This window comes from Amblyomma americanum, chromosome 1 (genome assembly GCF_052857255.1).
Source record: "Amblyomma americanum isolate KBUSLIRL-KWMA chromosome 1, ASM5285725v1, whole genome shotgun sequence".
Lineage (NCBI taxonomy): Eukaryota > Metazoa > Arthropoda > Arachnida > Ixodida > Ixodidae > Amblyomma > Amblyomma americanum.
The window spans coordinates 96809544-96880128 of NC_135497.1; the positions used below are offsets into that span (position 1 = coordinate 96809544).

At 47.4% G+C, this 70585-nt stretch overlaps 2 protein-coding genes, 1 long non-coding RNA gene and 2 pseudogenes across 7 annotated transcripts; 2 read left to right on the forward strand and 3 right to left on the reverse strand.

The window, feature by feature from the left end:
• The first annotated feature begins 9670 nt into the window (after nt 1–9670).
• On the forward strand, nt 9671–27044 carry LOC144113300 (putative ATP-dependent RNA helicase DHX35). 2 transcript variants are annotated; one of them, XM_077646288.1, is made up of 19 exons: nt 9671–9930; nt 9992–10128; nt 10205–10297; nt 10360–10437; nt 10509–10613; nt 10742–10968; nt 11701–11901; nt 14220–14307; nt 22276–22372; nt 22448–22600; nt 22658–22782; nt 22866–22920; nt 22987–23079; nt 23153–23247; nt 24633–24710; nt 26336–26465; nt 26536–26689; nt 26772–26883; nt 26957–27044. In XM_077646288.1, exons 1-19 carry the CDS (start codon nt 9900–9902, stop codon nt 26987–26989), a joined length of 2085 nt encoding a protein of 694 aa, XP_077502414.1. In that variant the 5' UTR covers nt 9671–9899; the 3' UTR covers nt 26990–27044. The 2 variants fall into 2 exon arrangements, with proteins under 2 accessions (XP_077502414.1, XP_077502415.1); XM_077646289.1 differs by lacking the exons at nt 22658–22782; nt 22866–22920; nt 22987–23079 and having other exon boundaries at nt 9672–9930.
• Nucleotides 18356–20551, reverse strand: LOC144113302 (uncharacterized; annotated as a pseudogene).
• LOC144113303 (uncharacterized) lies at nt 25051–43097 on the reverse strand. Of its 4 annotated transcripts, XM_077646291.1 has the most exons (12): nt 42882–43088; nt 42689–42803; nt 41589–42299; nt 40034–40127; nt 39820–39953; nt 39529–39739; nt 39303–39464; nt 34398–34596; nt 27777–27961; nt 27567–27703; nt 27156–27222; nt 25051–25169 (listed from the first exon to the last, which is right to left on the reverse strand). In XM_077646291.1, exons 2-11 carry the CDS (start codon nt 42744–42746, stop codon nt 27185–27187), a joined length of 1929 nt encoding a protein of 642 aa, XP_077502417.1. In that variant the 5' UTR covers nt 42747–42803; nt 42882–43088; the 3' UTR covers nt 25051–25169; nt 27156–27184. The 4 variants fall into 4 exon arrangements, with proteins under 4 accessions (XP_077502417.1, XP_077502419.1, XP_077502418.1 ...); XM_077646293.1 differs by lacking the exon at nt 25051–25169 and having other exon boundaries at nt 26889–27222; nt 41589–41743; nt 42882–43097; XM_077646292.1 differs by lacking the exon at nt 25051–25169 and having other exon boundaries at nt 26889–27222; nt 42882–43091.
• Nucleotides 43098–43375: 278 nt separating this feature from the next.
• LOC144113304 (uncharacterized) lies at nt 43376–52253 on the forward strand. The gene is made up of 2 exons (XR_013310724.1): nt 43376–43560; nt 52045–52253. It is a non-coding gene; the product is annotated as an uncharacterized LOC144113304 (long non-coding RNA).
• Nucleotides 52254–52510: 257 nt separating this feature from the next.
• Nucleotides 52511–54123, reverse strand: LOC144134107 (uncharacterized; annotated as a pseudogene).
• Nucleotides 54124–70585: the final 16462 nt, after the last annotated feature.

The following is a 70585-nucleotide window of genomic DNA, read 5'->3' on the forward strand; positions in this document are numbered from 1 at the left end:
AAATACCGTAGGACGAAAGATGTCTCGGGTCTCCGGGCTTCTCGGCGTGAACAAAGGCAAGTCCAGCGCTATTTGGAAAAACTCGGTAGACAGCGGTGGCGGTCATTTTGCAGCACGTACGCTTGATCCCCGAAAACCACTCTCAAGAATTTGGCGTGTCATCCGAGCATTGCCGTCCCTTCCCCAGCAGCAGCACCCTTTCCGTGCACTGGCACTTTTCCAGCGCCGGAAAGCTCTTGAAGTTGCGGAGGATTTCTGCGTGCGAATTGCTGGATGCACTTCTGTGGTCCCACAGCATCGGCGGGGTCCTCCTACCGTGGATCATCGCCTCGACCTTCCATTCACACCGCACGAACCCAAAGCAGCGCTTTCTGCTTGTAAACGTTCTTCTTCCCCATGCAGGACCCGATGCAATTACGTACAATGCGCTTCGTCACCTGGGGTTCAACGCAGAAGAAGCCCCTTTAAACTGGTTTAACCGCGCTTTGGTCACTGCCAGTGTTCCACATCAATGAAGAAGAAGCCGCATTGTATCTCTACTGAAACCAGGAAAATCGCCTCGTGAAATGACATCCTAGAGACGTGTAGCTCTCGCAAGATGCGTTGGCAAAACAGTGGAACGCATGATATCAACCCGTCTCGAATGGTTTCTGGAAAAATGCAGCCTATATACCAAGACGAAATGGCTGGATTTCGCGAAAGCCGCTCAGCCATCGACAATGTAAATTGATCTGCAGTGTCGACGGTAGAACACGAGCGACATCGCCACAGGCTGATCACTGCTCTCTTTTTTTGATATCAAGGGCGCAATTTGACAATGTTCAGCACGACACAATCTTAGACGCCCCCGAGTTATGCGGAATTGGCGGGTGCTTACATCAATGGATTGCAAGTTATCTGAGGAACAGCGCAGTCTACCATGTGACTGATGAAGGTGGCACGACAGATCATCTTGTCACGCGCAGTGTCCCTGAAGGAGCAGTGCTAAGTCCAACATTATTTCATCGCATTTTAATCGACCTATTCAAACAACTACCAAACACAGTTTCGGTATCCGCGTACGCAGACAATATCTGCATATGGGCATCAAGTGTCACGCATCCCAAAGTGCAAGCGAGATTGTAACGTTCAGTGTCCATGTGTCTGCGTACTTGCGTCGTCAGGGGCTTGAGCTATCGCCAACTAAAACCGTCATGCTAGCTTTTACACGAAAGTTGATGGCGCTGTACTCTTTCACAATTGACGGTCGAGCCATTCCATACGTGACACGTACTATAAATTCTTAGGTGTCACTATAGAGCGCGACCTGTCCTGCAGACAAAGCACGTCTCTTTGCCCAGAAAAAAAGAAACGAACAGTTTTAAAAGCATTATAGGGTTTATAGCTGGCAAATCTTGGGGTCCGTCTGAGCGATCTTTGCTTCGCTTGTACCAGGCGCTGGTGGCCGGTTATCTGAGATACAGTGCACCTGTTCTTTCGGGGATAAGACTGACTGCCTTGCGAACACTGGAAAGCGCTCAAGCTCGTGCTTTAAGGGCGTGCTTGAAGTTGGGATTACCATGCAAGGCTTCTACTTGGGGCACATTTTATGTGGAGCCAGTACGGGCGCATTTGCGGCACCTGACCAGGCATCACCACCACCCCCTGGCCAATATTAGTGGTGCGCGCCCAGACGCAGCCTATTCGAAACCATCAGGACGCAGCGCAATTTGATGCCTACAAACTACATGCCCAATAAGATTGAGGAGCTACCATTACGGATTATTCCAAGTCCCAACGTGCGTGTCACTATCCCAGGAATACCAGGAAAGTCCCACATCGCGACAATGGGACTGAAGCAATTGGCGTTATCATATATTTCCTCCACATATCTTGACTCATGCAGAACATGTTTTTGTCAACGGATCAGTGACGAACACCTCTTCAGCATCAGCGGTTATTGTGCCTGGCAGCGCCTTCAGCCATCACTTCAGGCTCATGCATAGAACGTCATCCACGGCAACCGAATTGACAGGCATACGAGAGGCCATCCGCTGCATTGGTCAGCAGACCGCAAACCACTGGACTGTATTCTGTGACTCAAAACTCGCATTGCAGATCATAAAAAAAACATACATGAAGCCACGCACATGTGAGCAGCTAATCGGACGAATTGCACTTTTGCTAGCTGAGGCGTTCCAGCGTACGTGGCCACACCATCAGGCTTCAGTGGATATCCAGCAATTGCGGCGTAGCGGGAAATGAGAGCGTTGATGCGGAAGCTAAGCTGGCTCATGCTGATCGGGCTTCCGTCCAAGTCTCGTTCTTAAGAAGGGATGCAGCAGCCTTACAGGCTCATTCAGTGCAGGCTAGCATGTAACTTCACTGGAACGATGTGAGCCTACTGCAGGACCGCATCTCTCGGCTTGACTCCGGCTGGCGACTTCACCTACCATCAAATGTTATGCTACGTCAAGGAACTCTGCTCCATCGGTTGCGGCTTGGTGTAGCGTACACTAAGCTACCTAGACAAGGTTGGAGTTGAAGCAAGCCCGAATTGCTGGAATTGCAGCCATCCAGAGACAATCTATCATAATATTTGCGAGCGCCCTCACTACACCCATGCGAGGAGGGCCTTGGAAAATACTCTCAGACAGTTGGACGGACGCCCTCTCTCCGAGGAAACTACCGTAGGCGCCAGGGCGAACCTAACTGACGGCTGGGGTGCAATGAAGGCTGTTCTCACGTTTCTCTGTGGAATAGGCCGATTCCCTTCGGTAACAGTTGCGTGTGCTGTGCTGTGCGCGCCTACATGGTGTACAGTGCAAACCAGACATATGCATATGCGTTTGTGCCAGGACGTGTCTGTGTACTTTCAGCCTTTCCAGCAACAGTGCATGATGTGAGTGCACATCCGTTTGTGGCGGGATGTGAGAGTGTGCAGAGCCCTTCTCTGCAACCGTGCGCGGTGTGTGCGTGCGCGGCGTGTGCACGTGTGTGCAAGACATATGCTGCATGAGGATCGAAGACATGCGCAGTAGACTTGATCTCTACATTGTTTATTATTGAAGACTTCTTTATCTAGCTTTTCTCCTAATGTCTGTTCCGTCTCATCAGGGCTTTCAGCAACCCCATAGATGACAAGATTTGAGTGCGACTATGGTTTTCTAGATCTGTCAGTTTTCTAGTTTGAAAGGTCATGACTTTTTCAATCGACTGCGGGCTGGTTTGAAAAGGGCAACTGCACTACATTTTGAGAATTCCGCGATATTCAATGATTCAAATCTATATAGGCTGCAAGTAAAGGATGCCAAATGCTGGAGCGTTGGAGGACCGTGAAGATTAGGCAAAGGAAGGTTTTTTTTTTTGCGGGAGGTTTGAAGACTCCTCAGAAACTGCTTTGTCAATGATCACAGAAAGCTTAGTTTGGCCAAAACTGCGCTAAATTTGAATGAATGAATGAACTTTATTCCAGTCATCATGGGGCCTCACGGTCGGGCGCAGCAATTAGGAGGGGGTGCCTCCCAGCCGGCTCTCAGCACCGGAGACCGCGGAGTCTTGTAGCAAGCTGTTTCCGCCTGACGGATGATGAGTCTTTGCTGATCCGGGTCGTGGCTCCGGATCAGCTCTTCCCAGGTGGCAAGATCTGGGATGCTTTGTGATTTAGCCCCAGGAGGATCCTGACACTCCCAAATGAAGTGATTTTGCGATGTCATTCTGTGGCAGCTACTGCAGAGCTCAGGCTCCTCAGTGTCTTCATCGTGTAGTACAGAGTACGGAAAGAATCTGTTAACCTGAAGCCTCCTCCAGGCCCTGCATTCCTTTGGAGTGAGTCACCTATCCGGAAGTGAGATTGTTCTCCTATCCAGTGTAGGTGTTTCGGTTATTTCTTTATATGTTATGAGAGGGTCTTCATTCCCACTCAGGGGCACTTCCAGGGAAGCTCGGATGTATAATTATTGAGCAAAGCTGTGAGCAGCCTCAGTCCCCGGAATGTCTCATGAGCAGGAACCCATATGAGGGAGACCTCTCTGCTTGAGGGGTATCTTCTTAGTAGTTTGGTGGCTTGAATGGAGACCACCCCCTTACAAAAGTTGTGAACAGCTGCCTTACTGTCAGACAAGATGATCTTCGCTTTGGTACTGACGCACGCTAGGGCAATAGCAGCCTCCTCTGCCACTAACGCATTCCCAGTGTTAATCGATGCTACAGTCACTTTCTCCCCATTCCCATCAACGGCGGCAATGACGGAGGCGCTATCGGACCCACAGGCTGCGTCGCAGAAGGCTATGTTACCCGGCGGGTCCCGGGGCTAGATTGCTCATTATTGTTCGAGCTCTATGTCTTCTCCTTTCTTTATCATGCTCCGGGTGCATATTCTTAGGTATATTGGCAATTTTGAGATGCTTCCGTATGTCTAAGGAGATTAGCTCTGCAGTATACGGGGGTTTCCTCTCGCTCTCCCCTAGGTAATTGAGGATCTCATCTACCTGCCTGCTATTGGGGAGCTAAGCCTCCAAATTTGCGCTTCTCTTACTGCCCTGGTGATCTCCGAACAGGTATTGTGGACTCCCATACTAAGCAGTTTCTCCGTTGAGGAATTAGGTGGGATGCCGAGAGCTCTTTTGTATGCATTTCGTATTAACTTGTCTAATTTCTCCTCCTCTTGCTGACTAAGATTCAGAAATGGAGTCACGTATGCAATCCTACTTACTATGAATACTTGTACTAATCTCAGGAGACAGTGCTTTCGCAGGCCTTTGTTTCTGAGGGAGATCCGCCTAAAGATACGTATAACTTGGGCGACATAGGTGCTAAGCTTCTTGGTAGTGGTTGTGTTACGTCCGTTCGTCTGGAGAAAGTATCCTAGGACTCTTATAGTGTCAACCCTAGGTACTAACCTACCCTCAACGACAACCTCTATCGGGCCGTATAGGTGAGGGAAGCGAGTCTCTTTTTTCATCTGGTCTTTGGTATTAAGCGAGATCTCCGATTTTTGAGGGGAGCAGGAAAGGCCTCTCTCCAGAGCATAGTTTTCAACTACCTCTGCCGCTGCCTGCAGCCGGTATGAGATGGCAGCGTTCGTTCTCACTGCTGTCCGAATGGTTATGTTATTTGAATTTGAAGATTTTCGTGATACAGCATCTTTAAACCTCCCACAAAGCACTTCCCCGCCTCCGTTGCCGAATCTTTACGGCCGAGAAACAAGATGGCGCCACCGGTGCAATCACTGATAAAAATTGTTTTTTTTTTCTGGGGGGGGGGGGGGGGGAAGGAAACGGCGCAGTATCTGTCTCACACCTCGGCGGACACCTGAACCGCACCGTAAGGGAAGGGATAAAGGAGGGACTGAAAGAAGAAAGGAAGAAAGAGATGCCGTAGTGGAGGGCTCCGGAATAATTTCGACCCCGTGGGGATCTTTAACGTGCACTGACATCGCACAGCACACGGGTGCCTTTGCGTTTCGCCTACATCGAAACGCGGCCGCCGCAGTCGGGTTTGAACCCGGGAACTGAGAAAGCGGCCTTTTTTCTTTTTTTAGGCCTTTTTCGTTTCGTCGTCGATGCAGACGATGCGAACATCCGACTTTCTCTTATTGATTCAGGCGTGTACCCCAAATAAATGTGGTATAAAACAATTCTGCCGATCAAATGCCATTTCTGTGCGCAATCTGAGCTCGAACAATTCACCGGTTTAGCTGTGAGGATCATTCTGTGGCGCGCGTTTAATTGCGGAACACGCTGTATGTCCTCTCAATAAGAGGTTTATGGAAAAACTGAGGAAAGTTGGTCGATAGGCGCCGCATCAAGGCTGGAGTGGCAACGACACACCAGAAAACTCTCCGCAAGAACTGAGTTGATGCCGAGATGGTCAAGGGGCCCGACTGCCTGCCGGTGCTGACGGGATGGTTGCAGGCAATCTAGGAATCGGTGGACTCTGTAGGTAGTTCGTTAATTCAGAGACCTACGGCGCCGACAGAGAAAGAGTTGGAGAGGACAGCCAAGAGATTGGATTCAGGGGCTGCAGTAGGTTGTGACAGCATTCCCATGAGATTGGCTAAGGCACTAGGACCCCAAGTACGCACGCGTATAGAAGACCTGGTAACGAATGCACTGGAAGAGGACCCCATACCAGAAGACTGGAAGTGCAACTGAATCAAACCGATGTACAAGGGGGGAAGGGATAAGCGGGACCTGGGAAACTACTGTCCCATTGCAGCAGCGCTAGTGCTGTACAGGATGACCATGCAAATAGTGAAAGACCGACTGCAACGATGGCCCGAGGGGATGGGAGTTCTCAAGGGGCTACAAGCTGGTTTCCGGGCGGGGAGCTGCATCGAATATAATTTGTACGTCCTCGCGCCATGCATTGAGGTTGCCCGGCATTCCCGGAATCCACTAATCCACTGTATGTCGCTTTTCTAGACATTTCCAAGGCGTAAGATTGCATCAACCGAGAGCTCCTGTGGGCAATCCTACAAGAACTTGGCTTGGACAGTGCCGACCTTGAACCGCTTCAAGCCATATACGTGGCAGTGTTCGCTAGGGTGGAATGAGACCGGTACAAAACAGCACCGCTTTATGTCCCGCGGGGCTCAGACAAGGCTGTCCTCTGCATCCTCTTCCGTTTATGATATCTATGGTGCTGGTGTCACCCAACAGCTCGAGGCATCTGGGCTAGGGTACACTTTTGAACATAAGTAGGGGGCGGGGGAGTGATTGTGCGGCGTATCCCGGTCCTTGTATGCGGACGACTTCGAGGTGCTCGCTGGATGCCCGAGTGGCTGTAACAGCTCCTGGACATATGCGCCAATGAGATGACATATAGCTGCGCCTGCGCTTCATCCAAGGAAAATGTGTGGTTGTGGTTTGGGGAGAAACTGAACCACTAGACTTTGCGTGGGCACTCCAGGGAGGCACGTGGAGCCCGACAGCAACAGCACATTTAAGTACCTGAAAGTGCGTTTCGGCACGGGGGCAGGCTATCTCGTACAGCATGAACGAGAGCTCAAGTGAAAACGGCCCGCAACAGAGGGATGTTGGGCCGTCAGACGTTATGGTCATTCAACAGCTACGAAGTAGCCAGGGCGCTGTGCAAGATTGTAGCCGTAGACTAATCTACGCCAGCGCAGCACTATGCACCCCTGAAGGCACGAGAGAGTTCATAGAAAGGCGTCAGAGGGACATAAGGAGAGTGCTCCTGGGCGTCCATGCACAAGCAAACGCCAATATAAGACATCAAGGGCGACCTGGGTTGGTCTTCGTTTAACGGCGCGAGAGGACGTGGCGAAGGCGAGCTATGAGGACAGACTTATGCACCTCCCCGATACCAGCCTTGCCCGCCAAAGACTGCATGGTGCACACTGTTTTTGCGGAGAGGTCAACGAGATGGACGCGGCGGACGCTCCGCCTTCGTGGGTGATACGCAGGCTGCCAGCGGTGAGCCTCGTGACCCCAGTTAGATCACACGGCAAGAAGCTACGGGAGGAAGTGCGCCTCAGGGAGACAGAACAATGGCACGCAGCAACCAGGCGGATGTCCTCGATGGAGGTTCACTGCGCGCAGAAAACGACAACTGCCAGGGAGTGGTGCTACGACAATTCTGCCGGCAGCGGGCTCCTTGGCGAAGCGTAATGTGGAGTACTGCGCACAAGGCTGTGGAGAGCTCGTTTCTCCGAAGGCCTCCAGGTTTTACTCCAGGCGACATGTGCCATCTATGGGACAGTGGAAGAGACAGTGGAGCACGTGGCAATGAAATGCCCGGGAATTTCTCCCACTTTCCGCGCGTCATCGCTGCATGCCGCGCTTGGTTTTGGGACGGGGGAAAGACGCAGCCGCAGTGGTTGAGGTAGGGTGGCTAGACTTGTGGTGACGAAGATGTGGCTAGAATATTGCTGACAGCACGGAGCAGTGCGGAGCGGGCGGTGATGATGCACTTTTCTTTCTACGCTCCAAAGTTTTTGCAGATTTTTGTTTTACGAGTGCTCTTTTTTTGGCTCCGCTGCAAAGGGCATAGCCACATAATCACCACCAGCGGTGGGTATGGTGGAATTGAAGAAAAGTGGCCGGAATGCTCCAAGGAAGTTCTGGCGTTTTCTGCGGATAGCTTATGGACGGGCATCACTCCAGCCACAATTTGTACACCCAGAGACTCAACAAGTCCTGTTGGCGTCAGAGGTTCTGGAGATCATGACGCAACGGGCCATACAACAACAGTTCACCGCACGAGAGAGGATGGATAAGACAACAGGCGAAGACCACATGGCAGGTCCCGAAGGAAGGCCACACGAATGCATGGCTAGGCACCATTGGGAAGCTGAAGTTCCCGGCTTCCAGGGAACACAGCAGCACGTTTAGATGACTTCATTGCGACCCTTCTGAAGCAAATGGGACCGAAACAGAGTGCGGTTCCGCGAGAAGCCTGCAGTGAGATCCCCCAATCAGCTCCTAGACGTGTGCACCGTACGAGCCGGACACCTTGGACTCCAGTTCAGAGCACGCATGAGTGCCATAATGACCTGGGGATACCCCGAGACACTAATAGATGGGCAACCGCTAAGGCTGCAGGACAAGGTGATCCCATCAGTGTCGTCGCGCCGATACCTTGGCATGCAGCTCGCCACGGATGGAGACCACCTCGTCGCGTGTTGAAGCGGATCAGTGATAAAGCGGCGCGTGCCGTTGTGGGCTTTCAGCCGCATGGAGGTGGTTCGATCGGGGCCTGTGGAAGGCGGTGATGGTCCCTAGATTCACTTTTTCCAATGCGGTGCTGCGTATGCCGTCGGCTACCCGGGAGCTTATGGAGCGGCGGCAACGGGAGGTGGGAAGACAGGCTCTGGGCGCCCACCAATCGACACACCCAACGAAAGGGTGCAGGGAGACATCGGATGGTCCTCCTTTGAGGCCCGGGAGGCAGTGGCGAAGCGGGGTTTTGATATCTGGTCCTAGGTCCTTGGTTAGAGCACTGGGTGAACTGGGTGCAGCGCTACCTGCTGTACTCCGGAGTATCTTCGAGATAGCAGGAGAGAGTATACGTGCATTAGTGGACAAATTTCAGATCCCCCTGCCGGCTTTGTGCGACCTGAAGGGAACAAGTTAAGCAGAAGTAAACTGAGAGAAAGGGTGTCGGCGGTCGAGATGCAACGGTAGAGGGCGACTGCTGAGAAGAAGCAGGCCTTCGTTGTGTATTTTTGCATCGTGAAGGCGGAGATGGAGCAGGAACACATAGGAAGCTCGTTACCTTTTGAGGCCCGCACGGGGGTGCTACGGACAAAGCTCTGGTGAGCGAAATGCAGCGGACGAGGTGCAGACGGAACAGATGTGATGTACGCGGCGGGCCAACAGGCAGAATGGAATGAAGAATACGCTCTGATTTGTCCTATGCTCCGGCCACTACTCCGGCTGGAATGTCCTTAGAGTTTCCCGCCTCGACAGCCACTTGATGGCGATTCGACTGCTAGTGATACGGCGGATATCGGAGGGACAGCTGGCATGATTCCTGCAGCGGAAACGACGAAGCGTAGACTGACGTTGTAAGAAAAAAACACATATAAACAACAGGAAGACTGTAGGGTCTTCTACGTAATTAGTATAAGACATTTACGGAGGAATTTTGTAAGGCCCACCCGATCCAAAGGAGAAGCCACAGATTCAAATCCAAATCCAAAATCGCCACCGCCACCAATGTTACTAGACCACCACTACCGCGGATAATGCGCGCAAGTTTCGTTTGATTCACGGTCGTACCGCAGTGATTGGACGTGTATCTTCTATTAGTTTTGCCAGTTTTGCAACGTATTTCCTGCATGAAGTTCTACAGTGATTGCAGTGTAACGTACTTAAATTTCACTTCATGCCCGGAGCAGCTGGCATACGGGTCGTTTGTTTAATGTGAACTGTATCAACAAGTGGAACAAAACAATGTTTCAGAGACCAGTGTTTCAGAAACCAGGTGAGTCTCGATTAACATACCTGAGGTCCCCAGTTTTGTTTAAATGTTGGCGTTGATCTAGGAGGAGAAAGGGAATTCCTAAACGAGGAATGGATCATAGAAGAAGTAACTGGTTCTGCGGAGTACACCAACTATGTGTATAACCCAAACGTATCCCTGTCAATCAGCCAACAGAGAGAACGGCTGCCAGTGTTCAAGGTAAGCAATTTGTAATAACATGCTCTCGCTGAATCCTGCTGTTATTTGATGCTTCATGTATGGTTGTGTCTTGCAGAATCGTATAGACATCCTGTACCTCCTGGAAAAGCATAGAGTCTTAATTGTTACTGGTGAAACTGGCAGCGGTAAAAGTACACAAATTCCTCAGGTGAGAATTCTAAATAGCTTGTGCGTGCAACCTCACTCTACTGCAATGTGCGGTTATTTCAGTACTTAATGGAAGCGGGCTGGGCGCAGAAGGGCCAAATGATCGGAGTCACGCAGCCCAGAAGAGTGGCGGCCATATCAGTGGGTATTATTTCTTTCAAGCAGACCTGTTTTCACACCGGTGCACTCATATTTTTGCTCTTGCTTCACAGCTGGCAAGGAGGGTAGCAGAAGAGAAAGGTTGTTTGGTAGGACAAGAGGTTGGCTACTGTGTGCGGTTTGATGACTGCTTTGACAAGGAAAGGACAAAGATTAAAGTAAGCAGCAGTTGTTCAAAAAAAAAAACTACTGCCTCTTATTTGATGTGACGTGCATCCCACGCTGAATGGCATGCTGTCATTGGCTAGGTTGATATAATGAGCATGATAATCTTCTCTTATTTCAGTTCATGACAGAAGGAATACTTGTGAATGAAATAATGGCCAGTCCACTGCTGCCCTCATACTCAGTTCTCATGCTGGATGAAGCACATGAAAGAACCCTCTTGACTGACACATCCTTGGGGCTCATGAAGAAGATACTGCTTAAAAGGCCAGACCTCCGCCTTATTATATCATCTGCAACACTGGAAGCAGAAGTTCTGAAGAGTTTTTTTCACAGTGACATTGAAAGGTGTGACAAGGCACAGATATCATTTTGCTACAGGCCAATTATAAACTAATGTGAGCCTTAGCTTGTCATGGTTTGCTGTCTAGAGAAAGATAATGTGAACAATGTTGTATGGAAGTAAATGACCAGACCACTGCACAGTGGGTTGTGGCGGTAATAATAATGAAAAACTTAATTTGCAGCATAGTGCAAGTGTGAAAAAATTGAAGGGACCACTCAGAACAAAAAGTTAGCTCAAGAACCAAATTTATTTTTTTGTCTGCATTGAACATTAGACAGCATTAAAAGGATTGCATATATGAAAACTGCTGAAGAAAAAAAAAATCTAAGCTTTTCTCTCACCCTTATGCATTAATAGTTGACTCTTTGCTTGTAAAGTCAACTTTAGAACTTTAGTTTTTGCTTCAACCTGTTTATGGATTAAATCACATTCAGAATCAGTATTATTGGATTGTCCATGGTGATTCCATTTCATAATGTATAAAATTCCTGTTGCTAATGTCTGAGTTTTGTCTTCTGTTTTTAAAGCAATTTAATAGGAGTATTATTTAACCAAGACTAAGTGATCTAGCAATATGGAAAAACTTAAAAACATTGAAATCCAGTAGCAGCTCTAAGGTGCAGAAGTGTAGTAGACTTTAGGTGTATTTGTGGGGAGAGGTAGAATCCATGTTCAGAATGAACTACTGTTCAGAGTGCACAGTACTATTTAACCCTTCCTTTTTTTTTTTTTAGCAAACATATTTCATCAGAGATCTTAAGCATCCAAGGGAGAGTATATCCTGTTGAAGTGTACTACCTGACCAACCCAGTGCCAAATTACGTGAAGGCAGCTGTTGAAACTGTTGTGAAAATTCATGAAACACAACGCATGGGCCACGTGCTGGTGTTCCTGACTGGACAGGATGAGGTGGAAGAAGCTGTCAGTCTTCTCATGTAAATATTGCAATTATTTTAATTTTGAGTGCTCATTTAAAAACACTAAGTGTAATGTAGTCTTAGTACTGCTTGATTTCTCTTAGTGTCAGTGCAGTATTTAAATTAGAATTGCCACTGGCAACAAATTAACTTTCCTTGGATTTATTTAGCCGTGAGGTAATTTGACTGTCTAATGCAGTTTCTCCTTTAGCCTGGTCCTATTCCAAGCTAGTGCATGTAAAGACTGGTTACAATTGACAACACCAGCACCATGTGGACAGAGCACATGGTGATAAGTGAATTAGAAAAATTCACAGGTTCATGCTCCCGGTCTGTAATATAGCGACCACTGTGATGTTTGCAGAAGCCATCCCTATTTTTACTCGTGAAACTTGGAAAGATCCTTAGCATGACCTGCCATAATGTACTTACACTTTATCTTCATATGGTAGCTCAACATACCTTTCACCACAGTACTGGATTGCAAGAGAAAAATTAACTAATAACTTTTTGCAGTCAGCAGGCTGCAGGTGCCAGAATTTCTGCATTGAAAGAGAGCCAAATTGGACCTACCTTTTGGTAATGCAGTACTTGCCACCGCATTGCAGTGCAGTATCCCACCATTGTGGTAGAATCTTATTCTATTTGTTGGGAAACAGAGCTGAGACTGGGTTTCTGTAGAAGTCTAATGATTGTTGACAGTCTGCATATTTGAGAAGAGCGTATGATGCATTTTGTTCACATAGTTTGTCACTTTACACATCTGCATTTGAAGCTTTGGGTAATGTCAATACATAATGTGTTCAATGTTACCAACCAGCTACTGCTGACTGTTGGTCATAATGGTTAGCAGGCAGTAGGCAGTCACACTATACGTAGGGCCCTTCGTTTTCAAGTTTTATTTTTTCTGGAATTCGTAACGTAAAAATTCCACGATTCTTTTTGAGCTTGAATTTGGGTACAAATCGGGTTATTCGAAAAAAATTTTCATAATTTTTAGCTTTTTGGGCATGCTCATTTTTCAGCTAAACATAAAATGCCGTGTCATTATTTCATAAACATGGAATTGGCAGGTTGCACTAAAAAACTGCTTGCCAAACTTGTTTTCCTTATTTATTACAAATGTTTTATCACGTAAGTTAGAAAGTCCATACGCAGCACTCCTGTGTCTGACCAAGGCTTGCCTGCCTTTAAAGGTATACATTGCGAAAACATTGAACATCAAAGCAGCCATTTTAAACACGCAAGGACATTGGAGCAGGACATCGTTAGCGTGGGTAGCATTTACTACGAGTACAATGATATTGTACCTGTGTTTTGGCCTCTCAGTTCTAAATCGCACTGTCGGAATTTATGCTCAAATTCAACTGCCTCATGAATATTGAGCATTAGAGGTTTAAGATCACTAATTGACTGTAGCCACCTCTCTGGAATAAACATATCTTCAAATTTCTTGTGGTGCCTTCAGCTTTGTGAACTCGAAAACCAATGTTGTCTAGAAGGCTTATTTTGGAGGCGAAATCTGGTTTAGCCTGATTTTTGAGGGAATCTGTTTGGGATGCAAGAATCAGATGACATTGTGTTTATACAAAAACAAAGGGCCCTAACTATATGTTGCCTTGCTAGTTGCCATTTAAAGGGATACTGAGGACAAAAATAAAGCTGGCCTGTGCTTTAAGTTGACCAGGGCGTGCTTTAAGCACAAAGAGACCACTCTCACCGAAAACGGAGCTTTTATAAACAAGTTTTCTTTAGAAAAGACCAAACAATGAAATACAGGTGTCTCCATCAACGGCCGGTTTCTCAAGTAAAATTAGTGCGTTGATAATGATTTTTGGATGTAGATCCCAGCACCAACATTCAGTTCAAAAAGGTAGCAACCAGTCCTTTTCAGTAAGGACATCACGAGCTTGAACCGAATGGCGGGAAGATTTTTAAATCTGGTTTTCCGGCCGCTAAATGTGTCTTTTGTTCCCGGACAAATGTCAACGTAGCTAGGAGGAGCCAGAGAATCAATTTTTATTGAGAGCAATATTTGGATATAGTTGTCCTTGGTATCCTTTGAAATCATCACCAACATGTTTAGCCCTGAACACAGCCTTATAAGGAGGCGTTAGTCAGAAGAAAACGAAGAAAAAAATTTGACATTAAATATCTATTCTTGTGCAATTTTCACATATGGTTCGAGTTTGCTTGATTCATGATGAATGTTGGGTGCAGATAAGTTCTGCACATTAACATTTTTAAAACAGGCTTGTTTTTCATTATTCAAGCTTCAAATGTTTTTTTTATCATACAAATACAAATTTCATAACAGTTCAGTTGCAATGTTTCAGAGAGTATTCAAGGAATACAAAAAATACACCTGGCATTCCAAGCATGTATGTTTTACCATTGTATGGATCACTACCTCAGTCTGAACAGGTATGGACCATTTGGAAAGTAGCAGTGTTCAGGAAATTCACATGATTCCAAGCACTGATACATTGCACCACTTAACAATAATGCAGTGCGTCACTGTTTGCCTAGAACGTTACCTTGGCTGCTTTCCATTGCCAGTAGTACAGTGACTACAAGAAGCATAGTGCACAGTCATTTGTCAAAGGTGTTTGGCATGCGGAACTTTGGGCTCTTCATTCTTGCTACCTTTGACCATCCAACAGTGATGGGGATGTGAACCTCTCATTGCGAGTGGGTAACACATTCAGCAGGTGGAGTATGCCACCGTGAACATTTGAGAAAAATTTTAGTCATAAATGACATATAGCATTCATTAAACATAAACTAAGCTCCCTCATTTCTAACAGCAACTTAATGCTGGTATAAAGCAGTCATCTGTGCTGATACTCTTGTGTGGAGCTGCTCATGCCTCTGTTTGGAGGATGAAAATTGGGGACAAAACAAAGGAAAGAATTTGAGTTGTGGGACTCACCAAAGCTGAATATTGTACCTTCAGTTTCTATGCTCTTTTTATGCATTCAGAAAAAATTAGGGGAGGGGGTGGTGGTGCTCAGTATCACTTGCAAGGTACCCTACAAAGCCCAAGCTGTTTCTGCATTAAGGTAAACACTTCCTTGAACTGCAGCACTCATTTACAGGCAGCTTCACGCTACTTTGCATGCAATTCTTGTAGATCTGACCTTAACTGTACTTATTTTCAATACTTTAGGAATATGCATACAATTCGCTAAATGCACTCACTTTGCTAACTGTGCAAAAAGAGCTAAGCTTGGAGTAAAAGCCATCTCACATAATGCAAGACATATGCACACAAATTTGAGGTCTGAACGCTTTCAGAGACATATGCTAACCACACAGGTTCTGTAAGCTTCTTTAGGTTTTGCACGTGCATTATATTTAAAATAGTATTAACTTGAGCTGGCTGGCTCGTGTCCATCTGGGAGAGCAAGAATAAAACAGAATGACAGCAAGAACAAGATGACTTTGTTTTTGAACAACCTCATGGTTTTTGTAAGAAATATATTCGATATATCATACATGGACGCACTTAAACAGCAGATAAGCAAGGGTTGAACAATAAGGAAATTCAAGAAAACAAGATATATGAGTTTATGGTTTCCTTTCAAACAGCTGAACTGAATGTTCAATAAACTTGAACTTCGTCCTACTGCTCTCAAATATCTTGCATCCCCTTTCATTCTCAGTAGCTTTTGAGCACACTGAAGTGCTTCAGAATGTGCTAGGAACCGTGGACCTTTGAGGTAGTATTGAAACTTCTAGAGTAGCTTTTTGTCATGCGCAGCTGTGTCCAACGTGCATGGTAATACTGTGTACCACATGGCCACAGTATATTACATTTTTAAGTGCATACCTCTTCCCATAGCCTTGCTTTTTTTTGCTTTACTTTCCTACAGGGGTTCTTTTACCTACACAGAAACAACCTGCACACTCACGCTTTCTCTACTATTAGACATCCTCACCTCTCTAGTCATCACAAAGAAAACTCTTGGTAATACCGTACAGTATCCCTGGGGAGAATTTTGCTCCTTAGAAGTTTTTGATTTTCCTTTGCACTATTTTTGCTAAGTAGAATAGGACCTGGACTTCAAAGCTGCTTTCCACAAAGTGTGTACATGGTCTGCTTAGGGCAGCTCAGATAAAAGCTCCTGCTGCTTTCCCTTAATTAAGAACATTTCTGCAACCATACAATATTCTTTTGATATTGGTGCACATAAAATACGACTCTCAGTCTAAAAACCAGAGTTTGCTGTCTACAGGTGCTTTCATTTTTGCCTTTTGTCATACTTGTTCTTTGACCAAGTTGCCATGCATGGCAGTTTGAGCGTCTACACTTCTTGGCTTGAGGACAAATAATTGTGCATGTACCTGTTTCACTGTGACCATGAGAGACCTGTCTAGGCGTGGTAAAAGCCAAGTTGCTAAGGAATGTCAAAATGCACGAGGCAATGCTAATTCCTTTTTTGTGTGAGTAAAATGTACCGATACATATCATATTTTGAAAAAGCGCAAGGATGGGACACAGTAACGAGACAACAATAGCGCTGACTATCAGCTGGTTTTATTCCAAGAAGCTGAGGAACATATATAGGTTTGACAAGCTAAGAACGAAATAATTCAAAAAGGTGCACAACGCGGCATGACAGAGGGAATGGCACGTGCCCAGCTCGGCTGCTTACACGATCTCAAAAGGGAAGGCACCATGAACAATGAAACAAGTGTAAACAAGCAACAGCAAAAAATTTTAGCTGTCTTACACACTTGTTTTGAATTTTTCGTTGTTGCTTCTTTACACTTGTTTCATTGTTCATGGTGCCTTCCCTTTTGAGATCGTGTAAGCAGCCGAGCTGGGCACGTGCCATTCCCTCTGTCATGCCGCGTTGTGCACCTTTTTGAATTATTTCGTTCTTAGCTTGTCAAACCTCTATATGTTCCTTAGCTTCTTGGAATAAAACCAGTTGATAGTTAGCACTTGTGGTGTCTCCTTACTGTATACCGTCCTTGCGCTGTTTCAAATATGATCGGTAACCAACAAGTCCAATTCACAACACTTGTGCAGTTTATTCCCATACATATGGCGAGGGTAAATTGCATGTGAAAAATCATTGGTTCCGTATAATTGCTTGCTGATACAACACATTTTTTGAAACTCCCAGAGCCACAGATTGGTATGGTATGCGATGTTTAACGTCACTTGGCTGCACATGGGCTGCGAAAGATGTGATAGTGGAGAGCTGTGGCTGGGACCATAGCATTATTTAACTTCCTTTCATACGAAAGCTCTTTAGAGAATGACTAAAGCAAGCCCTTGCTGTGCTTGGAGAAGATGCTGGCCTCAGGTTGGCACTCTTTTGCTTAGAGCTTGGAGATGAAGCTTCACTTGTGATGCAATACAGTAAGGTAGGCACTGGCACTGTGAGCATCAAAGACTTCATTCATTTTTTTCCTTGCATAAAAAGCAAAAAAGAAAGCTTGTCCTCAGACTGCTGTGACAAGGTCATGTGTTCTGTCTGCAGGAAGAGTCTTTCAAGCCTACATCAGACAGTGCCGAGATGCAGGGTTTCCCTACGCAATGTTCATGAGAATTTTCCTCCCGTCTTGTGTGTGCGAGTCACAAGAATAGGAACATGTCGTTTGTGTTACCTCGTTTTTCACAGTCTTTCTTGCGCAAGTATGTATAGTCGTGGACAAAAGTCTGGGGACCACGTGTTCCTCAAACGAAGCCGATAGCTCTGCTATTAGCCGGCAGCTGGAGACGACACTTGTAGAGGTGAAACTCAAAGTTCTGTTCTTTCATCTCCATAAGTGTGGTCTCCATCCACCCGCTGGCTAATGATGGAGCTATCAGCTTCATTTGAGGCACATGTAGTCCCCAGACTTTTCTCCCCCATAGTGCCTTTGAAGAAAGGAACCATCTCACTCAAACGAAAATACTGAAAGAATAGGGAGGGTGGGCTATTTTCATGACTCCCAAGAAGTTTGAGAGCATTTATAAAACATAAGCTAGGAAAAGAAAAGAATAATTAAGGCTGGCAAATGAGAAGTTGTATTAACAATAGATTATTGGGACAAGCATACTTGCTCAGGCAATGCCTGGGTAGCCACTTGCAGCACATTGCATATTTTTTGCTTATCAATACAAGTCTGCAGCATGCGTATAAGGTAACGATAGAAAAGGGCACGTAAGATATTTAATGCCTATATCAATCACGAGGAGAGATACATTCTTATGTCATGTCTGTTTCAATGAATTCATTGCGTTAATTTACTTTTTCAGCACTCCTTATCTATTGTTTGGGCTAGCCCACTTATGTTGCATAGGGCATAGGGCTGTTTCGTAGGCGTCCATTCTGGACAATAGCCATCACGGCAGCCAGTTGATTGCATAGTCCTGTACTTATTAGCTTCTTGCATTTTTTGCAAATTACTTGAGTTATAGTTTTTAACGAGGGTAGAAGATGTCGTTACTTTGGTCAAAAGCCTGCACTGCAGTAAAAGGACTGTTTAGAAAAGTTAAACTAGAGGAGGAGGAGGAGGAAAAACTTTATTTATATTTGATATTAAAATGTGTTATTAGCGGTCGCGGGCTGTCTTCTTCATCTTCCGATGAGTTATTGCAGCCCGTCTTAACAGGGTTGGGGCCCCTGGTCCAGGGCTCCACTGAGGTACGCCGCCAGGTAGGCTCTCCGCACCAATCCGCGCTGGATGGCCGGGTCCTCGCTGGAGAGCATCCCCTCCCATTGTTCCGCACTCGGGTTTTTGTTTATTGCAGCTAGATCCTTGTTTTTCTGACACACCCACGTTATGTGCATTAACATGGGTTTTTCTCCACACCACGGACATCTGCTGCTGTATTGCGTGGGGTAGATTTTACTTAAGGTATTTAGATTGGGGAAAGTCCCCGTTTGCAGCTGCCTCCAGCCTACTGCATCTTGTTGGTGTAGGCTGTTATAAGGTGGTGGATATTTGAGTCGCGTTCCCCTGTGATAGTTTAGAATGTCTGAGTAGCTCATGGGTACCGGGTCTGCTGCTGGGTTGTCGAGGTCAGTTTGAGTGGAGGCTCGGTTTGTGTGCTCTCGAGCAATCCTATCTGCCTCTACGTTCCCGGTGATCCCGGTGTGTCCTGGTACCCACATGATTACGTGTTGCAGTTGTGGTTCCTCGGTTTGCGGCATTTTGGCCGATTTAAGGATATGTAGAGCTTTCCGTCCTATTTTGCCATTCATGTAATTTCGGCATGCTGCTTGCGAGTCTGTTAATATTGTTAGAGACCTTCGGATACGGTAGCCCTCCGCCGCCGCCAGGGCGATGGCAGCCTCTTCGGCTTCCTCGGCCGCACAGTCCTTGAATGATGCGCTGGCTATTTCCCTGTGTGCAGAGTTTATTGCCGTTGCTACCATTCTGTTGCTGATTTCTCGAGAATCTCTCGGGTACGCAGCCGCGTCTGTGTACAGTGTTTTCTTTTTCGGCTAGGATTTGTTGAACGTATTTTGCCCTAGCTTCCCTGCGTCCTTTATGCAGGTTTTGATCCATGTTTTTCGGTATCGGGGCTATCCTGAGTGTGTTGCGATATTCGTCAGGTATCCGCTCTGTTCTTCTTGTTTCTTGCAGCGCACCTTCGTAGCCACACCTATTTAGGAGCGCTATCCCAGCTTTGGTTTGTTTTAGCCTTTGTAGCTGCGCCGCAAGTTGGGCTTCTCTCAGCTCTTCAAAGGTGTTATGCAAACCCAGGGCCAGGATTTTCTCCGTTGAGGTTGCTTGCGGTAGGTGGAGCGCTAACTTATATGCTTTCCTTATTATTTTGTCTGCCTGAAGTATTTCTCCCTTAGTGCAGTTGTAGTATGCGAGGCTGTATGTTATTCTGCTTACTACGAGGCTTCTGACGAGTGTTAAAGTGTCATTTTCCCGCAGGCCGTGCCTCCTTCTGGAGACCCTGGTTATCATGCGCGCCACTTGCGTCGCCGAGGCTTTGATTAATTTTAGGGTGTGTGTGCATCTTTGGTTCGGTTGGATCCACATTCCCAGTATTCTAATGATCGTTTTTTCCGGAAACGGTTGTCCTTCTAGATAGATGTTTATCCTGAGTTCCTCCTCCTCCGGTACTGTGTGATTTTGTCTGCTTCTCCAGATTCTTAAGAGCTCTGATTTTTCTATTGAGCAGGCAAGGCCTCTATCTCTGACATAGTTCTCTACGCATGTGGCTGCTTCCTGTAACTTTCCCTCTTTCTCACCGAGCGAGCCCTTCGTGACCCACACTGTGATGTCGTCGGCATATATTGCGTGTCGTACGCCTTCTACATTTTCCAACTGTTTTGCTAAGCCAATCATCGAGATGTTGAAGAGGATTGGGGATATTACTGATCCCTGCGGCGTTCCTTTATTGGGCGTGTGGAAACGCTCGGAGCGAATTTCACCCAGTCCTATCGTTGCTGTGCGGTTTGTTAGAAATGTCTTGACATACCCGTATATTTTCTTGCCGCAATCCAAGTTGCTGAGGCCTGTTAGTATTGCCTTATGGCTGACGTTGCCGAACGCCCCTTTAATGTCTAGCGCCATGATTACGTGCTCTCCTCGTCTCGGGACGTCGGTTAAAACCTCGTCTCTAATTTGGAGTAGTACGCCTTGCGTTGATAACTTGCTTCTAAAGCCAAACTAGAGTACTAATGCTGCAAAATGCACATTTACAGCGGTGTCTCATTAATGTGTATAATATAAATATAACACGAGGGGGAGTTTAAGTGCATATGAAAACGAAAGCTTTGCATAAGCACAGTGTTGTCTTCGCCACCCTCAGTAGTGTCATTTAAGAGGCAGTATAAATGCGCATAGCACAATCAAGCACGGAACCCCGCCCCCCCTTCACCTCTAAGCTGTGGCCGTCCACCCCTTTTTCTCCCCAACCTACTCTGCTATTTTACTGCTTTCTTTTCAATGGCCCATGCCATGTGCTTTCCCTCGTGGTTCTAATGTGCTTTGAAAAGTTGGCTTGTCCTTGCAGCTTACGATCCAGTGGGTAAGCCATCTCAAAGAGCGACATTTTATCGTCTTTGATTTCCGTTTGCCTCCGACAGTTAGCCTTGCAATTGCGCCATTATGCGTCTGTCGCTCCAAGATGTCCTAGACTGCTTGTGTGCTGCGACGTCATTACGCGGGTGGTATGTCACCATGACCAAACGCTCTTTACGATAACTGTTTCCTTATTAAAGATGTCTTTACTGTGAATGAAAAGAAAACAATGTAGTCATCTATCGAACGCGCAGTGGGACCATAGTTTTACTAAATATTATACCCATGCTTTTACTATATCAGAGTGTGCTATCGCAGGGTACTGACCTGAAAGTATTGATACAACCGCCAACCTACCGAGGCTGAGAACAAGTTTAATTTCAACTTATACTCTTACTTCTTGGATTGATTGAAAGGATTATCGCCGCTTATATTCAGTTTCTTCACACTGCACCTGCATGAAGTTCCATTCCTTTGAGCTTACCACCTACCGTGCCTCCTAAGTTGCATCAGGTCCCTGAGGCACTTTAATTTTTTTTTCTGGCCGTGTGTTCTTTTTAGAAAGGTAATGCTGTAAGCGACTAGCTTTGTTCATTCATTTCAAAGTGTTATAATTCCTTGTATGTAGAATAAATAAAGCACACCAGGGATTGAGTCTCTGAGCCCTTAGAGACTCTTTGACTACGAATTCGACACCAGAAAGAAAAGCACTTTGGCAGCGAAAAAGTGCATAAGCAGGCGTAACTGCGCCTGGCAGTTCACTGACTTACGAAGAAGTGTGCACAGTATGGCATGCGGTACAATACGCATTCCAATGTGCAACAAAGTCACAATTCAATGCGTATGAAATTTTTACCGAAATCCAAAGAGTGTCAGCAGTCCTCTCTACGTCAGTATCTGATTACCACAGTCAAGATTTTGTTCACATCACTGTCCACATTAAGTCGACAAAAATACATGGGTCCCAATGGGCTCAGTGCATTTTTGCCCTATCGACTGTCCAAACAGAGAGCTTTCATATTGACTAGGCTTAAATGGATTCAGAATGTTTCTTCCCCAGAAAAACCATGTAATATGAGTCCATATTAATTAGGCATGACTACTGTGTGTGCTCTGTACAAGCTTTGCGATGGTCTATACTGTGGCATTATTTCAGCCAAGGTAGGAAACTCTTTCATACTACAGGCACGCTGCTAGGCTTGCTTAACCTGGAACCTGCAATAAAAATGTCGGATGTTGAATGAAGCAGTCATGTACTCAGAGTCCAGATTTATTATACGGAACTACCTGCCTTTGCTGTACATAAATACATTTTGCTGTTTACTGGTATAACGTGCTAAAACTGCAATTTCCTTTATGAACATTTCATAAATTTAATATGACTAAGCACCTTTTCATATCAAACAGATGAAAGCTTTCCAACCCTTCAGCCCAAAAGTTCGAAAAGTTGTTGTGGCAACCAATATCGCTGAAGCTTCTGTGACCATCAATGGTATTGTTTATGGTAAGTTGTTCACGGATGTCGGAAGTAGTGCCATTCATAGTTTACAGCCCAAACTTGTGCACTGTCTTTACGCAGTGGTAGACTGTGGTTTCGTGAAGCTCAATTTCTTCAATCCAAAGACAAGCACGGATGCCTTAGTTGTGGTGCCTGAATCACAGTCTTCAGCGACGCAAAGGGCAGGCCGTGCTGGTAGGGTGTCGTCAGGAAAGGTCTACAGACTGTTCAGAGGTTAGTACCTGCTTACAGAAAATGCAGGCAAGAAGTTCTGTCCACATTTTTTTGCAGAGGAAGACTTTAAACAACTCCCACTCTTCACAACACCAGAGATTCAACGCAGCAACTTATCAACCTTAGTACTCCAGCTCAAGTCACTGGGAGTGAACAATATTGCACATTTCAGCTTTCCTTCAGTGAGCAATTTCCCAGTCATTTTGTTTGCAGGAATGTTTCAAGCAGAGTTGCAAGTGCAGTAACCTGCATTTTTTTTTCTCAGGCACCTCCCTCAAAAATCGTCATTAATGCATTAGAGTTGGACTATGCTTTAGGAGGTAAGGAGAGCCACATTTTAATGAAATAGCATTCTAAGCAAGGATTTTTTTTTGTTTTTTGTCCAGCACTTGACAAGAGTGGTGGCCTCACAGAGTTAGGAATGAAGATGGTCACGTTTCCAGTGCCTGCCATGCAAGCAAAAATGTTGCTCACATCTGGTATACAATTTCTGTACCGAGAATGGCCCAAGAGAACCATTTTTGCTAATTAGCCCTTTTTTTTTTTTTTCAGGTGAATTTGGCTGCTCAGAAGAGGCACTGACAATAGTTGCAATGCTGCAGATTGAATCCATATTCTTGTTTCCTTCAAGCAGGAGGGCAGAAGCGGTAAGAACAGCAACTGCCTTTGTATAGCTATTGTACAACACTATAAGTCACTGTCTTGCTATAAAGATTGCACGACAGTTCACTTACATGAATTCCTTTTTCTTTGATTCAGCTATGTTCATATGTGCCAGCAGATTGACTGTGGCTTCAAACGAGCAAAACAAAAGAAAAGCTTACTTTCAGCTTAAAATTTCAAGTACCAAACAATTGGAACTATACTCAGGGACAACTTGTTTTGGCATTGCAGCAGAAACTAGGCAGGAAAGGGAGAGAGATGGACCGTTGTCCCCACGCTATGAGGGATAGGTTTTTTTGTTGTTCAGGCTATGGCTGAGGAGCCCACTCCCTATGGCACGGGGACAAAGGCCAGTCTACTTCAGTTTTCTGCCTAGCCTCTGCTACATTACCAAAAAAGGTTGTCCCCGAGAATAGAAAGAATTGCTAGTGGCTTGATTACACATGCTACCAATTATGCTAAAAACAGTAAATGGTAATCACCTATGGGGCTGAAACGTGGAGGCCAACTAAAAGGGTTCAGCTTAAGTTAAAGACAATGCAGCGAAGTATGGAAAGAAAAATTATTCTAAGTTGGTAAGGGTACAAATGCGGGCTAATGACATCGTAGTTGAAATTAATAGGAAGAAATGGGCTTGGGCAGGGCATGTAATGCGAAGGCAAGATAACCGCTGGTCCTTAAGGGTAACCGAGTGGATTCCAAGAGAAGGCAAGCGTACCAGAGGGCGGCTGAAGTTAGGTGGGCAGATGAGATTAGGAAGTTTGTGGGGATACGGTGGCTGCAGCTGGCAAAGGACAGGTTTAATTGGAGAGACATAGGAGAGGCATTTGCCCTCCAATGGCCGTAGTCATGCTGCTGCTGCTGATTATGTTAATGGACTTAGTCCATTTGACTGAAGTGTGCTCTAAGTCTGCCACGTGCTGCCCACAAACAACACTAATAGAGTGCAGTAAGACTCTGGAAGTCCGAAGGGGTGATTCAAAGGTAGGAGGGTGCGATGTCCTACCTTGTTAAAATTGTGCATCACTGTTAAGGTATGAGTCAGTTTATGAGCCAAATTCACAAAGCTGTTCAAGGTCAGAAATGGTCTGTTGGCATTTTTTCCATTGTGGAAAAAGCTATCGTAACTGGCCAGTGCACAGGTGCTGACCACTCGCCGAGAGTTTTGCAGTAAAAATAACTTTGTCAATTTGTGTAGTTTTGAACATAGGGATGAGCTTGCAGTGACAAGTAGTCCGTTATTCTGGTCCTCGGTATGCCCTTTGAATTGCAAGAAATTCTGCTTGCCTTGTAGGTGACATCTACTTCTGAAATGTAGGCTTCATTGAAACAAGAAACATTATTTGCTAGCTGTTTCGCTCTTTTCCAGAGAAAAGCAAAGTACAAGTTCTCAGTGCTTGAAGGAGATCTGCTCACTCTGTTGAATGTTTACAATGGCTTCATCCAAGTAAGTGCTTCCATTACAGTGGTGCTCCTACTTTTGTTTTAGTTGGAAGCACTGGGTGTGCAAGCTGTGTCGATGTAAAAGCTTCGTGTAGTCCTACTTGTTTTCAATACTCTCAGGGCTCGGAGGCATTGCAGAAAGGAGGGGCATACAATATCAGCGGCGATTTCCTTGAATTTCTCAGTGTCAGTAATAGCAGCAATGAAGGCAGAGAGGTGGTTCCAGTCATTTCCAGTTCAAGCAATAAATGAATTAATACGAAGGCTGGTTCGGCAGTGTAGTATTCCTACATTGAAGTTGTGGTCAGTGCAGATTGGAGGAGGAAGTACCTTATCTTTGAGAATAGGGTTAGTATAATAAACTCAGTGGAAAAGAGATGAGCAAGATATTTGCTATGCTGAAAGAGAATCATAAGACCAAGGGCTGATTTGATTGCAGATATGCTTGCTGTTCAGGAGCCATCTGAAACAATAAATTGGTCACCGTGGTTTTGGACAGACTCTAAAGTGCTAAAGTTATCCATTTAGGATCCCAAATAAAACATGTACATTCTAGTTTTGGTCTTATTAACGCCCTCTACAGATGAAGCTTAACGGTGCTGTTTGTGGCTATGAAATTGTGGTGCAAGAATCCGAGCATGCAGCTAGCCTGGTTAGATAAGCAGTTCATGTGCGTTTTCCAAGATAGATTGTGGGTTATGTGAATAACCAGATATTTGTACCATGAGATACGTGATAAATGAGTGTTAAGAAGATATCATGAGTGCAGCTAGAGATACACAGGTGTTTGCACTTATTGGTTTTAAGCGTCATGAGCCAGTCGCTGCACCATGAAGAAATTGTGTTTAACTCGGATTGCAAACATGCTTCATCACAAGGATTAGTAATTAAACAATATAGCACACAATCATTGGCAAAAAGTTTTATATGGGAAGTTGTTAGGAAGATCATTAATGTAAATTAGAAACAAGAGGACCTAACACAGACACTTGAGGTACTACAGAAGTTACAGAAATAGGAGGAGAGTCATAATCATTAACTGAGACACATTGGCTACAGTTGGAAAGAAAACATTTAATCCAGCTCATGCCTGATCGTCAATATTAAGAGCACATAGTTTAAGTAGTAGCAGATCATGAGAAACAGTGTCAAATGCCTTAGCAAAGTCTAAGAATATGTACTCCACAACAACATTAGCATCTATAGTGCAAAATAAATCAGTGAAAGATGGGAGTTGTATTCTGCAGGAAAAAAAAAAAATTTCTGAAGCTGTAGTGACATGAATGGAAAAAGTTCGAGGAAAGTAACTACATGAGAGTAAATTATGTGCTCAAGAAGTTTGCAGGGTACAGTTAAGTGCTGAAGCAGTGCTGCCTGATTTGTGTAACAGAACCACCTTCCAATCATGAGGGATGGAACAACTCTGTAATGACTGTGCAAAGATTTCAGGAAGAGTAAATGATAAGCAGGTAGATGTACTTTCAAGAACTGTGTTGTTATGCTGGGATGATGGAAGCACAAAGCCACAAGCTAAGGAATGATACCCCTAGGAACCATGGTGTGTGCAAGAAAAATAAAGGCAGGTGGGCTTTTTTATCAGTCCTGACAATGACTACCATGTTCTTGTAGAAAGGGAAAGATAAGCAGTGGTGTGGACAGATGTTCCTAAACTACAATGGTCTTGTGAGAGCCACTGAAATTAGGAACCAGCTGCGGAAGCTGCTGCTGAAGTACAAAGTGCCACTAGTCTCTTGTCAAGGTATGTTGCAGTTTGCAACTTGTTTGTACTTATAATTTAACACTTCTAAGAATGCGTCATTTAATTACAGGTGACACTGATTCAGTGTGTCGGTGCATTGTAGCAGGCCACTTTGCCTATGCTGCATACCTGCATTACTCGGGAGAGTACCGCACTGTGTGTGGTGACCACCCACTGGCTATACACCCCACATCTGTACTGTATACACAGAAAAAGCCAAAGTGGTAAGGCAATTCCACATCATAAATCAGCCACCGGGAATTCCTTTTTGCAACTTGTGATTGACATGACTGCATATTCCTACAGGGTTGTCTTCGGAGAGCTTGTTCACACCAGCAGAGAATTCATGAGGAATGTAACAGTAGTAGAGTCATCGTGGCTCTATGAACTTGCACCAGGGTTTTATCAGTATGGCACAGTAAGCAATGTTTCATATTTTGTTTATTCACAAATGTACAAAACTTTACAATTACTTTTTCATTGCTCTGTAGGACACAGATGCTGCAAGAGGAAGGCTGTTATGAAAATGCACATGGATTTTATTTACACTGTGAATAAAAATTTGAACTTAGACGAAAATCGTGAATCACCAAACCATGATCATCATGCACTATACACATAACTACATAATAAACTGTACAGTGGACACTTTTATGCCTAGAAGATTTTCATTACCACAAAATTTCTTACCGCACTGGAGCCACTAGATTCCCCAGATTTTATGTAAGAAAGTTTGGCCGGATCCGGATTCCAGTTTCTGAAATAGTGTTTTAGAAGCCATTCAGAACATGCAATAATGTTCGAATACAGAAATATTTCTACCACTGAACACGAAGTGTTTAAACTTACGAAAATGCATTGAGGTCAGAAGCTATACTAGTTTGGGCACTGTAATTGTATAAAGGCAGCTAAGCTAGTCCATTCTTACAATCAACAAAATTTTTTAAAACTTGTCTGCCATTTCGAGCTTTGTCTCCAACTCATCCCTTTCTAACAGCAAGCAATACAGTATACAAAAACCTACTGGCCACTAGAAGGCACTAACCGTGAAAAAGCTTTACAGTGCCCTGTGACAAAGCACACAACGTATACGGCACTCACCACCTGGGCAGGAGCGGGCAACAGGAGTGACTGGGAGAGGACTGGATGACTCCAACGGTATAAATTGTGGTGCTTTTGTTGTCTCCTGGGCTTCTTGTTCACTTTCCATGCTCCTGCTGGGCCCGGGGCAACTCCAGCTGAGAACAGCAGAAAGTTAAAGCTGATACAACTCCAGATTCTAGTACAATAGGCGCATCCTGCCAAACTTGCCTCTGTTTTGGAGCCTTCAAGGGTGCACCGGCCCTACTGGAGTGTTCAAGATTGCCTTGACGTGGATCCTCCTCACACTTGCGTTTTGTGCCTCGAGCACGATGGGACAGGTAGCACTTATTCCCTCTTGGGCACTTCTTGTTGGCAGCATGCTCAGGGCAAATAAGGATGTGCTGCTTCTTGCACTGAAATTGCGAGGCAGCACAGAACAGCCACGTTCAGATAAACTCTAGCTGAACAAGCTGCCCGTTAAACTGGCCTTGCTTTTTAATGCAGTAAAAATCGCAGACACCTAATTTTTAGGCCTGTATCAATATTCTATCATTTCGAATATTCAATCGGAAAGAAAAATATTCGATTCGACCCAAATGTTTGGTACTCGGAATCTCGAAATATTCGTTACGAGCGAATAACGTTTCTGGAACTCTTGCTTAGTGTGGTTTCGGTTCAGCGTACCTCCAGAGGAAGGAAAGCGCGAGCCACTTTAGTCCCGGCTGACTGAGGAAACCTCCGTTGAAGTCGTAACTCTGTACACCATCCGTTGTGAACGTAACTGAAGGAGGAATTGGCGCTACAGTCTGTAATTCGTAGCCACTAAGAGGTATAGGAAGTTTCACCCCCGTGGCACCTCCTCCCGGATGGCACCGTGACGTGCAGGCAACCAAAGCTCAGACTGCGCTCCCGTGCGTATGCCGGAGCCGGCCTGTGCATGCAAGGAGATGGGGGAGCGTGGCGCCCAGATCTGTACCTGCCAGGTGTCTGCGGCCGCGCTACCCGTGGTGTAACCAGCACCCGTAACCAGCACTGCGGCGTGCATTAGCAGAGAAATTTAGCACAGTGCGATCCGCGCCACCAGTGTGCACGCACTGACTGGTCCTGATGGGGCAGGCGTGCAAAAGCTGGCCGGCGCCTTGTGGCGTCCTCAGGCGATCTGTGCATGCGCAGTGGCTCCAGAAGCTGATCACGATAGCGCTCACAAATTGCAATATGATAAATCTCTCTGATCGGACATAGCACGGCTCCCTTGACTTTTGCGAAACAAGTCTCAGCTGACTGCAGGAGCTCAGGTTCGAATGTGGCCGCGTTTCAATGGAGGCGAAAAGCAAAAGGCACACATTTGCTGTGCTAAGCCGGTGCACCTCTTTATCTCTTCTTTCACTCCCACCTTTCTCCCTGTTATGGTGTCTTTCATTTCCTGATAACCAATCGCCAATGGGAGCTTGCAGGTGGCACATGGAGATGGGTGCCCCTTTCAGACGCCTGACGCGGGGTGATGCTGGGCGCGCGGTGCATATGCCTGCTTAAAGGCAACAGCTGTGCTTCGCTTAAAAGCAACAGCTGTGCAACGACGCAGTCCCAATTTACTTTTTAAACGTCGCACTATAAAGCAATATTTCAGAGATGCAACTTCCTATTGACTATTCACACATGCTTTCAAAATAACTGGAAAAAAAAAAGTAGCTACATTTACAACCAAGTATGTTTTTATGCATGTTGCATTCTTAGAAAACTGGAGTTTCCCATATACAGAATGCTAATGTCGTCTGAAACAGCTTTTATCAGCTGTGCAGTGCTAATTTCTTGCTATCTGAAGACTACCTTATACCTGCAATGTCTCTGCAAATTATAGAGGAAAGAACCATGTTTCAATAATGTTCTCTTTCACCATAGAAGCTGTACCACATTAGGAACTTCAGAAAGCGTTTTTTTGAGAAATGGCTTTTATATCATAGCTATGATAGTGACGTCCCACTATGACCCCCACATGGCTCTGTTCCGCGATCATGTGACCACCCTCTGCGCGTGCCTCGTGCTGCCTTTATTGTTTTCATGTGGGGTGCGTGCTATGGGGGTGGTGGTGTGACCACACTCCACAGGCACCCTTTTGCCCGGCTTTTGCTTCGTGCAATCATTGCCGTCATTGCATGAGACGCGTGGTCTTGAAGACGCCTCAAAGGTTTTTCAGAATGCCTTTCAGATTTCACACGGGAGGTGAAAGCCCGAAGACACATAACGGGTCCAACATACCAACATATGTAGCATGGGCTTGGGACGCTGCTCAATAACATCCGCAAACCTGAGCCCACACATTTGATAGACAGAATAGGATAGCGTTTATGTTAGCTGGCGCAATGCAGGTCTCTAAGATAGGAGTATCGCCTGTCTGAATTTTGCTACTGCCAAAAAAGGAAACATATGCATAAAACTCGCTGCCAGTGAAAGACACGCAGGCTTTAGTTCATTTTTCTTTCAGGGAACCCCTAACTATTTGTGATTACTTTTGCTCTGTTTTTGTTTATTTCAACAATTTTTTTTCCTGCGAAAGTGCTCCACGAACACTCAGCTGGGACAAGGCACAAAATATGTCCGTTTACCAGTAATAGTTTAAAGTTTTAAATAGGTCGACAATAAATAACAGTTGCAACGTTTTCCACAATCGTCATACAGTATGGGAAAACAAAAATTCCAAAAATGGCGTATTTTGAAGGGAGATAAAAAAAAAAGAGTTTCGTACGTTCCAATTTTGGAACACTGGCATGTAAAAGGTCAAGGTGGTGAAGGAACAGCGCTAAGTACGGGACAGGAGACAAACATAGAAGCACAAGCATGGGTGCTGTTTATGCTTTTATGTTTGTCTCCTGTCCCGTACTTAGCGCTGTTCCTTCACCATGCAATACCAACTAGCCCGTCAACTCGCTCTTCTAAAAGGTCAAGGCCAGCAGTCAGGGGTCTCATAGATAGGCCTCATACCCAATATTTCAGATGGCCATTTTTGCAGTAGACTATGTAGCATGCTCACAAAAATGACAAAATTAAGGCAAGCATTGCCCCCCCCCCCCCCCCAAGCACTTAAAACCTTACTGACATACCTATACTTAAGTGCCATCATTTCCTTCATAGTAATGATTAAGGATCTTTCTACATATTTACCTAAAAACTGTCATTCCTTTAATTTTTGACAAATATGTGCTGGTTATCGGGCATATGATTACTGCAGATACCCACCACGTGAACTCTGCTCACTTTAGTACAAACAACTGAAGCTCTGTTGACAACCACGAACATGGCCAGCAGCTAGCATCAAGAGGTAACCACAGCAGCCTAACATAATTGCTTCCTAAATGCTTGCCCTATTGCTGCTGGTCAATGAGGGCTGCCTGACAAAAGGACACCCTTTTTCAACATGACAGAAGAGTAACTCACATTCTAGTACAAGCTTGGTTGTATACAGGGGTTTAATGTCCCAAAGCAAATCAGGCTATGAGGAACGCCTTAGTAGAGGGCTGCGGATAATTTCGACCATGTGGGGTACTTTAACATGCTCTGAGATAGCATAGTACACAGGCCTCTAACATTTCGCCTCCATCCAAATGCAACCGCCGTGGCCGAAATCGAATTTCGGGTCAGCAGCCGAGCACCATAACCACTGAGACACTGCAGCGGATCTCTAGTGCAAGCTTAGTTCAAAACGTGTATTAGTTAAACGTTTACTGGCCACTTGTGTGTCACAAAGGCAGCTGCCGTGCCACGTGGTGGAGCTCTGTAGTGTGCCTGGAGCTCTGGAGGAAGCATCTGAGAACTGGGGGCATAGTTCTCTTTATTATGTTGAGTGTTAGCAAGACAGAGTTCCACCACATGGTGTGGCAACAATCCTTGTCATGCACAAAGTGGCTTGGAAGTTCTTACACATGTGCAGTACATTCTAATTATGGCTAAGCTTCTACGAAACTTTAAAAGCACGTCATACAACACAACATTTCTTAGTGTGCAAACCTCATAACAGGCAGTATGCAAGGCAGATGTGTTGCACATCATGGCCATTTCTACCAGTCAGATAGAACTTAAGAATGTCATAGCAGCATAGCACTATCTACAAGCATGCAGTTGTCAGCCTTTCAACCACACACTACTGATGTTTGCAAAGGGCAATGCCCAGAAATTGCCTACAAGTTTCTTCCTCTCCTCCACTAGGAGCAACTTCTTAACCCTTCCTGGACCACTTTAGAGAGCACATGGCTGACAATGACCAATCATGACATCATGAGCTAACAAGGAGGCCAAACAGAAGACAACAGGAATGCACCCTTGCGCCAGGACAGAACAACAGATCGTGTGAATAGAACAGAACCACCACGTATGCATGCGCTTGCGTGCGCACACACACACAGGGTCTTTTAAACATCCTTCATATTAATATAGGTGAACCACTTAATCTTTCCATATGACTGCTAAGACTGATGGCTGATGCATCCACTCACTTGGACACAACTATCTGTTGCCATACTTTGTCATGCACTGTTTCACTTCCCAAGGGCACTGCACTTAGCGACACGACAGGCTGCGACAGTATCACTTGCATCTTGTGCCCATCTTTCACACCTTACTTCTCTGTCCACTTTTTTTTTTTTGCACCCTTTGTGCGCAACAGCAGACAAATGCTCCTTTAAGAGAAACACTGGGAATTTATCTAAAATACAAGGTGCGGCAGGTATTTGAGAAAGCATATTATAAGTGACACCATCCTGTTCGTCACAGTTACAAATCCTTTCTTGCTGCAGATAAGCATGGCAGAACTTCGGCTAACTCGGGAAATGAAGAGGCATGCAGCCATCATCTCCTTGGCTACAGGCCACCCTGATTCAGAGATAGCTACATTCTTGAAGATTGCCAAGTCATTAGTTTTCAAAGTACAGAACTGGAGGCTGCCAGGGGTGGGGTGGACACTTTTTCCAATAAGAAACGACAATGTTGGCGTTCTGACACTCTTAGGATGCTGGAATTCATAAGTCATTTACAAGGTATCATTGATGAAGAAAGAGCCTGGAAAGTCTATGAGGGCCTTTGCCAAGGTAGTGGAGGCTGATGAGGCCACTATGAAATGTGTCGCTCATGAGGACCTTCGATACAAGTTTAATGTTATATGGAGAGGGAAGTTCGTGTCTGAAAAACCAAGGAGAACTGCCCGACTAGAGCCAAGCACCTTCTGAACAAACTGCAGTGGCAGTACCGTTGTTTACAATGAGCTATTGAACACGGTTGTGAAGCCCTGGATTACTGCTGCAGCACGTGGAAGGCCGTATTTTTTCAGCAAGACTCTGCACCATCACACACAGCCCATACAACTCAAGAATGGATGGCCAAAATCTCCATGACCATGTTACTCCGAACATGTGGCCTCCTAGCTCCCCAGATATCAAATCCAATGGACTACTACTTATGGGGAGTGGCTCAAAGGAAGTCCAATAGGTACCTACACAACACCATTGCAGCTCTCAGAGGAGCTGTTGTTGATGTAATGTCTAAAAGTCCGAAGACACATCTCATCACTGCCTGCAGCCTGTTTTGACAGCATGTAGAATCTATTATTGCTGCTGATGGCGGTTTCAGTAAATGATGTTGTTTGTGTGTGTCGCCGCTTGTACAAAACATTAAAAGATCATAAATGATCTACCGTAAAAACCGGACTATAGGTCGGACCGGAATATAGGTCGACCCCCTAACTAACCAATTCTAAAAATGAAAAATCTTTTTCAATGGGAAAAGTACCGAAAGACATCCTTACTTTGAAACAAATGCGATTCGAGAGGTTGCACAATGGTGACAGTATTTAATTTCATTTAAATGCTGCTTGTATGCACACCCGGCAAATTTTTCAACAATATCGCGCACCAATCGGCCCGCGTGTTTGTTTCTGGCACAGGCAAGTACGGCGCCGTAGAGCAAAGCCCTCCTCTTCATGAATCGCCGCAACCAGGATGACGAGCCTTTGAATTGCGCCCTCGTGAGTCTAGAGGCACGCGCGATCTCTGCCGCTTTCACGCGGATGCATTCGGCAGTCACAGGCAGCGATCTTGCTCGCAGCTGTTCTCGATACACTACGGTCTGCCCACGAAATGATGTTTTCTTCTGGTTGCTGCAAGTTGTAATACGCAGCTTCTGCCTCCGCCAGTACTGAATGCTCTTTTCGGATACTCCATATTCGCGCTGTGCCGCCAGGTTCCCGTGAGCTTCCTCGTACTCAATCGTGTTTTTCTTGAAGGCGACGGTAAATTGCCGTTAGCTTCCGCTTTGCATCTACTGAAACGCAAAATGGCGGCACTGCTGCTGATGGCGATGGTGATGGAGGCTGTTGACTTCAGCCACCCATTGTTGCAAGACTTCCGTATTTTTTCCGCCAATGACCGGTATATAAGACGGGGGTCGACTTTTCACCATGGTTTTTTGAAAAAAAGTTCGACCTATATTCCGGTTTTTACGGTATCTCCAGTCTCTGTGTCCATTTGCGTGTGGACATAACTTTGGTCACAAATACCTGCTGCACCCTGTATGCGTAATTTCAAATACATGCTCCCTGATTCAAAGGTCAAATGAAATAGAAGGGCATTTCATTTGTTACCTAAAAGTTCAAAATATATACACACACCTATGCAACTTGATTCTCTTAAAAGGAGTCCATACATCACAGTGCTAGAACCACATTTTGCAAGCACAGAAAAAAAAAAAGGTCAACGTAGAGTGTTCGTACAAAAGCAGAAGAGCAGTATGCTAATTTTAGTGTACTGAATGCTTGTTTGCCCTGAAGTGCACCAATCTTCACAACTTCGATCAAAATACTCTTACCTTAATTCCATCAGCACAATATCCACGAACAGCAAAGTCTTGGCACACTTCTGCTTTTGAGCTGACCTTGACGTGCCGATATGGGCAAGGATTATTAGTACATCGTCCTTTCAGGAAGAAGGAACACACGGGCATCTTTTCTGGTGCAACCTTGTGTGAAAATTGGCAATCAGACACTTTGCAAGTGCCACGCAGGTATCTGCAACAAAACTGTTCAGTCAAAAACACACAACATAAACATGTACTGTCACGTAAGAAGGAATTAGTGAATAGCTTCAAGAATACAAAACACATGCTATACTTTTGTACAGGGAATCCTGAGGCAGTACTGCTCTGGGTAAAATCAGCAGCAATACTCCACTGTCACCATCACCTACCCACCCATGTTGACATCAGGACAAAAGCTTCTCCCACTGATTTGCAATTAGCCATGTGCTGCATCAACTGTGACTAACCTATCTTGACAAAGTTCCCAATTTCACCTGCCCACCTGACCCTCTGCATCGCTGGCTGAAAGCAAATTTTGATCACCTATTTCAGCTGAGTATAGGCTGTATGAACCTTATTGCACAAGTTCTCTGTAACATCTTCCTGCTATTCAAACAGCAAAATGCAACATGGATTGCATGTCTGAAACAACAGGATTAAATTTAAGGGCAAGCAACATCGAAAATCTTTTCCTTGGTGTGTTTTTTTATGCTTGTAAATCACACAACATGCACAGTCCATGGCAGCTTTGCCTTCACTGCCACTGACCTAATGCTGTCTTCAAGTACGCTGGCACGCGTTTTTTTCCCTTGTATCAGCGATAGTTCACATGCTAACTTACACCACACTCACACAGGCGAGTTTAGTGAGACTTTTACGAAGTTCACATCCCTTAAAAGAATTACACTTTTTATGCAAGCTGTCACACGGCAAAAAGAAGTGTCATTTGGAAATGATCGCAGTGGTGATGGATGTTGCAGCACCCTGTGGAAATTTTGTTTTCGCGTAAAGACAAAGAATATAATTTTATCGCAAACCTAGTTACTCCAAGTTAATTTTCAGTTGTATTTCCACAGCTGAAAACATGCTGTTGGCTACAAAAAGCATCACGATCCAAGAAAAGTAATACTCCTGCCACAAGGGTGCTTCGAATGAGTTTCCAACAAAATGTTATTCAACAAAATGCAGCCTTCTGCTGCCACATGAATTTATGATACATTCGGCTGAGATACAATCGAGTCAACGGAGCTCCGTAAAGAAATTCAAAATTTTGGAACGCCTTAAAAAAGCGAACACAGCCCACATTGACCAACAGCCATTGCCATCACTTCGCTCCGCCCAAAGCAGCGCCGGACGACTGCCTCAGTTCTGTGGATGCTGATTTTCGTATGTTTGCTCACTTTTTTCTGCTGCTTCTTTAGCAAATATTTTGTGCACTCGCTAAATGAGTGCTTGAAGATCATAGTAAACCACTGAGCACTTACCACATAAGCATCAAATTTCCCCAGGAATACACCGATGAAGAAAAATGCACTCCAGTACTCTAGTTTACAGCGCAGTGCACAAACTGCTAGTGCTCATTTGCATGACATAAAATGCAAGCTGTGTTTTCAGTATGCTACAACCTTTGTCCGTAAAGTTTCAAAACTGATTGATTTTCTTCTCTAGAAATGATTCTCCAAAACAAATGTTGGTGCATATGTGTAGCACCATCTTTTCGGGCTAACCCGAGCTATTTATGTTAATTGCTGTGGCAGCCGCTAGATAGCAGTACATGTAGAAAAATACGTTGTCAAAGTCGTCTGCGCATTCTACTGTGAGTGAATGTGAAGAGATGGATGTCCACCTCGAACAGCGTGTAAACATAAAATTCTGTGTGAAGCTTGGCAAGACAAGCACACAGACGTATGAGCTCCTTCGTGACGCTTACGGCAATGAGACATTATCACGGGCACGAGTTTCCGAGTGGCACAAGAGGTTCGTTTCGGGGAGAACGTTGGTGGAAGACGACACAAGGCAGGGGCGCCCTTCAACCTCACGGAATGAAAACAATGTGGCTCGAATCAGGGAAATTGTACAGCAAGGCCGCACCCTTACAGTCCACATGCTATCAGATGTTCTCGACATTAATCAGACAACATGCCACCAAATTTTGCGTGAGCACTTGGTGAAACGAAAGCTGAATGCCAGACTTGTGCCGCACTCCTTCACACAGGACCAGAAGGACAAGCAAGCATCAGTGAGTGCTGATTTGCTCTCAGAGGCAGAGAAGGATGCTGCATTCGTCGACAGCATCATTTCTGAAGACGAAACATGGTGTTTTCAATACCATCCTCAAACAAAAAGGCAGGCGCCGAATGGCGGTCCACAAGCTCTCCGGCGTCGAGAAAGGTGCGGCGACAGAAGACCAAAACAAAGACGATTCTGATAGCTTTTCGATGCCAGAGGTGTCACACACCACGAGTTCGTCCCACAAGGGCAGACGGTGAATCAGGAGGTTTATATCCGCGTGCTCCAATACATACGTGATGCGTTGCGACGCTGTCACCCTGACTTGGGGCATCTGAACAATGAAGCCTTCTCCACGATAACACAAGGCCGCACACTGCTCTCAGCATGACAAAATTTCTCGCCAAGCGCAGCATTACTATACTTCCCCATCCGCCATACTCGCCTGACCTCTCCCCATGCGATTTTTTTCCTGTTTCCTCGTGTGAAGAGAGCCCTAAAAGGTCGCTGGATGGGGCGCGTGGAGGCCATAAAATCGCCACGACAAAGGAGCTGACAGCCCTGCCAAAAGAAACGTTTTCCAACTATTTCCAAGAACTCAAGAAGCGTTGGAAGCTGTGTATAGACTGCAGTGGAGACTACTTCGAAGGGGTGCTGCACAAAAGATTTCAATGTTAAACGCATTTTTTTTTTAATGGACTCAGTCTCGGAACTTTACGGTCAAAGGTTGTAAATAATCTCATTCTCATTTTCGTACCGGTTGTACCCTTGTTTGCTTAAACATTGCGAAAAATCTGTAGGAAATGCAAAAGTGATCGCACACCTGGGGAACACCTGTTAGGCTGGTTGCTGACATCGCGTAGTGCCGGCGCTTCTTGCTAATTGACCCTGCTTCCTCCAATATGACAAATATTTAATTTTAGATCACTTTATCCAGAAATATGTTTGGTGACCGTTCGCATTAGCTGAAACAGCCTTATTAGTAATCCACAAGCGATGACGACTGCTGAAGAACAACATGAACTGGTGGGCGAGTTGGTCAGACATAGTTCTTGTAAACCAGCACAACGGCTCGAAGCCAAACAGAAAGGGACAAAACACAGCGCTGAACCTCAAGAACTTGCATATCCTTATGCCGTGGCTAACTGAAGGCTGAAAGCCCACAAACAAGCCCAGCACCTCGGGAGGCAGAATGCGCTTTCGAATGCAGAAGCCAAGCATTCGCGATTTACACTAAGCATTTGCGATGACGGGTATGAAACGAGACGGTTCGGTGAGACAGGACGAAGAAATAGAGCCCCTTGTACAAGAAATAAAGCTGTACAACATGAACTGGTGAACTGGTCTGCAGCAAGTGTCACCAAAGCACATCGTGTGGCATTGCGCTGACACTTTAGGCGAAAGAGAGATACTGCACATGAAGCTAGCTACGAAGCTTGCCATTGTGTTGATCAAATTTATCATCAATGTCGCTCATTGAAAGTGAACCTAAATGTGCCCATGTGACAGGGGTAAAACAACACAGCATGTGACTTTTCATACTATCAACGCCACTGTGCAACACACCTGCACGTAGCTGCTGGGTAAGAGATTGCGGCCCCTACAGACTTTAACGTGATAGCATTAGAGCGGACGTTCGGCGGAAAAGCCATGCGCATTGTCACACTAATTCAGGATTGGTCGGCATAGGTTGTGACGTCAGACCATATTCAACCAATGAGAGAGAGATGCTGCTCGCCCGATGTCAAGGTGGATGACAGGTGAGGGTTGGCACTGTGCCAGCTGCGCAGCAGTCGGAGCATGTGGGACATTTTTACTACTCTATGCTTGGCACATCGCGTCACGTGATGGTGTGTGTGACGTGGCTGTGGGGGTAATAGAACAGCGACAGAGCGCTTGTCAGTCGTGTCAGCAGTACATTTGTGTAAAATGAAAGAGGCTCCAAGACGGATGCCTGCATAGCCTACTGGTACTTGTGGAGTTGCAAAGGAAGGCTAAGTGACTTTTAACGCTATTAAGTTCAGTTTCCTAAGGGTTGGTTATTAGTTTGCAAATTTTTTTTCACTTTACACCCTTGACAGCATTCATATTTCACCTTTCTGTCAGTTGGAGCTGTAAATGTGCACTCTCGCAACGTCAGCATTTCAGTGTTCCATGCAGTGAACAGACAAAATGCAAATGCGCTTAAAGATGTAAACTGTATAGTGTTAGGATCCTCATGCCCATAGACTACACAGAGGTGCATTAGCGCCAAGTGGCTGAAAGTCAAAAAGACACATCCTTCACTGTTCGCATCTGAACCACCACAGTTAGTACATGCACTTAACATGTTAAACCATACACAGGCTGTGCCAATGGCTTGATTCAAGCTGTCAAAAATACAAAATTGTACTCCTTGCACATGCTGACAGCATTAAAGATTTTCACAACAGCAATACAACAAGAATGTTTCAACACTGTCATATTTACAAGCACCATAAGCTGCTGTAATGCTGCTTAATAATTACAATCGTATTTACTGATGTTGAAAATGCCTGGTCATTCGGAACATTTTAAAGTCTGCTCAGAGTTATTAGTACATCATTCCTTAAGCTAGCTTTGGGTTATATGGCACCTTACACCAATAAAATATAACAAGAGTTCAAAAGGCAAGACACAATCCAGAATGCTGGGCTAGTTTCTACTTACCTAGTGCATACAGCCACCTTTTCAGGATCATGAATGTAGCCACAGCTGTCTCCCTTATTGCAGCGGCCAAACCGATTGAAGAAAATGCAATATGATTTCCACTGTAGCCTCCGACTAGTGTTGACTGTTCGCACCCTCTGAATGCTGCGGTTAACTGCACGACTGCAAAGCAAAGAAAAAAGATGTCAATATGCAGTCAGCACAGGATGGCTTCGGAGCACTCAACCTGAGGTATGTTCTTGTCTCTGCAGATGGCGTTTGTGAAAGCACTCCTGGCTTCTGCTCAATGTAGGTCTGTCCACCAACATCGATGCGAGTCAGCCCACTTGCAAATGAATTACGTCGTGGCTGTGAAATGCGGCGAAGGACCTTGCCAGTTTTATCCATGGTGTAGACAGAACCCCGCACCGTGATTATTCGCTCATGACATGGAGAGGCTGCACAGACAAAAAGTGTAGCAAATACAATAGAAAAAAAAAGGGCAGGGAAAAGCCACTGAGCAAACTCGTGTAGTAACCTTTGCAAGCCACTGGGCTCTGGGAAAGGGACCTCCTGAATTCCCTTGACAACTTGTTCCTCGAGGCTTTGTATGTAATATTTCCAACCTTGATGTAGTGGGAATGAGTGGTATTTAGGTCTGTGCTTGATTTCCTAAAATGAAATCAAAACAGATGAAGATGCAATGTACAGCACTGTGCATATCGTAATCTGGATCAGTGAAAATTATATACCCAGTCATTTTCCTCTTCTGGCCATGAAAATAATGGGTGCTTGAATAGGATGGAGGCCAGAACCGTTTCATTCCAGACATGGCTGCACACCTCTCTGCACAATAACAGCACAAAGCTAAGTATATGCAATCCTCAGTTTTCAAATTAAAGATGACATTGCTTAGTTTTCACACTCCAAGCAGAACTCACGACAATCGGGTTAAACCCCATTTCTAACCAATAAAGAAAGCGCCTTCAAGACAACAACTAAACAGTGCAAATAGCCGGACGCCACACAGAAACTAAGACACACCAAGAATAATTTCTAGAATGACATTTTCAGTTAATTTTGATCACTTTAAATCTCTTATAATGCTTTGTTTCCACAGTGTGGCTTCACCTCAGGTTAAATTCCAAAAGTACCTCTTAGCAGCAGGTAATGAATGACATCTTATTGGCATCACTGTATCGGGCAATACCAGTGTTAATAACACCCTGCATCAGTAAAACAGCGCACTTCAAATGGCCACCGTGATGTTGAAAGAATGTTTTCGGAAATTACACACAAAGGCGGGCAGGCTTAGCACATACATGCTATACTGTGCATGAGACTAACATATAAGACAAAACGATAGCCATAAATGAGAAGCAAGATATATCCAATTTAGCAATGTTTCTTTGTCGTCTACCATTTACAGATTATGAAAATAATAAGCAAGAAATTGAGATAGTGAAAAACTAGGTACTGCAAAAAAAACAAGCACTAGCATCTATTTTTTCTGGCAAGACTAATTCCAGAAAATCTGCATTATTGAAATATTTCTTGACCACACTTTGTGACCAACTTTGCCATCAAGAAACAGAACCCAGTTTTTACTTCCAAAATTCTAAAAAAAACTTTAAAAGCAAAAATGAAGCGCCCGAAACACACATACACCCAATATGCATTTGGATTTCCAACTTAATATTGGGAATACACAAAAAATTTGCTTTTCATGGTTAATACAGTGAACTCATTAATTTGAACTTTCAATTATTCAAACTGATAACTTGGTTCTACCAACATGAAGTGTATTACAAAGGCCCCGAAAATTTCACTCCACATAAATCAAACTATGGTCCACTCTGAGTTCTAATAATCGAGAGTCGACTGTACACTGTTTCCCTGAAAACCTTTTACAAATATGTGATGTTGTTAACATTACGAAATGGTACATCTGAAATGAGCTCACCTCACACTTGTCACTGGTGCTGTGCAGCTCCCAACAATACTGTAACTAGACAGTCCCCAGCTACATTCAAGCCAGCAAAACATGCAGTATTGCTTCTGTGCACTTCAGACATTTGTGCTACAGTTTCCATGCACTCATCTCAAAGTCTCAAGCAAGCATTAACATATATAATAGTCAGCACTTCAACAGTAACGTTTACCACAGCAAATCTAGGTTTGACAAATGCAGCACTTTAACGTTTACCACAGCAAATCTAGGTTTGACAAATGCAGCACTTTCAAATATAAAACTATCACATAGTCAAAACAGTGGCACTAAGCAGGGTATTGACAAATGAAACATACCAAATTGCAATCGCTGTGGCCTCTGCAATGAAGTTCTAGACTTGTTTACATTGTTCAGCTTGTACTTTTTCACAATGCGCCTGGCTCCAAGGCGAGTGAGGTTTGAACTTGGGCTCTTGATTGGTGTTGCAGCTTTTGCCCTGTTTCGTATCAGCCTGTAGGTGGACACAAGCGGTCGCGGACTCTTCATGCTGGGGTTGCTTGGTGCAGTGCCAAAACGACCATTTGAGCACGCCGTGCCATTTGTTTCACTCTTCCTTCGGTACACGTATCTGCCTGACGGCGGACGTTTGAAAGACGTGTGGCATGACAAGGCCGTGCAGGTGACAGTGGCTGGCGGAACGCTTAATAGCTTTCTTGCTTCTAATATTCCAGGCTTCAGCTCTGGCTTCTCAGTGGTGTTCGGCCTAGCATGTAGCTTCGTCAAAGTGTACCTACTCTTGTGCACAACTGTTGAGCGGGATCTCGGTTGCGGCGTTCTTTGTAGACCGAACGTATTACGCACAATAGAAGAGTCCTGGCTGCCAACGTTTTCGGTACTCCTAGTTGAACAGTGCGGATCCACTTTCAGTACGTTGGTAAATCTTCCTCCTGAGCACACTGCGCTACGAGCACGAGTTACAGGTGCGTTGACCTTTTTATAACGACTTAAACTTCCTATTTGCGTGCTTTCTTGTGTTTTCGTCAAGAAATGATGGCTGTCAATCAGACCTAGAAACAGAGTCGGCGAATAATTAGCTCACACAATCACGCACAGATAATTATTTGCCTTTAACTGGCGACTAGGCACTGCAAAAACGCGTTATGCAGCTGAGTCGGCGAATAATTAGCTCACACAATCACGCACAGATAATTATTTGCCTTTAACTGGCGACTAGGCACTGCAAAAACGCGTTATGCAGCTGAGTCGGCGAATAATTAGCTCACACAATCACGCACAGATAATTATTTGCCTTTAACTGGCGACTAGGCACTGCAAAAACGCGTTATGCAGCTGAGTCGGCGAATAATTAGCTCACACAATCACGCACAGATAATTATTTGCCTTTAACTGGCGACTAGGCACTGCAAAAACGCGTTATGCAGCTGAAACCACTTACGCGAAAGATACGAGATTTCGTCCTGCAAAGCTTTCTTCTCGTGATCAGTTTGGGCCATCTTGACAGCTGGACGCAGTCAAAAACGCTCGAAGCCTTATAAAAGACTGGAAGGAACCTGTAAGTAGTGCAATCGAAATTACTGCCAGAGATTTTATGAGCTAAGGCTACGAATGGATGCAAAGCCCGGACTCACCTGCGATGGTGCCAGTGGCTTCGAAAGCATAATCCGCACAGATACAGCTAAGAGACCTGTGTGCTTCACGTTTTATCTCACGCCAATATTGCACGCTGTAACACTAGCCTAGTAGCAAGACGACAACGGCACCAAATACGTTCGCAGCTGCGCATGCTGCTCGCGCTACCAGCTGCTGCCAACTCCAGCCGTTGCGCCGCCAAGTTCGCCAACATCGGATTGGACTGGATTCAGAAATTTCCACCCGGCCGTACCTCGACTGTTCATCTATCCATTATTGTCCTAAAAACATAAGCGATGAGCTCCTTTTCTGCTCCTTCTTGAACAAGCGAACATTCAAAACATGGTCGTAACGAAACCTTACGGCATGAAACAAAAATCTGAGAGCACGTGCTGTGAAGGCAAATCATAGTGTGCCTTCGTAAGCGTTCGACCTCGAGTGCAGGCTGCCCACTGAAAAATAAAACGGAGATGCGCCTAGCTCCGAACGCCGAGTCCACAAAGGTCTGAGTAGGCCTGAGTGAAACACTCGGATAGTCGGTTCGAATACCTGTCGCGAGCTAGCCTCCAACCTGACTACGAATACGAGAGTTTGAATACGAGAATTGGTTTTGAGGAAAGGAAATGGCGCACTCTCTCTCATCTCGCTGGCCACCTCAACCGCGCCTCAAGGGAAGAGGTAAGCTCCTGGATGGTCCACTCTTATGTTGTCGGTTCAAATTCCTGTCGCAAGCTAGCTTGCGTAATTGAGAGAAAATCGAGTAAAAAATTCTCTCCGTCTAATCGCATGTTTGTTCGGGCTCAAATTTCGCACAGAGGTCGCATTTGGTCGCATATGGGATGGGCGTCTTTCGAGAGCAGAGAGGCTAGCAGTAAGATAGCATTTGAGGAACGATTGAGAAAGATGGAGGAAAAGCGGTGGGCTAGGAAAGTTTTCAGATACCTGTATATAAAGAATGTTGACACGAAATGGAGAAAGCGAACTAGAAAATTGACAAGCAAATATCTGGACAGCAGTAAGGGGGAAAATCAGCAATTATCGGTTAAGAAAAAGGTTAAAGAAACAGAGAGAGCTTTGTGGAAAACAGGGATGCTGACGAAATCGGCACTGGAAACATACCGGACCTTTAAACAGGAAATTGTCAAAGAAAATATCTATGATAATTGTAGGGGAAGTTCTTTGTTGTTTAAGGCCAGGACTGGAGTTTTGCGGACTAAGACGTATAGAGTCAAGTACCAGGAGATAGACACTTTGTGCATTGCGTGCGGAGAGGAGGAGGAAACGGCTTAACATTTGATACTTTTTTAAAAAGGCTTCACCCTACAGTGGAAGGCAGCGGGGCTGACTTACCCAAGGCATTGGGGTTTAGGGATAGTGAAGGGAAAGTGGATTTTAAGAGGTTAGAAGTAACCAAGCGAAGGTTATCTGATTGGGGGCTAAAAGCAAGACAGGAGTAAAATTTCACAAGACATGGCTAGGTGGCTTGAGCCATCGCCCGATGTAAAGGGTTCAGCCGTATCCATCCATCCATCCATCCATCCATTGTTTTATACTACATTTAGGTGGGGTACTTGCCTGATTCCCTACACTACGGCACCTCTTTCTTCCTTTATTAGCTCAGTCCCTCCTTTATCCCTTCTCTTACGGCGCGGTTAAGGTGTCCGCCGAGATGTCAGACAGATACTGCGCCATTTCCTTTCCCCAAAAAACCCATTTTCAATCGAAAATATCCATCTGCGGTGGCGGCGGACCGAAACGGCAAGCTTTCGCATCAAGGGGGAGAAAGCGGCTGTGCGGTTGGTTTGAAAGTGCTTTCTCGGCTATTTTATCAAAATTGGGCGCAGAAAACGACGCTGCACAAACTGCCCCCCCCCCCCCCCCGCAGCCGCCCTGCCCGCCCTGCTAGGTAGTGTGCTCGTTCGTTTGGATCAATGCCTCTTGAAGAACATGGATAGATGGATGGGTGATAATGGCTTTATCCTTTGTAACTGGAGGTCGCTTGCGCCACCTAGCCTATACTTCTCCCAATGTTAATTGATTTTTTCCCCCTAAAATGTCTAGTTTGGCTATCTTTTTCCTCTCCAAATTCACCCCTCTCTTGATTTCCCCCTCCAATCTTTCAACCTCCCCTTCGTCAATTTCACGCTTTCATCATCCACTCGCCCGTCCTCCCCAGAAAAAAGCTGTTGCTGTTCCCTCGGGTAGGGCTGGGCGTAGTTCGGCGCACCTCAAAACCAAGTGCTCTGTGGTCTCCGTTTCCGTTTTACAGACAGAGCACAAAATATCCACTTCTTCAAATTTGGACCTATACTTTTTTGTTCTCATAGCCCCTGTCCTAGCCTCAAAAGCAGTGAAATGCCCCGCGAGTTATCAAATAACCGCTCTTTTTTTTGATTTCCTGTTTTCGTGTCCTTATATACCTAGAGAGAGAGAGAGAGAGAGAGAGAGAGAGAGAAACAACTTTATTGATTCGAGCTCGACGTCTGCTTAGACGCCGTCGATGGGAGTGGTTCCCTCTTCACGGTACCCATATGCTTCCCTAGCCGCCTGGCCCCTGGAGATCAGGACAAGCTGGTCTACCACGGCGGGGCTGGTTAGCAAGGTCTCCCATCGCTCGGTAAGGGAGGGTGAGGGATGGGGTGGGGTAGTGGGGCAGGTAAGAGGTGGGGGATTTCCTTGTTGAAGTTGCATACTCCAATGACATGTTGGAGCGTGCCTAACTGCGCCTTGCAGAAATCACATTCCTTCCCGTACCTTTCCGGGTACATCTTGTTTTGAAGGTAAGGGTGCGGGAAGGATCCTGCCTGTATCTGCCTGTAGATCGCTTGCTGTTCTCTGGTAAGCGATTTGTGAGGATCGGGGTAACGTCGCCTCTCCGTCTTGTAATAGTTCGTAATGTCCTGCCACCTCTGGAAAAGACGTCTCAATAGAGGCGCAGGTTACGAGCATATCCCGCGTCGTAACTGCCAGCGTGGCTTTCGATGAAAACTTGGGTAATGAAGCGTCTGTGAAGTGAGTGACGCCCTGTTCTTCTTCTTCTATTTGATGTAATGTCTCCGTCAAAGCCGCTATACGAGCCGCTCTGCGGCCGTCGTTACGACCCGGCCTCATGTTTCGAGGCAGCGGTTTACTGTAGATTTTATGCGCCCACAACCTGGGTAACGGTCCCGTTTCCTTCCGGTCTGCCTCTTGCCAGCCCAACTTGGCAAGAACGCGACGTCCCGCCGAAGTTTGACTGAGCCGGACTCTTTGATTAGACAGATGAGCTTCTATTAACTCTTCAACGTTGTTGTGCTTGGCCATGCCGAGAAGCTTGTCGGTCGAGGAATGCGTCGGTATGCCCAGCGCCATCTTGGTTGCCTTGCGTATAATAACGTTCAACTGGTCCTGGTCTTTCTTGAGTAACTTCAGGTACGGCGCCGCGTAAACGATGCGCGACGTCACGAAGGCCTGGACGAGCGTCAGTGCATCGTCCTCCTTGAATCCTCTTTTTCTGTTCGAACGTTACTCTTCTGATCATGCGCGAAATTTGTTCCGTTGAAACCTTGATCTTGTCTATCGACGCCCCCGCCTTGCCGTTGTTCTGGAAGATGACACCCAGAATACGTGCTTGCGTGGTTGGCGTTATGTTCGCCCCATCGATGGTGATGCGGATGTTCTCTTGGTCTCCTTGCTTTCTTCTGGGCTTGATGACGAGTAACTCCGACTTCTGGGGCGAGCAACTGAGGCCGCACGATTGAGCGAACTCGTGCACGGTCTTTGCCACTCTCTGAAGGGTCTCCTCCATCCAACTCTCCGACCCTGTCCTCGACGTCCACACGGTGATATCGTCTGCGTAAAGAGCGTGATCTGTGCCCTCTATGTCTTGAAGCAAAGTCGGGAGAGGGAGGAGTGCCAGGTTGAAGAGAAGCGGCGAAAGAACCGACCCTTGCGGGGTGCCTCTGTCTCCCAGGGCTATTGGTTTCGACTTCTCCTCTCCAATTTTGATTGTTGCCGTTCTGTTGGTTAAGAAATCCTGCACATACTTGAAGGTGCGCTTCCCGCACCCCGTTTGGCGCAGGTTACGGAGGATACTTTCGTGTGTGACGTTATCGAAGGCCCCCTTTAGATCGATCGCCAGGATAGCTCTTGGCGTATGAGCCTTCGCTTGCTTGATAACTAGCTCGTGTAGTTGCACCAAGACGTCTTGCGTGCTCAGGTGCCTCCGGAATCCGTACATAGTCGGTGGTAGCTGATCAGTTACGTCCAAATGTCTCTGTAGTCTCTTGAAAACCATACGCTCGACCACCTTTCCCACACACGACGTGAGGGAGATGGGGCGCAGGTTGTCGACGTGGGGTGGTTTCCCCGGCTTGGGAATGAAACGCACCTCCGCTTCTTTCCATTCTTTTGGTAACGAACCCTTCTCCCAGGACGCGTTGGCGAGGTTTAGCAGTTCAGCTCGGCTTTTGTCGCTCACATTTTTTAGCATCTTGTATGTAATGCCGTCAATGCCCGGCGCGCTGCCTTGATTACTTTCATCGATGGCCGCAACCAGCTCCAGCTCGGTGAAGGGTTCGTCCATCTCGACGTTGCTTTCCCCTTCATACTCGTGAGTCGGGTTACCGCTCTTCTCGGTCGTGAGGTATTTACTTGTGAGTTCACTAATGAGCTTCTCCCCGTCCCCGTCGTAACTGTTGATCGTTCTCGTGAGGTCTCGAGCGCATGCGCTCTTGCTTTTTAACGGATCTATGAGGTGCCGCAACAGCTTCCAAGTCTTTTTTGTAGACAGTGTGCCTTGCAGTTCGTCACACATCTTCATCCAATTCTCCCTGCATAGCTGCTTCGCATACTCGGCCGCCTGCTTGTTGAGCGTATGTATACGTCCGCGAAGCTTCTTGTTATGTCTTTGCCTCTTCCACCTTCGAGTAAGACCGTGCCTGGCCGCCCACATGTGGCTAAGCCTGCTGTCTGCGAAGGGAACTTTCGTAGTCGTAGTAATCTTCTGCGTAAATTTCTTTACAAACTCGCGTTGCTTTTTGGCCCATGCCTCATACGTCTTGGTGTCTTGGTCCTCGTCCGCGCCTTCACTAGCTGCGCTTCTACGTAACCGGTCCCAGTCTGTGATGTTGGCTTGACCCAGTTTCGTCTTGATGTCGGTCCTCCCGAGGGTTACACAAATGATGTCGTGATCTGAGCCAAGATTTTCTCCCGTGGTACGCCAAGTAACGTCGAGGTTCCCCCGAATTAACGTCAGATCAGGAGTGGTGTCTCTGACCGTGCTAGTGCCTGTCCTGGTCGCTACGCCCGGTTCATTAAGCACCTCCATGTCGTGATCCTCTATAGCTTTTACCAATTGGTTTCCTCTTTTGGACGAATATTTGTAACCCCACATCGTGTGGGCAGCGTTATTGAAATCTCCTAGCACTAAAAGCGGTCTTATTCTTGCTTTAATGCAGTCTAATATGGTGCCTTCAAAGTCAATGACCCTGCTGGACGGTCGATAATACGCATTCAGGACGAAAATGTTCTTGTCACCCCCCACTCTTCTGCTGTGTATTTCGATAAGCGTATGTTTGCAGCCTCGCTGAGTGGTCACGTGCTGTGTAGCTGCCACGTTGCTGCGGACCAAGATCGCAGTACCCTTTTCGCTGGGGTCGATATACGTAATGTATCCCGCGAGCTTGGCCCGGCCGTTGGTCTCTTGTAACGCTATGATTTCCGGTTTCTGGTCCAATTTATCTACGTAAAGTTGTAACTCCCCTATCTTGTTTCTAATACTCCGGCAATTCCATTGAAGTAACGTCGCAGTCTCTTTCTGCTTTCCTTTAGACTTCGTCATTTTGTACTTTTTGAGCGGTAGAATTGCGCACGGAACCAACTTTTCGCGGGCTGACCCGTAGATTAAGTCGTGGTGACTTCATCTTGGCAACCGTGAGATGCTTATTTTTCGCATCTAACGTCATGACTCTAACGGAGAGTTGGCTGCATTTGGCATCCACATTATCCATTCTAACTGTTAGGCTGTTCACTTGCGCAGACATTTGAGAAACTTAGCTGGAGATTTGCGTAAGCATGCTCATGACTGACTTCATTGTCGGAGGAACAGCAGCCTCGACCTTCTCTTCCTCCATGGCAACATCTGCCGTTTCTGTCGGTGGAGCTTCCGTCACAGACTGCGTCAACGCCGGTGGCGTGGTCGGCTTCGTCGCCGCCGGAGCAGCGCTGGTGGTGTCTCTCTTGTGTACTTTCCTTTTAAGCACACTGACATCATTATCACTGTTCGTTGTTCTACTGAGCGTCTCGATGCGCTCCATCATAGCCTGAATCTGATCGCTTTGGCTCTTGATTTGATTATTCTGCCTCTCTATCATCTGTTTGAGTTCCAGACAGTGTCTACACTCGTTGTCTTTGGAAGGGTGGGAGGAGCGGAGGGGAGGGAAATTGCTATTGTCGAGAGCGACGGGAGACGCCGCTGCCCAGTCCACCTGTTTCTCGGCGCCGTTGCTCCGCCGGGTCTTCGACTTGGACCGCGAACGAGATTCGCGCCTGCGAGCCCCAGCTGCCGATGGTGACCTGGTATCGCTCTTGCTTCCCCCTCGTCTTGTCTGGGAGCGGCTGCGACGCCCGTCCGGCGCCTGCCACGCTGGCCCCCTCGGCTGCTGCACCTCTTCTCGTTGCTGGCGTTCCCAACGCCGTTTTAGAACGACGTATGGTGTCTTGAATCTCGCTTTACACTCCTTGTCCGCGGTGAGGTGGTTGCCCCCGCAGAGGCTGCACTTGGGGTTAGTGCAAACGTGGCTTTCTTCGGGATTATTCATGCCGCAACCACGGCATATCTTGTCTTCGAGGTTAGGACAAACGTCCATCCGGTGACCGAGGCGACCACACAGGTAGCACATATCGATCTGCTTGCGATACAGCGAACACTCGATCAGCAGGTTGCCGTATCGGATGTAGTTCGGGACCTTGTCGCCGTCGAATGCGATGACCACCGTCGTCGTCTTGCCGATGCGATTGGCTTGCAGAGCAGTGGGATTATAGTCTTGAACGATGTAGTCGTTGATTTCTTGAATAGTGTCCGTCATCGGAACACCCCTCATGACGCCCTTAACGGTGCCGTGGGGGGCGGTCTCGTAGGCGCTTACGTCGTGTGCCGTGCCGCTGATAGTGAGGTTTCTGACTGCCAAGTAGCGGTCGGCGTTCTCTCGGTTAGGCGTACTGATAACGACTATGTTTTGCTGTTTGTTCGGGCAGATAACATCTTGCGTCACCTCCTCGCCACTCACGTTCGCAGCTGCGATGATGGCTCGGCTGATCTCGAATCTAGATACTTTCCCAAGGTTCAGGCCTCCCCTGGGACGCATGACGATCTTGTTATCTTGCCTCGGCAGCTCAGGCATTCTCGCTGCCTTGAGTAGCTTGCTCTTGAAATTTTTCCGCTGCGGGCGACGATGCCCGGCAGCCGCCGGCCCCCCGTTCAGCGGCGTTAGACTTAGCTTGCTATCTTGCTCCTGGGTCTTCTCTCCGGCGACACGCCAGCCAAACTTCTCGGAAACTTCCTCCGGCGTGACATCTTCACCCTCCACTTCGACACGCATAGCGGATGCCATTTTCTTGAAACACTGCGCCTCTAGAGCCTGGGTGAGGTCGATGACCCCGCCGGAGCACGCCTAAGCACGGGCGCTAGGCCCTGCTATCTTTAGGTTTAGCTCGCAGCGACACGGTGCTCGTAGAAGGACCCTTCAAAATTGGAAAAAAATGGTTTCCCACCTCAAATTTGGTATCCACACGGTCCTTGTAACGTCACGGATGCTGTTGTGTGAGAACTTGCATGAGTTGGGGTGAACGACTATGCCTTTTGCCGAGAAATCGAGGAGCACATGTGAGACACGTCCAGAGACGCTTCCGCGACGCGCGCCTCTCCGAGCGCCGAAAAGAAGCGCGCATAAATATTGGCGCAAAGGCGAAAAACTAGCAGTAACAGACCACGGACACTGTACAGATAGGCTTAGCGCGACCCAGTCCCGGGCACCTTGAAAGCCGGCGGAGGACGAGAAAGTAGGTCAACATGGCGGCTATCCGCCCTGCACCACTTACCGCGAGGCTTGGCTCGACTGCCTATATACCTAGCCCGTGTGCTGTGAGATGTCAGTGCACGTTAAAGGTCCCCAGGTGGTCTGAATTATTCCGGAGCCCTCCACTACCGCACCTCTTCCTTTCTTTCAATCCCTCCTTTATCCCTTCCCTTACGGCGCGGTTCAGGTGTCCGTCGATATGTGAAACAGATACTGCGCCATTTCCTTTCCTCAAAAACCAATTTTCATTTTCATATATACCTATAGCGCCGATTTTGCGCTCTTTCTTTCCACATCTTTCTTTCTGCCTCCTTTACCTCCGCTTTCACGCTAGTATTTTGCTGAGCCCTATCTCTCACCTGTAAGTACTTCGTTCTTAGATTTCGGGGTCTATTTGTCTATTTTGTGTTAATACTTTTCATGTACAGATACTTGTACACCTTTTTGTCCAACTTGTTGCCTGAAGCATCTCGATTTCAATGGGCCCAGAGATCGCCTCGACATTGCGCAGACTGCGCAGCATGATTGGGTGCCGCGTTGCGCGCGGTGATCGTTCATGATGTTTCATCCTTTTAACGCGACAGAGTTAAGGAGCTCGTGTCGCAGAAAAGCCGGTGTCGGAGCCCGGTATATATTATCAGATTCTAAAACTGCCATACTAAATTTTGCTCGCGGGAGAGTTCACGTCCCTGCATTCCGCATACTGAACTTCCTCGCCGCACACCCGCCCCTCCACATGGCGCTCATATGGGTGCCTGCTCACTTCGGGAATCCGAGGCCGCCAACGATTTAGCCCGAGGTTCTCTCAACCGGGCACCGGCGGCCTCCGATCGAGGGTTCTCACGGGAGCGCATGCATTTATTCAGTGAACTGACGCAGGCCTGGAAAGCCGGGCGTCGGCTCTACCCGCCGCCCCCCCCCCCCCCATCCCCATGCCTCCCTCGACAATTATCACCAGACACTTTGGGGGCGGCTCCAAACACACACCTTGCCCTCCCCTTATATACGCTCGCGCTATCACCAAGTCTATAGACAAACCCCTCCTGTACCTTCTGCCACCACCCCAAAGCCACTCTCGATCACATCTTTTTCCTCTGCCCGGCAGATCCTCCCCCGCGGGGCCTGGAGCACCTTACCACTTGGGAGGCTTGGGAGACCGTACTGTGCTCCGAGGACCCGGCCAAGCAAGCCATCGCCACAGGCCGGGCTGGCAGCGTCATGAGCCTCCGGCACATGGAGGTTTGAGTGTAGTGGGGCCGTGCGGGGGCCCAAGGACCTGCGTGTCCTAAACTCCCCTGTGTCTATTAAAGTTTCACCACCACCGGTGTCGTCGGCGTCGGCCGTGATCGAAAAATTCCTCCTCCTCCTCTTCCTCGCAATCTACGCCACTGCCCCAAGAGATAGCGCTAGGGTGCCTCGATGCCTCGCGACGGCAGCGCCTCCCGCTCGTCTCGTTCCGGCGCAGTAGACTGACTGACTGACTGAAAAACTTTATTTTCATAATATATACAGGGAGCTAGTGGAGCGGTCCTTAAGGGTCCGTTCCTTACAAATGCTAGGTGGGCTGCTCATTACAGCAGCCCGTTGGTGGTAGCTGCTGCTCGGGCGCGCCCGACCAGGGCCTTTTGGCTCGCCAGGTCAGAGCAGCCGAGCAGGGCCGCCTCCCAGTCCTCCCGGGCAGGGTTGGGGATAGGGGGAAGATGCGGAGTTTATTGGCATGCCCACACCATGTGGTAAATGTCCGAAGACTTTTCCCTGCAGTGCGGGCACTTACCTGCGCACGCAGGGTCGAAATGTTTGATTACTGCCGGGCACAGAAGTGTTTTAGTATAAAGGCGAAGGAGTAAGTCTTCCTCAGCCTTCGTGAGGCCCTTGCAGGGCTTAGGAAAGATTGCGTGGCCAAATTAGTAATACTGGATGATTTCCTTGAAGGCAGAAGCCGGATTAGGGTCGGAGTGCGCATCGGGGGGAGGCGAGGCTGATGCCCGGAGAGTGAGCGCGCGGGCAGCGGCGTCGGCCGCTTCGTTGCCCTCGAGACCCGTGTGCGCGGGAGTCCATACTATTGTGCGGGACGCGGGAGCCCCGAGATAATTACTATGTTGAAGAATTTGGTATTCCAAATAGGGAATAAAGCCCCTTTCGATGTTCCTGCAGGCTCCCCGCGAATCGGTAACGATGACCCGCGAGTACTGATCGGCGGAGGCGAGCGCGATTGCCACCTGTCCCGCATGAGTAATGTCTTGAGCTTTGAACGTAAGGCTGTTCACTGCGGTGTTTTGGCGGACGACTGAGGCTGTGTACCAACCCCCATGATGTGGGCCGGTGGCGTCCACGTAAAATACTCCGTGTTTGTTTCCATAGTAGCGTGCCAAGGCTTCCGCCCGCGCGAGGCGCCGGCCACTATGGTCGTCTCGTGTCATGTTGGCCGGAAGAGGGCCTACGTGCAGGGCGTATCTCCAGATTTCGGGGATGCGCACGAGCTCTTCCGTTAGTGTTGGATGGTGGATGTGAAGTCGGGCAAGCAGGCGGCGACCCGACGGCGTCTTTGAGAGTCTTGTGTAGTGGTTTGTCAAGTGTGCTTCTCGGAGCTCCATGAAGGTGTTGACCATCCCCAGGCCCACGAGGCGCTGGTTGGACGTGGTGACCGGGAGGTCGAGAGCACGCTTGTAAGTCTTACGGAGAACCACCTCAAGGGCTTTCTCGTCACATTTGCGAAGATGGAGGTAAGGAGTCGAGTACAAGACTTGACTGGTTACGAATGCGTGAGCCACCCGCAAGGCATGTTTGCACCGTAACCCCCCGCGGTAACCCAGCGGATCATGCGGCCCACCTGGTCCCCCACCTTGCGCAATTTGGCCAGTGTTGTGTCGATACGGCGGTATTTATTGATAAAGAGACCCAGTACTCTGATCTCCGCGTGTTCTGGGATGGGTCCGCTCGCTAGGGACAGTTGGATTTTGGTAGTGCACTTCGGCGAGGGTCGAATGTGCACAAATTCCGATTTGGTCGGGGAGCATTAAAGGCCGCAGCGGCGGGCGTAAGCGTCCACAATCTCCGCCGCTTGCTGCAGGCTGGCTTCAATGTCTCCTACCGATCCGTGCTTAGCCCAGATGGTGATGTCGTCGGCATATAGCGCGTGCAGTATGCCCTCGACACTTTCCAACTGCGCCGGAAGTTTCATCATTGCCAAATTGAATAGTAGAGTTGAGAGGACCGCGCCCTGCAGGGTACCTCTCGTACCTAATTGGTAGGGGCCGTGTTCTTCATCTTGTATCCGGATATGGGATTGCCGGTCGGAGAGAAATTGCCTAATTTACTGAAACGTGTTGTGTCCACAATTGGTTTGGGAGAAGTGCGTCAGAATTATGTCGTGTGTTACATTGTCGAAAGCCCCGGGCCCTTCAAATCGAGGGCGAGAACTACTTTGTCATGAAGGAGGTATTCGACGGGATTCATAATTTCGCGGTCTAGTTAAACCAGGACATCCTGCGCGGACCGGTGCGGGCGGAACCCGAACGTGGTGTCTGCGAATACATTTTGGTTTTCCAAAAACTCGGACAGCCTGTCTCGCACCATAGTCTCCATCAGCTTTCCCGCACAAGACGTGAGAGAGATGGGGCGGAGGTTGTCCGTGTTTATGGTTTTGCCGGCTTTAGGAATGAAGGTGACCAGGGAGGTCTTTCATTCGATTGGGAGGGGTGCCTCACCTTGCCAGATTGAGTTTATATATGCGAGGAGTGTCTCGTAGGCCTGGTCGGGAAGGTTGGCAAGTAATTTCACAGTTATTTTGTCTCTTCCCGGCGCCGTTCCTCGTTTCATTTTACTCAAGGCCGCCTTCAGGTCGTGGAGCCGGAACGGTTGATCCAGCTCCGCGTTCTCAGAAGGGCCGTGCGGGCACGCAGGAATCACGCGGTGAGCGGCGAACAACGCAGCGCGCATCCAAAGCGCGTTCACCACGAAGCTTGCGGCTTGCCGCCCGTTCGTTCGGCGCGGAAGCTATGCTGGCGTTCGTGGCATCGGGTTTGTCGAGAACGATGTGCCGACGAACTACGACTGCAATTTGAGTCCCGTGCGTTTCGGCAAGGCGCCTGGCAGCGCTTATACGTGGTTTGCCGCTCCGCGCGTCCGTTTCACCTTACGTAGCAGAGCGATTTGCCTTACGGTCAAGGCGTCGCGCCGTTCCGTGAACTCCCTGGCAGTGCTGCAACACGCTGTCAGGTTCCATTCTTAAAGCCGAAGCTTGAAGTGTCCTCCAATTTTTTTCGGGCTTTGAGCTACAACTTTTAGTTTTTTTAATGGCAAAAACATGTTTTTGGATGTCTCAGAGTGCAGAAATTTTTTTAAAAGTTTGAGCTGACTTCCACATAATACTGAGAGAGGATCATCAGTTTCGGTTTCGAAATCTAAAAGCGTGCTGTACACGCTGTTCTATTATGCCGTTGGGACCTTTTGTCTGCAGCATAACGAGTAACTTTTGGACGGTTTACAACAAAAGGAACATGTTAGAAACATCCATGTTGCAGCAAGTGCTTGAAGTGGCTAGAAAGGCCGCAAAATAAGTATTTACATTGCATGATGCATGGTTGTACATTGTACTGTTGCCAATGGCAAGAAATCAACTACCTCGGACCAGCAAAAAGGGGAAATATTCCATGAGATAGAATAAGGACAGGAGGAGGTCCGGAATTACCTGAGCTCTCAACTGCAGCTAGGTGACCCGTAGGAAAAAAGGACTGCATGGTGCTCAATGGTTGGAAGCTGGAGACGTCACGGTAACCTGCCTGGGGAGTCATTGGCTCGCAGGGGGCACATCCCGCATATGTAATGTTCTTAGAAGTTCACGAAACGCGCGTCTATTACAATCTTGCGGCGGAGCATTGCGAGAGATATTTCGATCTGGTGAAGCAGATCTTGGAGAGCCCAGCCTGCGCTGTTCCTGGTCATTTTTCCGACGAGCTTTCGCCGAACGGTACCTCCTTGAATAACGTTGACTGGCTTCAAATAAAGCCATGACCCTTGTTGTGATCGGAGGCCCCGACAGCGGGAACAGACGAGCCCGGCAGGCGCCATCGAACTATGTTTGACCAAAGGTGCTGTCGTCCTGAGAAGAGGATTAGGAACGGCTCCTGGCGACGGTGAGCTGTGACGAAAGGCCGAACAAAGGCGCCGGACCCTCCTCGCTCGCTTGCACCTGCGCGGCCAGACAAAGCGGGGGCGGACACGGCTGATTCATCTTACCCTCTGGAATTCACGGGGCCGGCAGGACGCATCTTTCTCACGGAGGGGATCACCGCCTGCAAAGCCAACGACCTTATGCACCTTGTCAACCCGTCGGAAACAGCATTCCAGGACCTCAAGGCGCCAGGATTCCTTATCGCCTGTGCACGTGTTTGTGAGGGCGGAGCGGTCGCGGGGTTAGGGAAGAGACTATGAAGAGTGTCTGCCCATTGGAGGCTTGATCAGCCACCGGTTTCCCTAGCTAGGTGCCCAGGGAATATCCACTGTATTTAAGCCGCGATTTGGCTGGTTTCACAGTACTTCATCTCTGACTTTTGGTCTCCCTGCTTCTGTTGTAAATATGTAAATAAACCTTCAAGTTTACCAACCCTCCTGAAGGCTTCCCTCCGTCGTCTGCAGAGTTCATCGTCATGCGGTGAAGACCTCGGTCCCGATACCCAAGCATATCACCCTCTTCTCTATTCTTTCTGCAAGAAACACAGCTCACTAGGTTCCTGTGGGAGGCACATGCGCACAGTGACGTTGGGAGTATAACACAGCAGGTACTGACCGGACTTCTCCAAAGGACAAGTACGTCCACTGATGAAATATGACAACTGGAACAAGGGGAGTCAGACATGGCGAGCGACTTGTGAATATAAAAAAAACTGCTTGAAGGCACAGACACGTGCTCACTTACAAATAAAAATGGCATGTGTCGGTGCGATGAAGGCAGCGGAAATCGTTTCTTACGGCAGTTTCAAGAATTTTCGGGATTGTTGTACATCTTAGCAACTGCGTTCTTGCCTGTTATGTCAAGTGCATGGTTTGTTAGCAATGGTTTGATGAACTCCTTGCATATAATATGCAGTAGTATATATACATGTGTGTGTGTGTGTGCGCGCGCTCGCGTGTGTGTGTGTGTGTGCGTGCGCGCGTGCGTGTGTGTGTGCGAAGAACTTCCTCGCCTCGAGAAAAAAGGCGAGTCAGGGTCATTCGTGCGGGTAGCATTGGCAACCAGAGCCGCTTCGAGCTCCCGGACAGTGAACGGGTGGTCCAGATCGGGGGTAGGTCCGCCCGAGTAGGCCGGATAGGAAGGTGCAAGAGGGGGCGGGAGATACAAAGAGGCGAGCAGGTCAAAAACATCGGGAGGAGTCCCCTGAGTGAGGGCTTTAGCTTTAGTAGGAGCAAGGGCAGGCTTAGTGCCAAGGAGGGATTTAAAGAGGGACCATGTGGATCGCGAGTGCAATGCACATCCAAAGCGCACTCCAACAAGAGTGCTCAGGGGAGGCGCAGTGGGCGACGATCTCGGCCCGCAGAACAGTGATCCGGGAAGAAAGTTGGGTATTTTGGGGTTGGGAACGGAAGGCGCGCTGAAGACGTTTTCGGCGACGCCATGTACGGAGGAGGTGAGGGTCCGGGTTTAGGATCGGGTGACCATAGCGAACGCGACGGCTACTGCACGTCAGCGCTGCGGAGATGCGCGACGTCCAGTCGTCGTAGGATTGAAAGGAGTCAGAAGCGAGAGTAGTGCGAAAGGCGTTCTAGTCAGTGTGAGCGACCGGATGACATCGAGAGCTGTGGTAAAGAGAGGTGGTAATATGGATGAGAAAGTGGTCACTGTGAAGAGACTCGGCTGTGACCTGCCGGTGAAAAGTGAGCCCCGATAGAAGGTGAGGTCGGGAATCGCGGGGCGCTGCGAGACATTGCCCGCTCGCGTAGAGGACCCAGGAGTATTAAGAAGGGTGAGGTGGCGTTCCTGGGCCAGAGAGTGGAGGAAGTGGCCGGGTTTGAGAGTAGCCCCAGAGTGTGTGAGAGGCATTGAAGTCACCACCAAGGAGAAGTTGGAAAGTAGAAGAGAGAGAGTGAAGGAACTTGCCCAGGGCGGAGAATAAAGAGGAGAAGCGACAGGGGGGTTGTAGAAAGACAAAAGAACGAGTGAGATGCGGGAAAAAGGGTGGTAATAGACCACAACAACTAAATATTTAAGGAGGGTGGAGGGGATGTCAAGTGGCTCGACGAGCACGTCGCTGCGAACATAAATGGATGCAAGTGACGTCGCTGTCGTGGCATGGTAGGCGCAGTGTGCGGGCTATCCGAGTCTCCTGGAGAAGGAGGAAAGGGGGCAGGGTGGGGCGGGTAAGTATAAACTGGTGGAGGGGGGTCTTGTTATGGCAAAGATTTCAGAAGTTCCACTGCACAATCTCGAGGTCCTTTCCAAATTCCATTATGATAGTGTAGAGGTAGAGGATTGGGAGGAAAGGTGTTCCTTCTATTTGGCCCGGGGGGAGTGACTCATGCAGGGAGTGGAGCATAGAAGTGAAGGATTCTAAACACTTGGATTGTGCTTGGAGGGTGGTAATAATCTGGAGAACCGAAGTCTCTAGCTGAACCAAGCGAGTGTGGTGTGCGGGTGTGGTGGTTTCGACAAGGTCAGCCAAAGGGGCGACCTGGGCGGCGGAGGAGGTTGTGGCGAACGTGGCAAGATGCTCATTTAGCTTAGCAAGCTGGGAGGTAAGAGAGGAGGTGGTTGTCTGGAGGGTTTGAATCAAGGCGTGAATCTGCTGTTGTAGGTCGTGGGAAATGCGCTGTTGCTCTCGCTGTTGGCGTTCCAGCATTACGAGCCGGAGATCGAAGGAGCGGCTTTCGTCAGTGAGAGACGGAGAGGGTGTTGTAGTGGAGAAAGGGACGTTGGCACAGAGGACCCTTGAACTATGGCTGCGTAGGAGCCCGGTGTTGACGAAGTTGGAGGTGAGGGAGGTTCACGATTAGAGAAGGAGGGGGGTGGGTTGCGTGGCCCGGCGCAAAGCTGTGCGACGGAGGTAGGTGGCTTTGGCACACTCGCATTGTTTAGCGAGGAGGCAGGGGCAAGTGGGGTCGAGGAAGGGGTGGGTGTTTACCCGGCAATGAACGCACCAGAGTTGGGCACATACGCGAGTGGTAGGATCGGCGGGTAGAGGAGCAGCACAGCGGTTGCACTTGGCCGGAACGCTGTGCTGGGGGCCCTGGTGTGCGCGATGCACCAGAGTGAGACAACGGGTGCATGTGGGTGGCTTGGGTTCAGGGGGGGGGGGGGGCGACATCGGAAGGCAGCGTGTTTAAAATATACAAAATGGGCGATGACGCTACCAGCGAAAGTTGCGAGCACCGACTGAGTGGTGCCCATCATGCGAGCTGCAAGAATATCTGAGGAGAAAGATTGAATATCATGCTTGAGGTCAGCAGGGGTGAAGTGGCCACCAACTTATGAATGACGCCAAGGCATGAGATGGGAGGTTGGGGGCCGGCATATATATTTATGCTGATGGGCTTACCGTGAAGCTGAAGATGCGCGAGAGAAAGTAGGAGGTGGGCGGTGAAAGGGGAATGAGTTTTTTTTAAAAATGGCGATGGTTTAGCTCTGGTTAAACCTGGAGTGACGTGACAGCTACAGCTGGCCGAGTGGAACTCGCTCAGTTGAATTACAAATGCAGTCTTTCGCCGCTCCGTTTCGCTGGGCGTTCCTTCATCTTCGTCCCACTTGACACGGCGCATGCGCACAGCTGTGGAAGCTCGGTTTCGCTGGCGCGCCGCGCCGCCGGCAGCAGCAGCTGCTCGGCACCACGTGATCAACTACGTGACAGCGTGGCTGCGCCGCCACGCTGAAGGCTCAAAATGCTACCGCAATGTAGCTATCGCTACAATACATGCGCTTTCGAGAAGCTTGCAGGCAAAGCAACCTCTCCAGTGGGCGTAACTCGTCGGAAAAGCCAAAATTTGTAGGCCACAGCGCCGAGGGTAACCCCGTTTTGGAACTTCTATGTACTGATATGACTATCACTTTCGGTGGGCTACACGGCTCTCAATAATTATGGAGTCTAACAATAAAAATTAAAAAGTTAACTATTCAATATTAGTTAACCAGACTACTAGTTAGCTCGGCCTAGATGTATTCTGATGTACTACACCGCTGACAGTGACATGCCGAAAAAAGCGTCGTTTAACTAAAAAGTCTGTATTTAAAAATTATCTAAAGTCTTAAGTAAAACACCCTGCTTTTCTAAAGGCACCATCCCTTTTTTGTACATTAACGATAAAGGAGAGGTTGGTGCTGCAGAGCTGCTCCGGCTACTCCTTTTCACTTAATCATAGCAACCATTTGGTCCGACGATGTACAATTCAATAGAACATAACACAAAAAGTTGTGGAGAACCTGTTTCCCCCCACCGTTTCGACGCGGCCGACCACCTTCATCATCGTGCGTCAGGACAGCACCGGCTGGGCGACGAGGGAAGTCTTCCTGACGGGGGAAGCGAAAGCAGCGACGGGAGCGCCACCTCGAAGGTTGCGGGGAACTGGTTACTCTTCGGGATCCGGCCAGCGTCGTGAGCAGTTGCAGCCGCGCGCTCTGTCACACTCCGCGACAGGCGCACGGAGATCCGTCGTGCCTTGCCGCTGGACTCTTGGTTCCAGGCAGAGAAGCGAGCGCAGCAAACGCGCGCTCTCGTCACCTTCTCCAGCAAATTCTCGGGGATGGCTTTGCCCCAAGAATGCGGCGCGCACGGGTAGACCCGGCCGCCATTGTCGGCGCATACAAATGTTCGCCGCCGATACCTCCGAAGTCGGTAAGTCGAAGAGCCCTTGGAGTTGGCGCTTTACGTTGCCTTCAACTTCCGAGGAATGCCTCGTTGATGTTTTGTAGCTATAGCTGGCCCGCTCTGTGTATTATTTGCAATTGTAATAAACGGTATATGAGGATAGGATAGGATAGGAATAGGATAGGATAAACTTTATTTGCTCTAATTACAAGGTCATTCAGTGGTCCGACAGAGTTCTTCCATCTTCCTGATGGGGATATCTTCTGTCTGACAGGGTTGGTGCCCCTATCCCAGGGCTCCACTGAGGGTTGGCTGCTCGTCGTTCATGCTGTATGAGCACCCGTTGTATACACGGGTCGCCGCTGGAGAGCACCCCTTCCCACTGTTCCGCACTCGGGTTTTCTACTCTATGGAATGCTTTGTTTTTGCTTCATTCCCATGTAATTGATAAAGGGTGGGCTTTGCGCCACACCATGGGCATGTGTCCCTATATTGCCCAGGGAACATTTTGCTTAGTATGTTTAAGTTTGGGAAAGTTCCGGTTTGCAGTTTCCGCCAGTGTACTGCGTCATGTTGGTTTAGTATGTTGTGGAGTGGGGAGTATCTTATCCTCATTCCTCTATGATAATTTAGTAGATCTGAATACGTCGAGGTCACCGTCATGAAGTCATCGGGGTCTCCGTCCAAGCCAGCTCGGTTTGTATGCTCTCGAGCGATCTTGTCGACCCTTTGGTTGCCTTCAATGTCGGTGTGTCCCGGTATCCAAAACAGGATGTGTCTGACTAGATTTTTGTTCTGGCCAGCGCGGAGGAGGATCTGGAGCGCTTTGCTGCCAATTCTGCCATTTGTATAATTACGGGATGCTTCCTTAGAATCTGTTAGTATTACAAGGGATGTATTTGTGCGGTAGCCCTCCGCGGCCGCTAGAGCAACAGTTCTCTCTTCCCCCTCGGCTACCGTACAATCCCGTGCCGACGCGCAAGTGATTTCCTTAAAATCCGAGCCTATCACTGTCGCTACGACCTTTTGCTCTTTCGTTCCTCGTTCCCAAGGATAAGCCGCGGCGTCCGTGTAGACCGTGTTCGCCTTGGTTGCTAGGTGTTTCTCTACATATTTTGCCCTGGCGTTTCGCCTGGCCGTATGCAAATTTGGGTCCATGTTTTTTGGTAGCGGTCCTACTTTGATAGAGCTGCGGAACTCATCCGGTAGGTTCGCCGTTCTTTGTTCCTCTCTGATTGATTCCTGATAGCCCAGTCTGGCCAGGAGTTTTCTGCCGGTGGCAGTCTGCTGGAGCCTTCTGCTGGAGCCTTTCTGTTCCTTTGGCCTTTCCTGTGGTTGTCTTTTTATGCGCAACATGGTTTCTTCAAAATAACACATCCAGTCGCTCAGAAACCGAAACCGAAATCACTGAGTATAAATACTGCAATTTTAAATTATTCACTGCGAATATATTAATCGTGGGGCGTGTATCACGCGTCCTGGGGCAATACGCAACGTTCGAAATAAAGAACACGTCAACCAAAAATTTTGTGTCTCCTACCCTTTAACTTTTTGTAGGACAAGGGGACACATACGTCCACACACACGTGCCACTTTTTTCATTGCCATGCTCCGAGTTGTAAAAACGGTGCATCCATTGCTTTGATACTTCTAGCACCACCTCATGGATGTACAAAGAAGCTTTTATGCTTTTGTTTTAAAGGTATTAGCCCGGTGGCAGCATATGTCTGTATCTGAAACGAACCGTTTCGCTCGCGCGTGCTGTGCGCGTTTTACAAAGGATTTTGGCGGGCTCTCCAGCCGGTAAATCACGAGTAGAAGGGTCGTTTTTTTTTCTTATTCACGAGCCCGTAAATGTCCTATTTACCCTGTTCTTTTCTGTCCTGCCCATGGCTAGGCAAAAAATTCATGCAGCGTGTAATTCAGAACTTTTTAGCTATATATTTCGTCTGTTTTATATTATTTTTCCGTTATTTTTTATAATCAGTTGGTGCTCGACGAAGACAAGAAAAATGAGAACACAATGTACATGCAAAGTCTCTGGAAGGCCTCCTTGTGCAATTTACTTCGTGTGTTTTCAAAACGGAATGTAGCCTGGTGCAGGCATGCCCATGTCTTTAGTCCGAATGTCGCCAGCTAGTGTTTGCAGGAAGAACATTTCTTCTATTGTGTCATATAAAGTCGGTTTTTGTGTGTTCTCTAATTTGTTGCTGGAATGCTTACACCAAGTTCACATCAGATGACAAAAATACTTTTTTTTCTTAAGCGGCTGTCTTTCAGTGCTCAGTGGGTCACATAAGTCCCACTTTTTCAAATGCTTCCACAGGCACTGGTATACATATGTTCCACTTTTTTCTCGAGAACCATCAGCACTAGAGAGCTCAAATTTTGTATATTTCATAAGAAGCCGATGCATGACTATATCCCCCTTAATAGGCGGCGTGCGTTGCTCACGACATTTTGTCCTACAAAGGGTGAAGTTGTATCCGACCATAGTACAAATTGATTGTATGGTTCTTCTGGCTATGTTGATGTTTGTCCGGTAGTACGAAACTAATTTTTGTTTTGTCTGTGCTAAAGGAGTGTAGACACCTAATTTTGGGTGCATGTTTTCCTTGTCTAGGATGTCATTAGCCCATGTTTGATCCCTGACCCACCCTGCCCTCTTCCTGTCTCTTGACGTTACACCTTTCCTTTTCCTTTCCATAGCTCGCTGCTCTAGTTTCCCCGTTTCTACCCTATGGACCTCCTGCATGTTTGTAAACAAACGAGGTGGCGCTGCAGTCGCTAGCGAGCTCGTGGTAGTCAAAAGGTCGAGGAGTGGCGTCGCGGATAGGTGTTGAGCGCGGGTTTTCAAGGCTTGTAGGCGCGTTTCCAGTTTCTGCGAATCATAGCAATGGTCGATGCTTCCAACTTAGTAATTTGTCGAAGTACACGAGCTCGCGTTGTCCTCGTGCGGCCTATAAAGAGAAATTGTTTGCCACTCTGTATTGTATATATGGTTAGAAGTAAACATGTAGAAAGCGTTCCTGCCGTTTATTTATGCGCTAGGCATTGAATAAAACAAGTTTTGACACTCTGCACTAGCTGGAATGATTTTACTTCGGGACAATAGTGAGGGGAAGTGCTGGCCTTGTTTCGTCGGAGCAGACATGCGCTCATCGTCTGCTGACATACGTACGCGTCGCGCTGTGCGAAAAGTGGGGACAGCGTCGTGTCCCTGGTCTCCTGTCTCGCTTAGCGCTGTTTTTAGCCGCATGACCACGCACCAGCCAGGCCGACTTGTCCTCTTGTTAAGCTGGTCGATTTGATGAGAATTTTTGATTTCTAGAATTATTTTCTTTCCTAGCCCTGAAGTCTAGTTTCGTGACGAAAAATTATAGCAAAATATTAAGTACAAATTTATAAATTACGCTTTTTAGAAGTGTGGTCATCAAAAATTGTGAGGTAATTTCTTTGATTTCAGTGCCGCATTTCTTTGACCAAAGCGAAAGCGAAGATGCCATAAACGAGGGAATAAACTTTAAGGTTCGTTTTGTGACCTCTCACATTTTCTGCGACTGGATCCCTCACCTTCGTAATTCGCATGAAAATCAAATGATTCCATTTGTCGCAAACTATTCCTGAGACGTTGAGGAGCGTGCAGTACTGTGTTAGTTATTTCTTGTAAGAAACGTTTTCATCTAACTATGCATGCATGAGTACTGATCATATAGAAAAAGAACTAATCGCGTCATCGTACAGAACAGGGCTTTATGTACATGCTGGCATAAAAAAACTGCGCACTATCTACTCAATTATTTGAGACCTTGAGGGGACTTGACGACGGTGTTAATTATAATTACCCAGAACTGCACCAGGTATAGCTATAAATAAAAGGAATTACTGAAACTAGCATAGGAATTTCATATTTGCACCAAGTTTAGTTACATATCGCATGCATGAATAACGAAAACACTTTTCATTGCCGCGTCCCCTCTCAATCTTGTCACGTGTCTGTTAATAGTAAGGCTGCGGCTGCTTCTTTCCAAACAAGCTTCGCGATCATGTACTACCTCATGAAACATAATTCGTTTTTTTTGGGGGGGGGGGAAAGGAAATGGCGCAGTATCTGTCTCGTATATCGGCGGACACCTGAACCGCGCCGTAAGGGAAGGAATAAACGAGGGAGTGAAAGAAGAAAGGGAGAGGTGCCCGTAGTGGAGGGCTCCGGAATAATTTCGACCACCAGGGGATCTTTAACGTGCACTGACAACGCACAGCACACGGGCGCCTTAGCGTTTTTCCTCCATAAAAACGCAGCCGCCTCGGTCGGGTTCGAACCCGGGAACTCATGAAACATGACACATGCATGATGCAATGAAAAAGCATATGGCGTTTAGCACACTTAAGGTACGCTATTCTAAGCACACCAACGCGACCGCGGAAGATTGACACAACTTACCAGACTTCTTTCTACTCGAATGAAATAATTACGTCGTCATATCAAGAAATAGTTTCAAGTAAATATTAAATGTCACAAAACGCGCCATTTAAACATGGTGTGCTATTAACAAAAAAACGCATTCCTTGGGGGCGAGTGAACCTGTCGGCGCCCCGTGCACCCCGGCTCAAGGTGATAAGTATGTGTGCAGCTACATATGTCTTTTTTTCCTTGAGCAATTATCAGCCTATACTATCCTGAAGTTCAGGTTAATGAACGCAGTAACTTGCATGCTATTAAGTGCATTGAGTGGCAGTGCCTATCGACTCCCAGACTTCGCGCTTTACTAGCGTGGCCCAATGCCTGTTAGCCAGTTTCCGAATGCGGCATTTATGCGCGAGAAACCTATCGAGGCTAATTTAATATTTTTTATGCTACTACGCGGATGATCCAGCTGTGACGCAGCTGGTCAGTACATGCTGCTTCTGCAGTGCACAGGCTTGAAGCAGCCGCCGGTAGCTGCTGCAGCTGCGGTAGTCACGGGCAAGCGGAACCTGTTTTGCCTACCATGCGAAAGTCGCTGCTATCATCAGCGCCACCGCATCTTCGTGACGTCGCGGGGTGAAGGAGGTCCATAGGTAAGTATACGGTAAAATAGAGCTGTTATATACTTTTCTCTTGAGGACGCAAACTGCCATACATGATCTGTATCATCACCACAAGGCATTTGCCTGCGACCGCCAAATAACTGATGATCGAATTTTTCTGCCATGCTGTTTCGGTTTCAACAGTTCTGTGACGTCATAGTTCCGTATAGGAAGTATGCACCGACGTCACAATAGCGACCATTTTCATGCTGCAGGGGGTGAAACTTTGTATACCTCTAAGCGGCCACGAATTACAGAAGGGCAAATTCCTCCTTCAGTTACGTTCATAACGTTTGGCGGCGCAGTTACGGAGCGTATTAATCCCAATAACAACGGACGACGGAAACACGCGGGATGTGGGGTGTATTCGCATGGCGTCTGCTTCACGCCTGGACTCGTCCAAAATCGGGCCCGCTAGGGGAGGTAGGTGGATTTATCGTTGTCCGCCTGCTGTGCGAGCGGCCTCACGCCGCGCTTTTCTTAGGTTTTCGTACACCGTTTCTTTGCTGCTGTGGCATGATTGAATTGGTTGTGCTACTGGTCAACAATGGTAACCGCAGCGCTGGGCCAATGCACGGAGAGCAGGGAACATATTTTCCGTGGTTTTATTGACACATATATCCTTCCCGTTACTTTCAGTCCAAAAGAGATATTTCTCAAAATACTCTACATGTCTATGTTACAGCATTCGTGCAATACAGATAACGTGTGTCGGCGCATGAGAGGTGTTAAGTTTATCGCAAACGGCGCAGCTGACATTTTCAGTACATCATTTCTTGCATCACTCATGCAATACATGTGCGATCATTCCGTGCATATTGTGCACGCAATACAGAAGGGTCATTCTGTGCACAGTGAGTGCACGCAACTTAATGCATGCACGATGTACCTTGTAATCGTAGACAGTTGCAAAAAAAAAATGTTCTGTAGTTAAGTAAACGCGTGAAAGCAAACCACTATCACTCAATGGCCTTCACTGTCCACGCTAATGTACGCGACACCAGCAGAATTCATTTAACATACAGTTGCATTATCGGTTCCCACGATGCGCCGACTCTTCTTCGGCCCAAACACAATAACTCGTTCGTCAACAGAAGTGGCTAAATCATAGTTAATGATCCACGGCGCCGAAATGAGCGATGACTCCCGAGAGTTCCCGTCGTATCCGTGCGGGTCTCTCTGCACTCTACGCAATTTGCAAGGACACGAGCATAAAACCAGACACCACCGTATTGTCGCAGCACCGACATCACTAGCATACAAAGGAACACAACGCCAATGTATCTGTGATCGGCGCCGCAAAGCAGGCGACAGAGCTCGAGATAACGCGACTGACGAAGTTCGCGTACGTAATGGATGCGCGGCGGCTGCAATGGCTGCGCGAATTCGAAATTCAAGAGAGAGAGAGAGAGAGAGAGAGATAGATCTTTGCTCACTGAGGAAGGAAAGCTCAGGAGAGGAGGCCCTCGCTATCCGAGCTGCACGCCAAAAAGTATGCCGGAAGTGACGCGCTTTCGCAAGGACTACTAGGAGTCTGTGGCCGACGGCGCAGCCAATAGTAACGCTGGGCGCAGCGGCATCGTCTGCTACATTGTCTTCTGCGCATGCGCAAGCGTGACGATATGGCGGGTTAGTTTGGGGAGGGGGGGGGGAACAGGGGTGAGCAGCTTCAAAAAATGTGACGTAACCACCTCTCCTCAGTTCTTTCCTTCCTCGATGTCTTTTCTCGTTTCAGAACCTTCTTGCGCTATAGATCTTGTTCTTTACTAACGATGCTAGCGCTAATTCCTCCTTCAGTTACGTTCATAGCGTTAAGCGGACCAGTTACGGCTTCAGCGGAGGTTTCTCCAATTAGCCGGGAGGGACAAAATAACTACAGCGCAACAAAGACGAACACAAGAAAAGAGCACACAGGACTAGCGCTAACCTGTGTGGTCCTTTCTTGTGTTCGTCTTGGTTGCGCTATAGTTCTTTTGTTACGACATGCACCATCTAGCCCAAAAAGTTCTAGCCGGGATGGAAGTCGCTCGCGCTTTCTTCCCCTGGTGCATGTATCACAGTGAAAGGCTACAAGGATATCTAATCGGCTTGTTCCGTTTGCACTGCTAAGGCGGTGCGTTGTACCACAAAATGGCGCCCGTAACGTCACATGAATACCTCGGATAGGTCGCGTGAGGCATGAAAAGATTGCAGTGTAATCGCTGCTTCTTCATTCGTTGTGATTCCGGCTGTTGAGGCAAACTGGCTTTGACGTTGTAGTAAATTAAAACGACGAACCACCGATTATATCGCAATTTTTCATGCCTCGCGTGACCTGTGCACATTTATGACATCACATTCATTGTTCGGCGCTGCTGAAACCGAAATAGCATTAGAGAGAAATTTGATTAAAATTATTTAGCGGTGGTAGGCGCATACTGCGCCGTAATCCACGTATACTGGTGCCTTACGCACCATTACAAAGAATAAAGTCCGCGCCCGAAAATTAGGTGTCTATACTTCTTTAAAGATTACCCCCGGTGTTTTTTAACCCTATATATCTGATTTTACTCTGAGTTTCGCGGTACGTTCTGCGCACTTCGCCAAATTTCGTAGCGGGTTAAGTGTTTTGTTGCTGCGCAATTATTTTAAAATTTCCCATTTCTTAGCCTCATTACGGAAAATTTCTACGAGCAACCTTGCTTATGTGATGTCACTGGACGCACGACCATCGATATTCACCCCCTGCTCTGAGTTTGCTGAAGGACAAAACTTCAAGCAGGCTTTTGGTCACTTCAAACAAAGAATCATCACCATCAGCCTGACTACGCCCACTGCAGTACAAAGGCCTCTCCCATATCTCTCCAGTTAACCCTGTCCTGCACGTGCCAGCTGCGGCTACGCTATCCCTGCAAACTTCTTAATCTCATCTGCCCACCTGACTTTCTGCCGCCCCCTGCTACTCTTCCCTTCCCTTGGAATCCAATGTTACCCTTAAGGAACATCGGTTATCTTGCCTTCGCATTACATGCCCTGCCCAAGCCCATTTCTTCTCGATTTTGTCAAGGGTGTCATTAGCCCGCGTTTGATCCCTGACCCACTCTGCCCTCTTCCTGTCTTAACGTTACGTCTTTCATTTTCCTTTCCATAGCTCGCTCCGCTGTTCTTAAGTTAAAACCTTTTCGTTAGCCTCCACGTTTCTAAACCCACAGGTAAGTACCGGTAAAATACAGCAGTTATATACTTTTCTCGTGAGAAGGTAGACTGCCGTACATGATCTGAGAGAGCCTCCACTCCATGCACCCCACCCCATCCTTATTCTTCAAGTTATTTCACCCTCGTGATCCGGTTCTGCAGTCACTGCCTGCCCTAAGCAGACGTATTCCCTTGCCACTTGCAGCACCTCGCTACCAACGGTAAACTGCTGCTCCCTTCCGAGACTGTTGAACATTACAGACAAACAATGAGCTATAATCTTACTGTCGCCAGCTTGGCCAAACCGGCCACCCGATAGTTTTTGTGATATAGTCGGTGACATCATAGGACGGTCTGTTCCAAAGTTCCGACCACGGGCTTCGGCATTTCCCCGTCTGTAGTCCCGCTTCTGCGCCGCTTCCCGAGCCCGCATTCGGGGTCTTTCCGGCTTTCACGTTTTCGCTAGCTCATCGTCCCGAGCTACAGCGTTTTCGCGTCCACCAGGTATGTCAGGACATTCGCCAACTAATTTTTTAAAATAGGCGTTTTGAGGTATAGAGGTGGCTTCTGCGCCATAGTAATACTAGAAGGTAAGTATAGCAAATAACTTTTTTGACTCATGAGAGAATCAAGTGAGGGGGCATGCAGTGTTGGCATACATCAGAAAACAGGCCAATTATGTTAACTTGTAAGGTGGTTAACTAACCTCAACTAGTTATTTTTTTAACATAGCTGGCCGCCAATAAGAGCCGCATCAGTTTTAACGATTTCGAAACACGATCGATCGATTACCCTCGGCGTTGTGGCCCGACAAATTTTGGCCATCGCGTGCCGCGCGACCTCTTTGGTCTCGCCCGCGCTGCGGTGATCTCCGCCGCTCCAGAACAGTCGTGAAAATGAAGGTCACGTCGCAGGCACCACGGAATGCAGTAAAATGGAAAGTTGAGCTAGTTGGTGCTTCATATTGGTAGAAAACAGCGCGAAAAATGCAGTTCTGCGAGGATGCTCCTACCTGCGGAAACATTCTGTGTGTAGGTGTTCTGCTCGAATAAATCTAAATCTCAGCTGATAGTCAGCGGTTGTCCCGTCTACTCGCTTGTCCATGTCTTTGCCGCTGTATTGTGCCAATATGACCACGGAATGACGTGTGCTGGTGGGCATTGCAACGTGCGCGCCAAGGACGCGTGATTTTTCAAAGGCGTACGAGATGGCCAATATTTGTTGAGCCATAGTACCGTGGGTAATCGCGTTTTCGGAATTCCTATAGGAATTGATATGGCTATACCAGCTGCCAGCTACAAACCTCTAGTTGCAACCAGACGCCTAATAGCTAGAAAGTTCACTATTGTAGATCAGTGAGTCATCTGACCGCCTAACGTGATTCGCCTGTTTTCTGTTGGTGCACCAGTGCTGGTATTACTGTGCCACAGTAGCCATCTTTATGCCTCCAAAAGCCTTTTTTCCCCGAGCCCTCAGCTCGGGGTGTTTGCGCGTCGCGTCACACATTCAGACGACGCACCGGGGTGCTGTTGTGCACCTGGACTTGTGTCATTTATGCCTATGGTTTTAAATAAGACCTTATCCTGCATGCACATTCGCACTGATCGC

Bases quoted from the DNA above. Each gene is read 5' to 3' on its own strand.
- LOC144113300 (XM_077646288.1), top strand. From the start codon at position 9,900: ATGTTTCAGAGACCAGTGTTTCAGAAACCAG. The intron at 9,931-9,991 runs GTGAGTCTCGAT...GCGTTGATCTAG, and splicing joins ACCAGTGTTTCAGAAACCAG to GAGGAGAAAGGGAATTCCTA. The intron at 22,601-22,657 runs GTTAGTACCTGC...ATTTTTTTGCAG, and splicing joins GGTCTACAGACTGTTCAGAG to AGGAAGACTTTAAACAACTC.
- LOC144113303 (XM_077646291.1), bottom strand. From the start codon at position 42,746: ATGGCCCAAACTGATCACGAGAAGAAAGCTTTGCAGGACGAAATCTCG. The intron at 27,962-34,397 runs GTAAGAGTATTT...TCGCAATTTCAG, and splicing joins ATTGTGCTGATGGAATTAAG to TGCAAGAAGCAGCACATCCT. The intron at 27,704-27,776 runs GCAAGTTTGGCA...TGCTGTTCTCAG, and splicing joins TTGAAGGCTCCAAAACAGAG to CTGGAGTTGCCCCGGGCCCA.